Source organism: Apium graveolens, chromosome 2, assembly GCF_009905375.1.
Source record: "Apium graveolens cultivar Ventura chromosome 2, ASM990537v1, whole genome shotgun sequence".
Classification (NCBI taxonomy): Eukaryota; Viridiplantae; Streptophyta; class Magnoliopsida; order Apiales; family Apiaceae; genus Apium; species Apium graveolens.
The window spans coordinates 317721038-317793126 of record NC_133648.1 but is presented as its reverse complement, the minus strand read 5'-3'; the positions used below and the strand labels follow the sequence as shown (position 1 = coordinate 317793126).

Sequence of the window (72089 nt, the reverse complement as noted above, 5' to 3'; positions counted from 1 at the left end):
TCTATAACATTTCTTTTCTCGTTAAGTCAACTTATAATCTTGATGTTGTCCTAAATATCTTTAAGGGCTCAAGTGATGAGATAACTCAAGTGATTAAGGACTTATCGTTTGTCGTCACAGGTTCTGAGTTCGATTCTTACTTAACCCGAGATTTGTTAGAACGGATGAGATTTGTTAAAACGGATACTCAATTGTAAGACATATAAGTTAAATTAGTCAAAAAAAAATATTTCCTTAATACCATCTCTCATTTTTATCCTAAAAGCAACTTACTATATTATATCTTTAAAATTTAATATTATTAAATAGAAAAAAATATTAAATTAATTATTGACTAACAAATAAAATATAATTTTGTGAAATTAGATTTGTGAATAGCAATATAGTGGTTCGTTGGAAAACGAATTTTCAATTTTTTTAATTTATTATATTTATTTATTATTTATAATTTTATAATGATCAAGATCAGAAAAAAAATTATTTTAAAAAGATCACTGCAAAACACGGTTTAATAAATTAATTACTAAAAATATATGACGATGTATCATGTAAACTTGAGGGAAACAAAAATAAAAAAATCGAGTGACACAGGTGACAGGACCACCAGCACCCCAAATCTCATTGAGATGGCATTAATTAATCCGAAAAAAATGTATCCGGTCCAAAATTAAGAAAGTATACATTAAGTAATATGCCATTTGTGTTACATCGATATTTAATTGTGCTTCCCAGTAATATTGGAGGAAATTGGACAATTAAATAACATATCTCCACCTAATAAGTAGGGTATATGATCATTTTCTTATTTATATTTATATGAATCTCCTCCGCCCCGGAAGAGCCGAATATTATATACGACCCTAGCTTGTATTTGTGATCCCCATGCAGGGCCCTTAGCGGAAATCGAACGTAAAATCTAAAATAATAAGAGATAAATTATTATCACTTGAGTTATTACATCCGGTACAATAATTTAATATTTTAAATACAGCTAATTTTTTTTAAAATAATACCCGCAGAACTGGGAAAAAATATTACTTTATCGAATTTATTATTTTATCGATATAATAATATTTTATTACTTTATCGATAAAATAATATTTTATTACTTTATTGAAGATTGATGTGAAAACAACGAGAATTATAAATTATTTTCGGTATTTCAAGATTCGTTCAGAATGAAATGATAGATGAGAACTTGGTCAAATGAATAAATGATTCGAATAATTAAATGAAACTATCTCTAATTTATAATATGAAAATGTGATAGATGTTGAATTTTGCTTAAATTATCCAAGTGACAATGATGTGGTTATGAAATCACCTACGGATGAAGAAATCATTTTGTCGGTAATGAACAAAGATGAAGAAATCAAAAGAAATATTTCAAAAATCGACACTTTGAAAAATTACTTGTAAGAACACGAGCAAAATAAATCGGGAGTTATTTATGCTTTACATGAAGTCAAGAATAATATTAGTTTTTTTTATCGTAGCTAACCCGCAGCCGCTACCCACGTGATAGCCTGCAAAACACGTGAAGCAAGGTAAACCGTATTTAAGCGATGGACTCTCTGGCTCTGGAGGCATAATCATAAATTCTCCTATCGTGGCATTCGAACGTGTAACCAAGAGGTTAGTTTTTCCTGGAAACAGAAAACAAGCTACTATCGATTCATATTTTAAAGGAATTGAATTTTGTAACTCATTTATATTATATATGTATATATATAATTATAGAATTATAGAATTATTATTTTACATATTACTTGGGCCCTTATTAACTTCCTAATTTTGTATTATCTTATGCTTTTAACAAAAATATTACTTTACAACATTGGCCCAAGTTGGGATGACGAAATTTATTACTTAATCGAGGTTATTATTTTATCGGGTATTATTTAATCGAGGTTTAACTGTAAGCCGCTTATTCATTACGGTATCAATATAATAATTGATGAGATATTCCCGTAATTTATTGTAATCCCGAAAATAATTTATTACCTCGAACATGGACTCTCGTGTGGAATGGTTATTTAATATTACATTCATTACTTTAGGTTCTTTACGTTGAAAGAGGGGGCTCGACACGTATCTGAGAACTCTTATAAAATATATTTTATTATATAATTTTAATTTTTTTTCTTTTAAATATAAATATAATGTTTAACTTCTTATACAAAGAAAGAAAAATCTTCTTAAAAATTTATGGCAAAGAAAAAATATTTTTAAAAGAAAATTGAGACTATACTTTTTTAAAAAAAAAAAATAATTAAAAAATACAAAAATTGAGTGAGACCAGAACAATAAGAGTAATAATAACACAAACAATGAAAGCATAAGAAAAATAAGTAATCGAAATTCGAAAGAGACATATTGGAAAATAGCCACATCTGCTAAATAAGTAAGTATAGAGGTGGCACATGTTGCCAAATGTCAAGTAGTTATTTTTGGTAATAAAATACCATTTCATAGATTTATCTTAAACATAATATCTAAAGTCTTCTTCTAATATTTAATTGTAAAGAGAGGGGGATATTCTACAATGCCTTTGGATTATACCCGTCTGATAGTCATCGTCTCGTATCCGAATAAAGATCATCCACCATTGGCTTGGCGGCTTCATCCACCGTGGTACTATTTTAGGGGAAAAAATGTTAGAGACTCCAAATTTTTACACCACAAAATTTCTTAAATCTGATGTGTCATATGTATATTTAGCAACCTTTCTAATAATAATATGATATCACGCGTGCATTTATATGCGCCCATTAATCAAAATCAGTCATGTGTCAGTCACATTATTTGATAAATTTTTGGGGAAGATATTTGAGATATATAACACTACTCTATTAATTAGACCAGCAATGCGTGTAGTCATATATAATTATTCCGCGTATTTTTGTATTTTCTTGTTAAAAATCTTTGAATCAAATTTGACCCAAATTTGTATTCGTATATTATATACTGAGGTGACACTAAACCAAAATTAATATTTTAATACATAACCGTTTAATATATGAAAGTAAACAAATTATATAAAAACTCTTTTTATTCAAATGTTAGAAAAAGTATTGGCTCATTAATTCCTTACTCCCGAGTTTGAAAAATAAAAAGAAAAATAAGGGTAAATAAACTACTTTCACTTACACCCATACTTTTGTTCTCGAGTTTTTAAAATAAAGAAAGTGAGTAATAATAAATGCAAATTTGACGTATTTTTATTTCAAAAATTTCATTCAAAAATAGGATGTAAATATCTTCCTATTACTTACTTTTTTTCATTTTAAAAACTTAGGACCAAGTCCTGAAATAACGGGTGGTGGTCTTATATGTCACTGTGACATATAAAATCGCCCAAATTGTCATTTTCGAAAAAGATGGCCCTATCTGTCACCTCTTAACAGAACTTCGTGTTCCGTTTTATTTTTTATTTTTAAAAGTAAAACGGAACTTCGTCTGACGTTTTGGGTTTTTTAAAAAATTATTACTAAATACTATTTAAAATACTGAATATTTTTTCAAATGACTGTAAAACGGAACACGAAATGACGTTTGACATTATTTAATTTTTTAAAATTGTAAATAGAGGCAAAACGGCACACGAAGACCCGTTCTTTTTATGAACAAATAAAACGGGTTTTAAATAAACGTTTTATTTATTTGTTTTTGATAAAGGCAAAATGTTTTATAAAAAAACGTTTTACAGTTTTGGTTTTAAAAAGGATTAAAACGGAAGACGGAGAAACGTTTTGTTTATATAAACCAAAACGTTGTTTAGTCTTCCGTTTTTGCCTCTTGAACAACACAACTTCTGCTCTTTTCAGCAGCTACTGAAATTTTTTTAAAATTTTACTAAAATACATAAAAATATTATAAAAACTTGATATTTCATGGAATTAAAACATATAATTAAATTGATAATAAAAAAACACACGAGTACATTAAAATAAGTAATAAAAATCTTCAAATTTAATACAATTTTGTAGGAAATCACTAATACAACTCATTTTTTTCCCTTGGGTGCTTTAAAATCCATCGCATTTTGATACCTCGTCGACTTCCTTCTTCCTTTCTTTTTCTCAACATCTTTGTCATGTATCACGGTTGGGAAATTAATAACCGTCGGCCAACGAGAATCTCCTTTGCTCGGAATGGGTTCGAAAACACCATTGTAAACCATCGATGCATTGTCTAACATATAGATTTCGTCAACCAACGATTCATGACTCAATTTCAAATGCGTGCAACATGCTATAACATGAGAACATGGAATACGATACGTTTGCCATTTCCCACAAGAACACAAGTACTCGGGAATCCTAACGGTGTGCTTATTCCCCCCTTTTGGTCAACATTTCTAGTTACTACTTCAAACAACAATGAATTTCGATCATAAACTTTAACATTATGACCCCTAGCACGTACAATGGACCGACTCAACCTCTTGCTTGCATGATTAGTAAAAAATCGACCTTTAGATAATTCGGTTGCAATTTCCAAACGCCTTTCATCAAAATACTCAACCGTCTTCAAAAATAATGCTCTAACCAATGAACTAATCGGGAGTTTTCTAGCATCAAGGATCGCGTTGTTCCAACTTTCCGCATGTTTAGTGGTCATCATGTCATAACGTTTCTCTCCATCATATGCTAAAGACCATTTACTTAATGGTTTATCCTCAAACCATTCTTCCGTCCTAGGCTCCACAATCAACAATTGTTCCCATAAAAATTCAAACTTCTTCTCTTGCACTTGAGAAGCCAACTCAACTAACCTATTTTTCAAACCCTTTCTCCTATGTGTAGTACAAAAATTTGCAGCCAGGTGTATAATGCAAAACCTATGATGGTCAAGAGGCTCGCACCATCCTATATGTTGCATAACAACAATAATACCGGCATGTCTATCAGAAATGACACAAATCCCATGTCTCCTACCTGCCACAAACTTCCTCAATCTATCCATGAACCACCCCAACTGGAAACATTCTCGGATTCGACAATAGCAAATGCAAGTGGAAGAATATGACTAAACCCATCCACTGCAACAGCACTCAATAGTACACCTGAATATGGACCGTATAGGTGAGTCTCCTCTATATGTATGATAGACATACAATGCTCAAATCCATCAATGCATGGTTTAAAAGCCCAGAACGGTCTCTTGAATATCACTTCATGTTCCAAATAAGACATAATATACTCGTTAACTACAAAAGCATTACATAAATATGGAAATCATTTAAAAATCTATGGGATACTAGTATAAAGAGATAAAATACCTCTAAACTCCCACGATTTTCCGTCTCATCCTCCTTAAAAAACCAATCAACCTTGGTTCCCACATTAAAATATTGGAACGCTTCCATCAAAAAGGGGAGATCCTCATATGAACCTTCCCAAGAACCATGGTCTTCATCCATTGCTAGCTTTTTCGCATCTCTAATCTTCTCTCATCCCGGTTGGTAACCAAAAATGCTTTTCACCGTGGCCATCAAAACTTTTTCCTTAACCGTGGGATCGACAACGATTTGATCCTTAACTATTTCAAGAATATCATGAGATGTCAAATTAGGATGGTCTTGAGTAACGGTGGTGCGCAAACATGTGTGTGGTCCCGAAGTTTCCATAATTTGAAATTTTCCAAGTAATTTTTACAACCTAACTTTTAAACTCTATTCACAACCACTATCCCTATTCTTACAAACAACAATCCAATACACATCACTTGATATAACCACCTTAATCTCTTGATGATTCCGGATATGAAAATCTCTAACCGTATGCATCAACACTTTTTTGAGTCGAATATCATCCCCTCCCTCAACTCCATTGGCTCCAATGTCTCCTCCCGTGTAATCAAAGCCGAATCAACAACATCATAAGCATCCAAACTTCTACTACTAACCGTATCACCACCAACATACATACTACTAGTAGTTTGACAATCAAAACCCCTACTACCACTCCTCTAGGAAACTCTCGAACTAGTTTCCACAACTCTCGAACTTGTTTCAATTAATGGACAAATTGAATTTTTTTGTAAATAAATTTTAACAAAGAAAGGAGGTCCATTCGAAACAATAATTCCAAACATCATCTCAACATCATCATCATCATCAACCGGAATAATACCAAATTTCATATCATTGAAATTTTTCCATCGATAACACAACTTAAAATCATACAAACTCCTATCAATTTTCAATTTCAAAAATAGTACGTCGCACAAATTATTAAATTCATACTAGAATCAAGTCCTACTTGCTTTGAAACCGGTTTATCATATACGTAACCCTCTAATTGAGTTTGTCGTATATTACCATCGGTATAAATCCACGCAATCACCGTCACTGATTGTGCTCCAGATCCCGAACCCGAAGCCATTAATAAATATGTAAGAATTTTATTATATATATATATAATTTTATCTTGATATTCGAATTTTAGGTTTGCAAAGTAAGAAGCATAAGACACTTGTGTTTGCAAAGTGAGAGACACAGCAGACAGTTGTGCGTGTCTGTTACATTTGCAATAATACTACAAAACGGAACTTCTTCCCCCGTTAAGCTATATTTTTTTTTTGTTAAACAAGTAAAACGGAATACGAAGATCTGTTAAATGTCGTTTTTAAAATCAACAAAAACGGAACACGAACTTCCGTTAAACTATATATTTTTTTTAAACAATCAAAACGGAACACGAACATCCGTTTTATATGTAAATCATGTAAAATATATAAAACGAAACACGAACTTCCGTTTTCTTTTTAAAAAAGGTACCAAAACGTGGTTTTATCTGACGTTTTCTTTCTTTTGTTTTACACTCTTCTGTTTTAAAAAAATGTGAAAGCCCTGTTTTGTTAAAATGAAATTGCTTAATAAAATATCTTAACTTCTTAACCAAATACATTACAAAATAAACTACAACACAATAATATAACTACAATACAACTACATAATGAAATACAGTAATAGAACATAATCAACAAAATTTAATACAAACGAAATACAAAACAAACTATTTCTTCGCGCACTTCTGCCCATCTGTTCTACAGTTTGGAGAAGTAGCAGTTCTCTTTGAACGCCGTTTACCCTGAGAAGTGTAGAAATGACCATACTTCCCAGGACGGTCCTGGGAACTCTGGTCCTGGGTAATCTGTGAAGAAGTGAAATCCGTACTGGCATCAGGATCAGTAGGAGGTGTAGGTGTAACATGGAGACTGAATGATGGAATGGAGAATTCCATAGATACATGCTCAGTATGCCTGTGAGAACGATGCAAAGGAGGAGGCTGCTCAGTGGAAGGGTCATCGGTACGACGCTGATCTGTGAAAGGGTCCTCGGTACGAGGCTGCTCGGGAGTAGGAGTCAAGCCAAGATCAAAAGGAGGAACATATGCATACCTATCCGGAATCTGAGAATCATGCTGGACGCGAGTAGATGATCCCGGCACATGAACAGAAATAATATATGAAACAGAATCACGTACAGGAGGATCCCGATCATCGCCAAGATCCGTAGCCATAGGATTAGTACGATTATGAGTAGATGACTCGGGCACATCATGAGAATCAGAATGTAATGGAATACCATCAGCTCCAAGCTCTGTAGCAATAGGATCTTCGTCAACCAAAACCCTAGCTCGCCTACCACCAGCAGCTCGTCCACCGCCGCGTCTACCTCGACCAAGCCGGTTGCTGCCTCTCCTCCAACTGCCTAGCTCTACGAACCTCCACAGGCATCTCATCAAAACCATGTAATGTGTAGGCTCTGACAAAATCACAATACTGGTCAGCATAACGAGAAACATCAAGAAGAACATCTTGTGTCCGCTCAGATATCTGCCTGAATATAAGATCCTGAATAAACAAACAAAGAAAAGACACACATGTTACAAGATTCTTGTATAAAATAAATAAACTACTAAAGCATTTGTGATGAAACTACGAAAGCAAAACAACCTATTCAATAAATTAAATGAACAAGAAGAAAACTTACAATCCGATGATTAAATGCACCAACACGTGAAATGAATCTAATAGTCATTTCCAAATACCAAGGATGGTACTCAGGCACTGAACTCTCGGCAACAATCGCATCTCCAACAAACAAATGATCTAAACGATGCGCCCAGATAGATGTGCTAGCTGCATGTTTCTGAATCCATCTGATTTTGTCATTGCCCCTCAAGTTTGTACTATGCTCTGCCTCCGAGTAAACAACATCAACCGGGATAGTCTGCACGAGCCCAAACTGCCTAGCAACTCTATCAGGGCAGTGAAGCTCAACTATGAAAATACAAATCAAAGGCCCGCAGTAGCGCCGAATACGCTCACCAGTGAAACAATATGCAAGAAGCTCAGAAATGACATCAGCAGAGTATGGCTGCCATATAAACTGAGATGGTCCAAGCCCATCCAATAGCGTCCGAATAGCTGAAACAGTACGACCACCCGTGCTAGTGTAGGAATGTCCATGAAGCCACCTATAACGACATTACTATAAACAATCAGTTTCATATTTAAATTAAAAGTTCGTATCATATTAAGTTCATGTAAGTGCTTATAAAACCCATTTTGGGGATTAATGAACCCTAAAATATTAAAAAGTGTTAAATTCTAATCTAACATGAAAATAAATTCTGGTTCCTAGGGTTTAGGGCCTAACGACCCTAAACCCTAGCAACAATTAGGGTTTATGCTCTATGGTTTAGGGGAACCATAAACCCTAACCAGTTAAATATCATATCGATTACATTTACGCTAAATCGTTCCATATAATATTAAGTTCATTTAAGCGCTTCTAAAACCCAATTTGGGGATTAATGAACCCTAAAACATTAAAAAGTGTTAAATTCTAATCTAACATGAAAATAAATTCTGGTTCCTAGGATTTAGGGCCTAACGGCCCTAAACCTAACAATAATTAGGGTTTATGCTCCATGGTTTAGGGCCTTTAATAAACCCTAAGCTGTTAAATATCATATTAAGCGCACTTAAACGCTTTTGAATCCCATTTTGGGGATTTATGAACCCTAATATATTAAATTTTGATTAATTCTAATCTAACATGAAAATAAAGTATAACCCTAAACCTTAACCGTTCCATTAAATATTAATTTATTTTAAACGATTCTAAAACAGAAATAAATTAATGAATGATAAGTACCTCAGTCCACGTGGAGCTACAACCTGACTCTCCCAGAAATGAGCATCAAACAAGATATAAGAGGTGCGAATGGGAGCAAGAGTGGGCAATCTCTCCCACGCCCATAACTGCAACAATAGCAGACAACCAGCTACCTCATCAACGTCCTTCTTGCTTGTCTTGCATAACTCCCTATACAAATATGCAAGAACTACAGCACCCCATGTATAATCTCCGCATCTGTCTAGATTACGAATGAAATGTAGAAACATGGGATGGAAGAGACCTCCCGAATGATCAGTGAAGAGTACACCACCAAACAGATGAACAAGATAACACAAGACCTGAAAGCGAATATCATCTGCTGATGCATCCTGCGGTAAACATGCTGGAGCACATTAAGTAATAAAGGACAACCGAACTCTGGATCCATTCATGTCTCTCTTTGGATCGGGATCTCTACCAAAAAGCTCAGCAACATAAGAACGCCAACTCAAATCAGGGCCAGGGGTGACATCAGAAATAATAGCATCACCATCAACAGGAAGCCCTAAAAGAACACCTACATCCTGTAGAGTAATAGTAACCTCTCCCATAGGCAAGTGAAAGGTATGAGTCTATGGCCTCCATCTCTCAACAAGAGCTGATATAAGACTCCAATCCAGCTGTAAAGATGCCACTCGAGCAACGCCATAGAAACCAGTAGACTGAAGTAAAGGGACCATACAAAGATCTAGCGGTGGAAGATCATCTTCATTATTAGGGTTTTTTCGGCGACACTTCAACATATCACCACCACATAACCTCCAAATATCTAAAGATCTATGTGTATGCTGAAGATGAAGAAGGCTTGGGTTAACTAGACCCTGATGCACATCCTGCAAAGATTCACGATAATAGTAAATCTTGAAAAAATTCAAAAAACTTTGCACAATATAGATTAAAAACTAAATAAACCAACAACAATAAAAATAATAAAAGTTGGTCTTCATAAGTTTCTTTTCTTGATGGCTTATTCAATACATTTTAGTTCATAGTCTAAAGATACATCTTAGTTTATATAACAACCAGGGAATGTGAATCTATAGAACAATTTAGTGTTCTTTTAAGTTTTTTTACAGGTTTTTTTTAAGTTCTTTGCATTAACATGTGCATTCGTTCAAATACAAACTAATTTAGTGTATATTTGACAGATTGTTGATTTGTATTAGTGAAATGAGTGATTTGTTGTAGTTGCAGGAACACTTGTGGCCACTGCAGTTGCAAAACCCTTGTATAAACCGTTGAGCCTTCTCTACATTGTTCTCGTCTAAATGGTTCAAGTTAAACCTCATTATTTGTTTGTTCATCAATATCCCTTAAAGCAGTGAGTAAGACCTTGAACTCCATTTGAGTCTGTTAACTTGAATCCCTCTACTACAAGAGCTGTATACTATATAAATTTGCTGCAGGGACTGGAACACTTCCTCTATCAAAATTACAGTTCCTTATTTGGACATACATTATAATCCAAGAATCTCATTCTTAGGTTTTAACATCCAACTTATATGTCTATATTTTAAACCAAATCTGCCGGCATATGTTAAGTTGGACTCATTCCATGTACATTAAAATTATCTGCAGAACTCCGGTACTGGAAAAAACATGTTCATGTAAACATCAGTAAGTGCATGAGAATCCATTAAACAGGAAAGCAAAGCTTTGCAAAAGTTCCCTGTACCGAAAATACAGAAATTTCCAACATTCTTGGGTCTTGACATCCAACAAATTCGGATTGTAACATTTATGGTTAAATTTTTTGTTTTATCGGATTGTAACATTGAGCTATGAAGTTTATCGTACTACTAAATTACTTAATTACTTAGTATTTAAACAGATAACAACACATACACAAAAACATTGATAGTTACAAATTTTTTAACTAATAAAAAACACAAAACATCAATGAATAACTTAATCAAACACTTGGTATGCACTACCTCAAAAACTCAAAAACTATAAACGTACAGTTAATTACCTCAATATTCATGGACATGATTGTTGTAGGGAGTAATGCGGATTGTTCTAACTCCTCAACCTCGTCCTCTGTGAATTACCTCAAAAACTGTTAGGAATATATGTGCATTAGTTTGATGATATGTTTAACAAAACACTTAAGTAGAAATTTAGTGTCTGTAGCCTCAACGGATAAGACCACTTTGGCTATCCGTTGATGGTGTAGCTTTACTTAGAAATAAGTCTAGTATTGTAGCATATTTCAGTCTCTGTATTTAAAATTGTAATTCTTAGAAGTTGAGAGAAACTATGAGTCATGTTGACTACTAGATGATATGCAGATAGGAAGGCCAATTGTAAATATTTCATGCCTTGTAATTTTGTATAAATGAAGTGGTATCAACGGATGACTTAAAAGACCTTCAACGGATGAGAAGCTAAGCTTCAACGGATGTCTCTAAAGCTTCAACGGATAACATCCTTCAACGGATGAGAGCATCAACGGATGAAAGCTTCAACGGATAACATCCTTCAACGGATGAGAGCATCAACGGATGAAAGCTTCAACGGATAACATCCTTCAACGGATGAAGTCATCAACGGATGAAAGCTTCAACGGATGTTCTGCTAATCAGCCGTTGATAAGTGGTAGTTGTACCTACAAGCAGAGGCACGTGGGTTGACAGAGAAAACTGAGATGTGGTAGCCGAATTTCAGGATCAACAGAAAAAGCAGCCGTTCTTCTTTTGTACAAAGTTGCAATAGTCAACAAAGTACTTGAGTGAACAGGAAAAGAAGCAAGTGAAGAACTTATTTTACTATTGTAATTTTATATTGTTTTTCACTTGTACACTTGGTAATATATATGAACCAAGAAGAAGCTAGTAATTAGAGAGATTTTTCCAGAGCTGTTAAGAAATATCTTGAGAGAAAATTCATCTAGTTTGTACTAGGATGCAGCTGTGATCAACATTGTTGAACACAGATTTTCTAATATACCATCTCTGGTGGAACAACAAATCCACCAGAAAAGTTTTTAAGGTCTGTTGTGTTCTTTACATTTGTGCTTGAATATATATCTGTCTGTATTAGCTTAAAGCAATTCACACACTTGTTCTTCTTGAACACACAACTTTATAAACTGCTCAAAACTTGAAAAAGTTTTGAGATTTACATTCAACCCCCCTTCTGTAAATCTCATTGTTAGTCTTCTAGGAATAACAATTGGTATCAGAGCAGGCTCTTGACACACAAAGAGTTTAAAGATCTTGGAATCTAACAAAGATGAGTAAGAAGGATATTGGAGTAAAGATCCCAGTTCTTGACAAAGACAGTTATCACCACTGGAAGGTGAAAATGCACCTTCATCTACTCTCCCAAGATGAAGGTTATGTAAACTGCATTGAGAATGGTCCTCACATTCCCCACAAAGTAGCCACAGTTGCTACGGCCACAATTGCTGTTGGTCAATCCATTCCAAAACCCAGAGCAGAATGGACAATGGAAGACACAGAAGAAGTCCACAAGGATAAGAAGGCTATGAACATTTTGTTTAATGGTCTTGACAAGGATATGTTTGATAATGTGATAAATTGTTCAACTGCCAAAGAGGTTTGGGACACAGTTCAGCTGCTGTGTGAAGGTACAGAACAAGTAAGAGAGAACAAAATGCAGCTTCTCATTCAACAGTATGAGCACTTTCATTTTGAAGAAAATGAATCTTTAAATGACACATTCAATAGATTCCAAAAACTGTTGAATGGACTGAAGCTGTATGGTAGAGTGTACCAGGTGAAGGATTCAAATCTTAAATTTTTGAGATCCTTACCAAAGGAATGGAAACCCATGACTGTTTCCTTAAGAAACTCTCAAGATTATAAGGACTTTACTCTTGAAAGATTATATGGAATCTTGAAGACTTATGAACTAGAGTTGGAACAGGATGAGGTATTGGAGAGGGGGAGAAAGAAAGGAGGTTCAGTTGCATTGGTAGCTGAAAATGAGAAAGAATGCAGAAAAGAAACTGTGAGATCTACATCAAGCTCCAAAGATGGTGTAAGAAATCCAGAATCAGACAAGGGTAAAGGGCAAGTTGCTGAAAATGAAGACAACTCCAGTCAAGATGACTCTGATGGTATTGATGAGCATCTTGCATTTCTGTCCAGGAGATTTGCAAAGATGAAGTTCAGGAAAAACACTAGAGCCACTAAACCCCATAAGAACATGGTGGACAAATCCAAGTTCAAGTGTTTTAATTGTGGTATGAGTGGACACTTTGCAAGTGAGTGCAGAAAGCCAACCTCTGAAAAGAAGAAATTTGAACAAGTAGATTACAAAAAGAAATATTTTGATCTGCTCAAACAGAAGGAAAGGGCTTTCATTACTCAAGAAAGAGACTGGGCAGCTGATGGAGAAGAAGAGGATGAAGACATGGAATATGTTAACTTGGCTCTCATGGCTGATTCTGAGGAGAATGAAGTTAGTTCATCAAGCAACCAGGTAATTACTACTGATATAACACAGCTTACTAAAGAAGAGTGCAATGATGCTTTTAATGACATGTCTACTGAACTGTATCATTTGCGTGTATCTCTTAAATCTCTTGCTAAAGAAAATAGTAGGATTAAAGAGAACAATCTGTTTTTAAGTAATAGAAATGCTGTGTTAGAAGATAAGTTAATTGACCTAGAAAAGACTAAGCTGCATTGTGTATCTGTTGAAAATGAACTAGCTGAATCTATTAAGAAAGTAGAAATACTTTCCAATCAATTAGAGAAAGAGCAAGAGGTGATTAAAGCCTGGAAAACATCTAGGGATGTAAGTGCTCAAATTGCCAAAGTCCAAGGAATTGAATCATTCTGTGAAACTGCCTGGGATAAAAATAAAAAGAAACTGGAATTAATTGATGGACTGTCAACGGATGTGGAATCAACGGATGATGAAAGTTATCCGTTGAAGGAAGAAAAGGAACATCCGTTGAAGGTTCCTCAATTAAAACAGGCAGATGTTTCTAAAAGAGAAAATCTAAAGAAACTCAACAAAAAGTTTGGTTCAACTTCAAAGAACTTTGTCAAAGAAGGAGCAAGCACATCCAAAGATGTCAGAAAGGTGAATGTAGGGCACATGACCTTAGAACAGTTAAACAATAGGCTCAAGATGGTTGAGGATAAAAAGGAATCCAAAAGGAAATCCAACAGAAATGGGAAGGTAGGAGTTAACAAACATAACAATTACACACCTGACAAGTATGCTCCTAGAAAAAGCTGTGTGCATTGTAGTAGTGTTAATCATCTATCTGCTAACTGTAAATCTATTAAGAAATCTCCCATAACTGTACCCTCTTCCATGCCTAACATGTCTGTATCACCTCTACATGCTCTGCCTGTTATGTCTCAACAAAATCCTTATGCACATTTTGCAAACATGCCATATTTTAACAATTCTTATCTTGCTGCATTCAGTATGCCTCAATTTCCATACAATATGCCAATGTGGAATAACATGTATGCACAATCCATGCCTAATAATACTATAAATGTGCTGGATAATGTTGTGACTAACCCTACACCTCAACCAACCACATCTAAGACCAAGGTTGACTCAAACTCACCTAAGTCTAAAGATGCAGGAGGAATGAAGTCTAGGAGAAAGGCTAACAAGAATGGACCCAAGGAAACTTGGGTACCAAAATCAAATTGATTGATTTTGTGGTGTGCAGGAAAATAGAAGAAATCTATGGTACTTGGACAGTGGCTGTTCAAGACACATGACTGGAGATTTCTCCCTGCTCACAGAGTTTAAAGAGAGAGCTGGCCCCAGCATAACCTTTGGAGATGACAGCAAAGGGTTTACTATGGGATATGGCTTGATTTCAACAAGGAATGTCATCATTGAAGAAGTTGCATTAGTTGATGGTCTCAAGCACAACTTACTGAGTATCAGTCAACTATGTGATAGAGGGAATACAGTTTCCTTCAATTCTGAAGCCTGTGTTGTCACTAGTAAGAAAGACAACAAAGTGGTTCTAACTGGAGTTAGAAAAGGAAATGTGTACTTAGCTGACTTCAACTCTACAGATGCAGAATCTATTACTTGTCTTTTCAGCAAAGCAAGTTCAGTTGAGAGTTGGCTATGGCACAAGAAGCTATCCCATTTGAATTTCAAGACAATGAATGATCTAGTCAAAAAGGACTTAGTAAGAGGAATTCCTCTTGTTGAATTCTCAAGGGATGGTCTGTGTGATGCTTGTCAGAAAGGCAAACAAAGGAAAGCATCATTTCAGAAGAAGCTTGAAACAACAATTGATGAACCATTACAGCTGTTACATATGGATTTGTTTGGACCAGTCAATGTATTGTCAATAGCAAGAAAAAGATATTGTTTAGTGATTGTAGATGATTTCTCAAAGTTCATATGGGTCTATTTTCTTGGATCAAAGGATGAAGCAAGTGAAATCATTATCAATCACATCAGGCAAGTCAATAATCATCCTGACTTAAAAGTAAGAAACATCAGGAGTGACAATGGAACTGAATTCAAGAATTTGACATTAAGGCTGTTCTGTGAAGAAAATGGAATCATGCATGAGTTCTCAGCTCCAAGAACACCTCAGCAAAATGGGGTAGTTGAAAGAAAGAACAGATCTTTAATTGAGGCTGCCAGAACAATGCTTGAAGAATCAAAGTTACCAACATATTTTTGGGCTGAAGCTGTTAATTGTGCCTGTTTCACTCAAAATATTTCTCTGATCAATCAAGCTAAAGGCATGACTCCTTATCAGTTGTTCAAGAAAAGAAAACCAACTCTAAACTTTCTTCATGTCTTTGGATGTAAATGTTTTATACTAAGGAATCAATCTGACCATAAAGGGAAGTTTGATGCAAAGGCTGATGAAGGAATATTTGTTGGTTATTCAGCTGGAAAATCTTATAGGGTCTACAATCTAAGAACCAACATTGTTATGGAATCTGTGCATGTTGTGTTTGATGATAAAAAGATTGATGGACTAACAGATGAGGAACATTATGAGAGACTCAAATTTGACAATATTGAAATATATTGTGATGATAGTGAAGAAGAGATTGATGGAGACGACACTTCAAAAGGAATACAAAATTTGCTCCTGGATAATGCACAAAATTCAGCATCCGTTGAAAGACATTGTGCATCATCCGTTGAAGTACTTAATGAAACATCCGTTGATCATAGCTCATCAACTGATAATCAATTTACATCATTAATTGATGGAACTCCAAGTTCCCTGCAAAGGACCAACAACTCAGGGGGAGTTTCAACTAATCAAAACTCTATCTCACATCATGACAATACTGAGATCACCTCATCTAGAGCTCATCTTCCACCTCAAAGGAAATGGACCAAGAATCATCCCTTTGAACTGATCATTGGTGATGCATCATCTAAAGTGCAAACAAGAAGAGCTACTCAAGATGAATGTCTGTATAGTAGTTTTCTATCTCAGGAGGAACCTAAGAAAGTGGAAGAAGCCTTATTGGATCCAGATTGGATATTAGCTATGCAGGAAGAGCTAAACCAATTTGAGAGAAACCAAGTTTGGAAGCTGGTACCCAAACCAAAGAACAAGAGTCCTATTGATACAAAATGGGTATTCAGAAATAAGATGGATGAAAATGGCATTATCATAAGGAATAAAGCCAGATTGGTTGCTAAAGGCTATTCTCAGCAAGAGGGAATAGATTTTGATGAGACATATGCTCCTGTTGCAAGACTTGAAGCTATCAGAATCTTTCTAGCCTATGCAGCCCATGCCAATTTCAAAGTCTATCAAATGGATGTCAAGAGTGCATTTCTAAATGGGAAATTAGAGGAAGAAGTCTATGTAAGTCAACCTCCAGGATTTGAAGATCCAAATTTTCCAGACTATGTGTATTATCTGTTGAAAGCACTCTATGGACTGAAGCAAGCACCTAGAGCCTGGTATGAAACATTATCAAAATTTCTTTTGGAGAATCACTTCACTAGAGGTACTGTTGATAAAACTCTCTTCTTTAGAAATGTTAATGGCTCTAGTATACTTGTTCAAATTTATGTAGATGACATAATATTTGGTTCTAAAGATAATAATCTTTGTAAGAAGTTTGCTAAGCTAATGCAAAGTAATTATGAAATGAGCCTAATGGGAGAACTAACCTATTTTCTTGGTTTACAAATTAAACAAGTTAGTAATGGAATTTTCATTAGTCAAACTAAATATATTCATGATCTTTTAAAGAAGTTTGACTTAATGGAATGTTCATCTGCAAAAACTCCCATGGCCACTGCCACCAAACTTGAATTAAATAAGACTGAAAGGTCTGTGGACATTACAAGTTATAGAGGCATGGTTGGTTCACTTTTATATTTAACTGCTAGCAGACCAGATATAATGTTTGCTACATGTCTGTGTGCGAGATTTCAAGCTGATCCTAGGGAGTCTCACTTAATTGCTATCAAGAGAATTTTCAGATATCTCAAGGGTACACCAAATTTAGGAATTTGGTATCCTAGAGAATCTGGCTTTGATCTAATTGGTTATTCAGATGCAGACTATGCAGGTTGCAAAATAGACAGGAAAAGTACAACAGGCTCCTGTCAATTCCTGGGAAACAAGCTTGTATCATGGTTTAGCAAAAAGCAAAATTCAGTCTCTACTTCTACAGCTGAGGCTGAATACATTGCTGCTGGAAGTTGCTGTTCTCAAATGTTATGGATGAGGAATCAACTCCTTGATTATGGACTTCATGTTGATAGAATACCTATCTTTTGTGACAACACAAGTGCCATAGCCATAACAGAGAATCCTGTGCAGCACTCAAGGACCAAGCACATTGATATTAAGTACCACTTCATCAGGGAGCATGTCATGAATGGTACAGTAGAACTACATTTTGTTCCAAGTGAACAACAAATTGCTGACATATTTACCAAGCCACTTGATGAATCAACATTCACAAGATTGGTAAGTGAGCTAGGTATGCTTAATTACTCTTAAAATTCATGTCTTCTTTGCAATTTGATGTGGAGCCTGAAATATATTAGTTGCTAGAACAAATTTGACTTTTAACAAAGTTTATTCCATCAACGGATGTTCCCTATCCGTTGAAAGTCAAAATTGCTCTATCAACGGATATTCATTATCCGTTGAAAGACAAGTATATCTCTGGAACTTTTATCCGTCAACGGATAAAGCTGAAGTACCTTTCAACGGATGACAATTTACATTATCCGTTGAAATGTCACATCAGACGTTTGAGGTGTTTCACAGCCGTTGATTCTATTTTCTTAACCGTTGATACCATACATACATCTGTATGTATTGGTTTTAAAGGTAGTTATTAGAATACTTACAGTTTATTCTTAAACGGCTGAAATTCACTAACACCTATTTATTGATTAATCCTTTATTTATTTTTTTTTGAAAGCATATAAGCCCTTCTGATTGTTCATTATTACTTTACGCTTTCTTAGAATTTCAAGCATTTACCATTTTCTCTCTGCAAAACCCTCAAGTTATTCTCTGCAATTTCTACTCACAACAATGGCACCAGTCGTGAAGATTATGTCTCAATCTGGGTTCATCTACGAGAAGAATAATTTCATAGCTCTGGTAGAGAAGAATGAAGCCCACTCAGATTATCACAAAATGATGGACTTCATCAAAAACTGTAAACTTAGCTATGCAATGCTGGAAGCCCCAACGATTTTCTGTGAAGTAGTTGAGGAGATTTGGACAACTGCTGAGTTCAACTCCATGGATATGACTATCTCCTTCACTCTCAAAGGTAAAAATCACTGTATAAACTGTGATGACTTACAAGCATGTTTTAAATTACCTGAGAACAATGCCATGACACCACACACTGATAGTGATGTATCCAGCATGTTAGATTCCATAGGTTACTCTCTTAACTCTGCTAATTTAGGGGGTATTAGACGAAAAGGCCTTAGGAAAGAATGGAGTTTTCTTGGGGATGCCTTCATAAAGGTTTTCTCTGGGAAAATTAGTAATTTTGATGCCATAACTTCATCTCTTGTTAACATGTTCTATATGCTTGTTTCTGATAGGTACTTTAACTTTAGCAACTATGTGATGCTAGAATTAGGTACTAGATTAGGTAACAAAGCTAATAGACCTAATAACATCTATTATGCTAGATTCTTTATGTTATTGGCTAACCATGTTGCTGAAGGTTTAGTCATAATCAATGAGAATAATAAACTCAAGTGCTGGGCACAAGAGAAAAGAGTTCTTGCAGACTTGAAGAGAATGGATCTTAACAGCAGTGTGCAATTGGTATATTTACCAATCATGAATGCACCCCAGGTAGGTGAGGTAATTGCTTCTACAACTCCTACTTCTTCCAACCCCTCTATTTCTTTATCTTCTAGTGTGGCCATGAAATCTGTGTCAATGCCCCAACAGATTTCTACCAAAGTCACCAAATCCAAACTTTCAAAATCCAAGACAAAGAAAACCACCTCTGTTGTTTCTCAAAAGACAACAGTTGTAACAACAACCATTAACCCTGAGGGAAGTGATCAGGGTGTGAGTGGTGAGGGGAGGGGTGAACATCAAAGAAACCCCCAGGATAAGGAAGGAGAGTTGAGTGCTTCCCAAGCTAGCCAAGCCCCAGTTTCTCAAAAAGCTGTGGTGGTTGAAAAGGTCTCTAGCACATCCCTAGTAGCATCCTCCCAAAAGGATGTTACTATTGAAAAGAGTTCCCATCCAGGAACACAGAACAAAAGAGGGAGGGACACTAAAGCCAAACACTCACCTACAAAAGCCTTTATTAGAAGAAAGAAGGCTAGAACCCAATCTTCTACACAGGGTGCACACACTGCACAGAAACATCCATCTGTCTCTGTGCCTTCTCAAACTCAGTTTGATGTGACTCCAATAAATGTGGAGTCACAGCCCCATTCTCTCACAATAACTACACATCAATCACCAAATGCTTCTTCACCATCTCTGGATGTGGATATGCTATTCCCATCAATTCCTGATTCTCCCTCTTTACAACTCAGGGAGGAGCCCCACTCAAATACAGGTGATCATCATCTTTTAGATGATTTGTTGGATCACCCGCAAATTCTTTCAGATATAATTGAAGGATCTGTATCAACACATATCAAATCAATCTATACAGATTCAACAGTTATATCACTTTCAATTTCATCTTCTTTTCCTTCTTCAATGGATATCACTCATCCGTTGACAAGTGGTTGCTCTTCAACGGATAAGCTTAACAGCAGTTATCCGTTGATAACAACAGTTTCAACTTCAACGGATATTCCACATCCGTTGATAGTCTCTACACAAACAACTGAAATGATTCCAAGTGTAGAAGACATGAATACTGTGCAATCACTTTTAGGATTGAGGGCAGGGAGTGAAAATTTGAGTGAGAGGCTGGGTTGCTCCCAGGCAAAAGGAGAGATTGAGAGCACAAAAATGCATGCTATTTCTTCCAGCATGGCAAAAGTCAGTGAGTGGAGTACCACCTTAGAAGGTGAAGGTGAGGGAGTGAGATGTGTGAGCCAGGGGGAGCCCCTGATGCAAGAACATAGAGAAAAAGAGAGAAAAGCAGGTACAGTTGATACAAGGGTGGAACCAGCCATTGCTCATGAGTCAATGATTGTGGATGATGCTGAAAAGGAAAGACAATTTCAGCAACATTACAAAGCTGTAATTGATAACATTTCCTTGGATGCTGACACTTTTACTCATCCTGTGACAGCCTATCAACTGTTGGCTGCTCAGGGCAATGAGGAGGCAGAGAGGACACTACATCTAGTGCACTCAACAGAATCTCTTCAAAGGGATAAAGCTGCTATTAACAGGATGCCTTCTACAGCTGGTGAGCCATCTGAGGAATTTGGAGTAAATTCTGATGATGATGACTCTATTTCTTCTGATGGAAGCATGAACATAGGGGGAGATGAAGACCCTAGTTCCATTTCTAATCTACCTGAATGGGCCCTGACTAAGGAGCATAGAACAGGTGAATTCAATGTCCACCTGGTCAAACAAATCATCACTATTCAACAGGCCATTCAGAACACTTCAAATGCAAATATCAAGGCTATCCTCCAAGCTCACCTGGACTCACTGCATCTCATGAAGTTGCAGAAAGTAAAGCAAGATATGAGTCTAAATGATCTCAGGAAAGATATTGCTGACTTGAAATCCTTCACTTCAGAAAAATTGGATTCAGTCATGCCCTATGGTACTTTGCAGGACTTGGTTTCGAGATTGAAAAAGGAATCAGTTACTGAACAAAGGCTGGCCAAGTTGGAAGACAGAGTTCAAGGAATTGAAGATTCTGTGGCCACCCTTCTTCTCAACCAACAATCTCAAACCAATCTCCTAATGCAGCTGGCAAAAGCACAAGGCTTGACCCCTCTCCTTGATGATAACAAAAAGGGGGAGAATAACAGGGAAGGGGAAGGAGAGCCCTCTACAAAGATTCAGATATCTAAAGTGCTAGTTCCTGCCATCACTACCTCTCCAATCATTCAAATCAAGGGAAAATCTGATGGAATTGATTTGATTCAGCTAGCAGCAGCTGAAATACAAATGAAAGAACAATGGAGGAGAATTGATGAAAGGTTGCAATTGGTGTTTGGTTCTACACAAAACAAATCAACATCTGTGAAATTTAGCACAAAGATTGAACCAATCAACATGGAGCTCATGCCAGTAGGGAGTCTTAAGGATGGAGAAGCTTCTTCCAAAGAGCTACAAGCTATAATCCTCAAGCCCAATGAAAGATCCAATAAGGACTCAACAAAGAATCCTTTAAAAGAAGTGGACTTTCCTCCTTCAAAAGATGATGAGAACAAGATCTTAGGCAGGAGTATTGCCTATCTCAAAAAGTCCATGGATGAGGCTGTAAGGAGAAATAGAGCTATTATCATTAGAGAGGGAAAGAGCATATGTGTGATGCAAGGACATCCCAAATTCTCAATAGCTAAGAAAGAAGAAGCCAAGCAATTAAAGGCTGACAAAAGAGCACAAGCAAAGCTTGAAAAACAGCTAAAGTCAAGCCAAGTTGAAGAAATGAAAGGAATTGAAGTCAGGGGTGAAGAAAAGATTGCTAACTTAGATGAGGTTCTTGGGAGCATATTTGGTGAAAATATGGAGGAAAGAGAGGAATGGCAGAAGGGAAACAGAAGAAAGGCCAAGGCACACAGAAGGAGTGAAGATAACCCTGAAGATACCAAATCTACATCTAAACCACTACCTTCCATACCTGAACCTTTTGTTACTGATCCCTCTATAAATATCCATGGTGAACCAATCATTCCAAAAGAGGAACCTATTGATTGGGACAACATCACATTGCCTACCTTTCTAACCACTCTTCCACCACCAAAGAAACAGAAAAGAAAACCAAAATCTACACCTCCCACAACCTCTAAGAAATTCACTCAAAAACAAAAACCTAAACCTAAGTCACCCATTTCTAAAGATGATTATGTTCACATCTGTGACATAAAAGAAATTTCAGACATTGAACTCTATCTGGATGAGCTGGAGGATGTAAGGGGAATAGCTGCCTACAGACAGTTACCAGAAAGATTAGTGTTCAGATATAAAGGAGCTGGGGAAAGAACATGGCCTCTCCACAGGATTCTAAATGAAGGCTACTCTACCTTGATCAGAGTCTTTTCAGCCATCAAAAAGGATTCTGGCTTTACCAGAACAGCCAAGACTGAAATTCTCAACAAGATTGCCAACATAAGGAAGACTTGGAGGGAACCAAATGCTTTGCCCAGAACCTTACTCATACAAGAAAGGGGAACTAAAATTCACAAATCACCTCATTGGTTGATGGAATTTAGAGATGACAGAGGAGTCAGAAGATTTTTCAGACTTGAAGACCAACTCAAGATTGCCAGCAATGAAACTCTCAAGGAAATGCAATCTAAGTTGGATATCAGTGATGAAGATGAAGCTGAATTCTTCAGAAAACTCCAACTCCAAATTGAGGGAAATGACAAAGGGCTAGGAAAGAAAACCAGGGAACAAAGAAGAAAATGATGTTTTGCTCAGGCTAGAGGAGCACCCTTGGAAATACTGTAAATCTTCAATTACCTCCTAGTACATACACTTTTGCAGCACTTTTTATATTTCTACTTAGTTTCAATTCAAATATTTGTTAAGTGTTTTGTTATCATCAAGTTAACTCTGAATTTATGCCTACAGTTCTTATAGACATAAATAGGGGGAGATTGTTAGGAATATATGTGCATTAGTTTGATGATATGTTTAACAAAACACTTAAGTAGAAATTTAGTGTCTGTAGCCTCAACGGATAAGACCACTTTGGCTATCCGTTGATGGTGTAGCTTTACTTAGAAATAAGTCTAGTATTGTAGCATATTTCAGTCTCTGTATTTAAAATTGTAATTCTTAGAAGTTGAGAGAAACTATGAGTCATGTTGACTACTAGATGATATGCAGATAGGAAGGCCAATTGTAAATATTTCATGCCTTGTAATTTTGTATAAATGAAGTGGTATCAACGGATGACTTAAAAGACCTTCAACGGATGAGAAGCTAAGCTTCAACGGATGTCTCTAAAGCTTCAACGGATAACATCCTTCAACGGATGAGAGCATCAACGGATGAAAGCTTCAACGGATAACATCCTTCAACGGATGAGAGCATCAACGGATGAAAGCTTCAACGGATAACATCCTTCAACGGATGAAGTCATCAACGGATGAAAGCTTCAACGGATGTTCTGCTAATCAGCCGTTGATAAGTGGTAGTTGTACCTACAAGCAGAGGCACGTGGGTTGACAGAGAAAACTGAGATGTGGTAGCCGAATTTCAGGATCAACAGAAAAAGCAGCCGTTCTTCTTTTGTACAAAGTTGCAATAGTCAACAAAGTACTTGAGTGAACAGGAAAAGAAGCAAGTGAAGAACTTATTTTACTATTGTAATTTTATATTGTTTTTCACTTGTACACTTGGTAATATATATGAACCAAGAAGAAGCTAGTAATTAGAGAGATTTTTCCAGAGCTGTTAAGAAATATCTTGAGAGAAAATTCATCTAGTTTGTACTAGGATGCAGCTGTGATCAACATTGTTGAACACAGATTTTCTAATATACCATCTCTGGTGGAACAACAAATCCACCAGAAAAGTTTTTAAGGTCTGTTGTGTTCTTTACATTTGTGCTTGAATATATATCTGTCTGTATTAGCTTAAAGCAATTCACACACTTGTTCTTCTTGAACACACAACTTTATAAACTGCTCAAAACTTGAAAAAGTTTTGAGATTTACATTCAACCCCCCTTCTGTAAATCTCATTGTTAGTCTTCTAGGAATAACAAAAACTCAGAAAAATGTTTGCTCAACCTCGTCCTCTGTCTAACTCCTGTAAGTTCAACTGTGTTGCTTTTTGTATTTTTTTTTTAATTTAAAAACTAAAAACGGACGACGGTGTTACGTTTTGCTTATTACAAAAACGGTAATATATGTGTTGTGTCCTGTTTGTTTATTTTGTAAAATATAAAAAAATTAAATGGAAGACGATGTTCCGTTTTGCATGAATTAAGAAAACGGAACTTTACATGACGTTATGAGATGACATTTTGGGCATTTCTATCCAAAAGTGACAATTTGGGCATTATTAGGTAAAATAGTGACAATCTGGGCCTTTGTTATGATATAACCTTCAATCACTAATAAACGAGTTATGGATTTCATAATACATATTATAAAACGAGGGGAAATAATCACGATGACATCTTCAAGTATTATAAAATACAAAAATTCTTCAAGCATATTACAAATTAGATTACTTGTAATTAGTATAAAATGAAATATGTATTGATGATACTATAAATACTCTCTATATTTCTTTAAAAACTGTTCATTTAGTATTTTTGCGTGTACTTTAGTCCGGTATGTAATGAATTTATAATCACGAAATCGATTCCATCCCCGGGAGTTTAATTTCACTGTAAGGCGGGGACTGCAAATCCTTTTTCCTCGGTTTAAATGCGGGTGTCGCATGATCAATAAAAGGCTCGAATCTCTTATTCTGTTCAGTTGACGAGGTATACTCAGCTAGTGAGTATACATTTCTAGGTTACGCAATAATGAGTATAATCCATCGAATCACACGGAATATTAAAATAAAAGAATTTATGTGAATAACTATAAGTATACGAAAGAAAAAGAACCTTTTTTGTAATTTCTTATGATGCAATTGGAGCTTATCAACAAAGTTACTCCGAATTCTGCTCAGATATCAGTATATTTGATCTGGTGTAATTTACATACACTGAGCATGGTGTAATTGATCTGGTTTACATACGACTAATTCCGCTCTCAGAGTGTCGTATTAGAATCTTTACAACCTCTTTTGTTAAGTTTTCTGTCATATATAATCAGTTTCACTGAGAAAGTTTTAGATTTTCACATTAATCTCGAGAACTGTTTTGAATGTATTTAAACTTATAATTCCGTTATCTAGACATATTAATGAACTTTATACGATCTTCTGTTGATGAGCTAATCATTGCAGATACCACAACCATTGTATATATATAACTTCAATATGTATCGATTTCGGTGTACATATATTATTTGCAGGTCTGTTTTATGTTGAATTATCCAAGTTAACATTCACGATATAAAATATTCGGTTTCAATCTTGTTCTAACAACCATATGAAAAATTATATTTTAGAATATATATTTAGATTTTTAAAAAGTTATTTTATATTTTATTTATACATTTTTTTTAATGTAGAGAACCCACAGCCGCTACCCTTCGGGTGCGCACCGGGTAAAACTCACGGGCTCACGCAATAGCATGCAAAACACGTGAATTAGGATAAACCGCATTTAAGTGATATATTTTAATTATATTGTTATTTTATTTGATTTAGTTACATTAGCAACTAATTTTTAAAATCTTGATATATTATTTGTAATTATACAATTTTGCAACTTTTAGAAAAATGTGAAGAACTTAACAAATTATTTTTATTTAGAATCACATATTTAAATGTTTTTATTAAATATTTATTAAAATTTTAATAATTTAAATAATATCCCGTTAAGATCGGTAAATAAAATGATATTTGATTTTGTTTTGAGCGAAGGATTTGATATGATATGTACTCTTTGCCTGGCTGACCCGAACCCATTTCCCCATTATTTTGTTATTTAGGCAGTGTTTTAAAAATCCCTGATTTTTAAAAAAATTCTCAATTAATCTCCGATTAATCCCCTACAAAATATCCGACCGATTCGATCTTTGAAATCCGATTTATTTTTACGAATTTTTCTTTATTGCAGTATATATAATTATTTATTAAAATTAAAATACTATATTAATTTAAAAATGAATAATTATAAAATTATGATATAATAAATATATATTTTTTAATAAATAACTAATATAATCATAATAATATATTAAATATAATTTAATATTATAATATATCCGATTTTTACTCCGATTAATCCTTCTGATTAATCCCCGATTTTCAATTAATCCTAAATCGGTAGCTCGACCGATCTTCCCCGATTCCCGATTTTTACAACACTGTATTTAGGAAGTATAAATTATTTTAATTTTTTTATATATATAAATTTGATATTTGAAATTTAATACAGAAAAAAAATAATTTAAAAATAAATTATGGAAGTGTGTTTTTTATTTATCTTAAAATACGTGTCGAATATTGAAAACGAATTGTATACAATTGAATGAGACATATGGAGTATTTTCATTTAAAAATATTTATGATTATAACTTAAGTTGCATTTTAAAATGCAAATAATGTTGTGAATATGATCACAGATTGCAGAACATTTTTTCGTAAACATTTTCAAAAATTCGACTTACAAACATAATTTCAAAGTCATAAAACGTAAATTTACAAATAATAGATTTATAGTCTGTGTCATGCACGGGTTTTCATTAATATTTTTATATTATTTAAAATAATAATAATATTTTTTAATTAATATTAAATATTATATAATTGATGAGATTTGGACCATTAACCTTATTAGTATATTTATAAATAATAATATTAATATTTTCGAACCTGAAACTTGAATAATATATAAATAATAATATAAATATATTTTATTAGCGGGGTTCAAATTTACGAGATTGAGTAGCGTAAAATAATAATATGAATATTTGTTGTTGGAGAGATTATAAATAATAATAGAATATTTGTTGTCACTTGTCAGCCGGATTCGAACCTAGAAATTTGAGTAATTTATATTAATTTAATATTTGGATGTAACAGTACTTATCACTTTATTAAAAAAAAAAATCAACCATCATAAATGAGGATAATCAAAATCGACATACCAAAATATATCTCATTCCGATTATTATAATATAGTATAGATTTTAAAATAATAATAAAATTTTCGTAAAAATCTTTTAAATTTGGGTATTTATGAAAAACCGAAAATAGAATAGAATATACCTTCCTAATCTAGTAGATCCCACATGGCCTTGAAGGTCTTCCAATCTCAACTTATTAAACCCAGCCAAAAACAAGAATATACCTGATACAACCCTAAGCATATTCCCCATATTATAAATACCCACATTACATCTACTTAAATTTCTAACACAAACTCAACTCTTCACTTATTCTCTTGTTTTTTCTTACATTCTTGTAACCATGAAGTTTGGTAAGAGCTTGAGCAACCAGATAGACCAAACCCTGCCTGAATGGCGTGACAAGTTCTTGTCTTACAAGGAACTTAAAAAACGTCTCAAGCTTATCAACCCTGTTGATGATGATGATGATTCAACCAGGCCTGAGAAACGCAGGAGAATCTCAGCTGGTGATCAATGCATGTCTGTTGAGGAGATTGAGTTTCTTAACTTGTTGGAAGATGAGGTGGAGAAATTTAACTCTTTTTTCGTGGAAAAGGAAGAAGAATACATTATTAGACTTAAGGTAATGTGTGATTTTTTCATTTCATGTTTTGATGAGATTGGTTTTGATTAGTTATTGTGGTTTTATTATGTTTTTGGTAATTGTGTATGTTTCGAGTAATGTTAGAGGTACAAAATTTGGTTATGGTTATGTGACAGACACTCGTTAGTAGTCATTAGTGATACTGTTTCGGAAATCTAATAAACATATAAACTTAACCAATATTACATAAGAAAAGTACTGAATTAGTCATGCTTTAGAACCAAGAACTTGTGATGATTGAAGAACACATTTTATAACAAAAAAAATCTTTCTTTTCTGTAGAAGAATTATTTTATTTACTTTTTTAGTTTTTAATCAAAGGAAGCTCTGTAGACTAGGCTTGGCTTGTATTGTAAAGGTGTGTGCTGTCAATTATGATGGTCTTATCTTATTAAAAAGGAATAAACATACAGTGAAAGAATGTTACTTTATGCTATTCTAAAGAAATTGTATGAAAATAATTCGAGTGCTGCATATGCGTGTGTAATCGATTAGCAAAAAAAGAATACAGATGTAGTAGCTGTTTGCTAAATTAGTAAATTGACCTTAACAACAATTGAATAGGTGTTAATCGAATCAACTGTCTTTTGGAAGAATATATACATTTTTATCCACACATTTTTATATATCTCCACACAAGCCACTGATTTTGTCAAACTAGATTATATTCTATTTGTTCCTGTGGCTTTGCCAACTGGCATCAACTTGTTACTCTGTTCTTTGTTTTTGGTTTAGTGGACTTGTGGATTATTTAGTTTTTCAACTTGTATGGATGTGTGTAATCAAAGACAAAGTTAAATTAAAAGCTTAATTAAATCAGGGGCCGGTCTACGGCAAACGTAGCATACCATACCACGGTCTTTTTATGATGTACATCGCGGATATTTACCGCATGCTATGTTATAGAAATCGTTTGTCTTACACCATCTGTCGTTAATATGTGTTAAAAAAGATTAATGTTGTTCTGAAGTTCAGTTATAGAACTACTGATCTAAGATTATTTTCACGATTACTAATAATGCGAACGAGCATGCTTGTTCTTAACATGTCGAATGGTTGAATCATAGACGTGATCTAGATCTTTATATTTCTGCAAATGACCGAAATTTAGATAATTAATAGGTTGTGGTTTTGCATTACTATGTAGTACTGACTTTCTTCTTCTTCTTTTTTTTCTTGTGTCGCTTACAGGATTTGCGCGATAGAGTAGCAAGTGCTGAAGATTGGAGTGAGGAGATGACAGATATCCGAAAGGAGATAGTAGATTTCCATGGGGAGATGGTTCTGTTGGAGAATTATAGTGCTCTTAACTATACAGGTAATTTCTGTTTTCATTTCTGATTGTTGTTCACAAGTTGCGTAGTAATATGATGAAAATCACTCAATTTAAAATTCTTTTTGAGCATTTTTCATTGGCGTTACATTCTAGTCAATTTCAGAGATCACCTTGATTGTAGTTCAGAAATCAATTGCATATGATAATATCATAATAACGCTACTCAAAATTCCTTTAACCGTTATAATTTGTTGATGTTATATTGTAGTAGATTCAGAAGCTCACTTTAGCCAACTGATAAGTAATTAGTTGTAGCGCCTGGTGTTTTGTATTGATCACTTAACAGGGCAGTAGACTACCTTCAAATTGTTCGAGTGTAGTATAAATCATTGTTATGCTTCTAGTACTTGGTAATGGTAATGAACTTTAGGCTTCTGGAGACGATTTTAATCTTTCTTGTTTGCCTCTTCTCTAATCCAAATTTTGTTCTCACTCCCCTCTTTCTTTTTTCTAAATTCTATGCATCTATCAGGAAGTGTAGTTATAAAAATTGTTGCGTAATTTAAACTAGCTTGTTACAGGACTGAGGATTTTATTTTCTTATATTGTAATTTTTCTGGGTACAAATTGATTAACTCGCCCTATCAACACAGGATTGGTTAAGATACTGAAAAAATACGATAAAAGAACTGGTGCACTCCTTCGCTTGCCCTTTATCCAGAAGGTTCTACAGCAGCCCTTCTTCACCACTGACTTGCTTTACAAGCTTGTGAAAGAGTGTGAGGCAATGCTAGATCGCCTCTTCCCTATGGCTGAGCTACCACCTTCCTCCGAGGTACCTGACAAGGAGGAGCTATCAACCTCAAGCCCTGCCAAGAATGATGATTTGGTCAGAAGTGTCAAGGAAGTCGCTGATATCGAGTATGTGAAGAGTTTGTATATGAAAAGCACCATATCAGCATTACGAGCTTTAAAAGAAATTCGAAGTGGGAGCTCCACTGTTAGTGCTTTTTCTTTGCCACCCCTGCAAATTAGTGGAATGGAGGATGCATGGATTCAAACTCCAATTCTTCAACAAGAAGCCAAATAGTTTATTAAGGTTTTTGGTCTTTGAATACCCTGCCACATCATTTAGAGTTTGATTTTGTACCTCTCTTGTTGCTTTTTCTTTCCTTGCACATCCGCAATGTATGTAGTTAGATACTAACATATTAAAATTAGTAAAATTGTAATATCATAGAGTTTCCAGTACACGAAAATGTTGTCTGCATGATTCTCCGCAGCTATATTTTGTAGTTTTATGTTAATCTCTGGAGTATTTGTTTGGGGCTTAAGGGTGGTCTTAGCAGATGATTCCGGTATCCAGTTTGTGATGGTTCAAGTGAGGACACAAGCCAGTACACATTTTGTAATATAACTTGAAAGTTCAGTCTGAAAAATATATAGGACCTGCAATTTGAAGTTAGCACCCATATGAAATAAATTAGACTTGTTCAAAAAGGCTGTCTTCTTAGATATCTTAGTTTAGTATCTATTTACTCTGTGTTACTCTGCTTGCTAGGTTGAAGAGTTGTCATAGTTCAGGCGCAGTGCGCTAGTGCCTGCTGTTGCTTGGTAAGACGCGTCTACCTGGAGCATCCCCTGGTATATTTCTGCTTGGCTAATAAAAATTCTGTTAGCAACATAATATAACATGTGTTGTAAATCCAGGAGCCTGTCCGAATAAATTGTATCCCCATTTTGAGAAGCGGGAAGCGTTATTTTTTTAAGCACGAGAAATGCTAGAGATCCCAAAACTGTTCTCAGATTTGGGGTACTGGCGGAGAGACCCCCTTGTATCCATGGTTTTTCTGACATTAGTTTCACGTGCTCTTTGAAAATTTAAAATTGGTAGTGCAGAAACCATATCCTTCTACTTCCCCTAATTTTTTGTATTTAAAAACCTTCTTTTACATGCCTCCTTGCATGGCTTACACTATTGCATGGATTTAACATAACTAACCTGTATGCAAATCTACTTTCCCAGCTATGCATAGAATATCTTCATCGAAAGACTTGAACTTGGTCACTGAGATTGGTTTATCACTTTACTAGGCTACATTAGAATTCAAACCTGAATATCAGGATCATATATCATAATTTTGATTTGCCAGAACCTAATGAGCAATATGAATAAGGTGCAGAGTGTTGTTCTATTAAGTGTAAGGGACACTCGAAGCTAAGTTTTGCGATTAAGATAGATCAAATATTACCTAACAGTGGTATCGACATCCTTACATGGATAGTTGAACTCTGTCTGCGAGGTCCAAACAAAGCGTTCAATTTCACACTGCTTGCAGTGGGCAAGAGTGATAGTAATGAGCTGCAAGTCTCACAATACAAGCTACTTGACACTCAGCATTGTTTTCCAAACATATTAATACAATGCAAGTGATCAGATAAGATTTGAATGCTGGAAAAAAAGGATTTTGAAGAATCCACTATAGTACTAATTAATCACCAGCATTATGTTTACTAACAGTGCTTAAAACAGTAATAATACCTCCACTACACACTAATGGTTCTATGTGTATACCTCCACTATTAATTGAAAAAACACAAATGCGCATTTTAAATTAATCATGTGCTTGGTAATGTTTCATTGATCATATGAAAACCACAACTATCTAGGTAGTATATATATTGAAGGTGCATGGGCTTGAAGAAGCATCAATAAAATTTTCCTTTGTTATTAAAGCTTAATAAGTAGATTAGCAAGGGCAAATGGAAATTCATATTAGAGTTTGCTTTGGTTATTTATCAATGTTAATGGTGACAATCATGATGCCTTTGCAGATTGCAGAAAGTCAGGGAGGCCTGAAAACCGGGTTTTATTCTTCTTCATGTCCAGACGCAGAGGCCATAGTAAAGTCGTCTGTTAAGTATTATTATGACAACGATCCTACCATCGCTGCTGGACTGTTAAGACTGCATTTCCATGATTGTTTTGTCCAGGTAATACTATACACAGAATCTATATGGTTATAGGCTAAATGAGTACATGCATACTGCATACGATTGAACCTACTACTATACAGTATCTGGCTGTTGGCTGTTGCAAGTAATAGTTTGATTTCATTGTTCAGGGTTGCGATGGTTCTGTGTTGATCAAGGGAGCATCGGCTGAAAGAAGTGCAACAGCAAACCGTGGAGCAAGAGGATTTGAAGTAATTGATTATGCAAAATCACAAATTGAGGCATCTTGCCCCGGGGTGGTTTCATGTGCTGATATACTAGCCTTGGCTGCCCGCGACTCTGTTGATTTGGTTTGTCCACTGAACCATATTTTTGAAATTCACTAATTTGTGTAAAGGGTTAGATCAAAAAAGTAGTTTTTACTCGAGTTTTGTGTGCATGCATAGTATACGATTAGTTCACACTGTGTGATATTTATATACATTGAATTTTTTGATAATATTACAAGAGCGATGGGCCTAGTTGGAACGTTCCTTTGGGAAGAAGAGATGGTAGAATCTCTTTAGCTTCTCAAGTAAACCTGCCTTCTCCGTTCGAGTCTATAGCAGACCACAGACAGAAATTTGCAGACAAAGGCCTTGATGATCAAGACCTTGTCACATTAGTTGGTAAATAACTTCAACTCTGCAACCCTAATCTGTTCCTATTTACCAAGTTCTTTGATTTTTAATCTGCAAAATGGTGTGAAAATGCAGGTGCACATACCATAGGCCAAACACACTGTCAATTTTCAAGCTACAGACTCTACAATTTCACTAAAACTGGAAATGCAGATCCAACAATAAGCCCTTCTTTTTTACCGAGATTCCAAAATATTTGTCCCATCAATGGCGATGGATCAAAGGAAGTGGATTTAGACATAGACTCGCAGCAAAAATTCGATGTGAGCTTCTTCAAAAATGTGCGTGATGGAAATGCAGTGCTAGAGTCAGATCAAAGGCTCTGGGGTGATTCTGTAACACAGAAGATAGTAAAGAAATATGCAGGGAACTTCAAAGGATTACTAGGTGCCAAATTTGCTTATGAGTTCCGAAAGGCTATGATCAAAATGAGTAGCATTGAGGTTAAAACCGGAACTGAAGGAGAGATTAGACATATATGCTCAAGATTCAATTACTACTAGATAATTAGTAACCAAGAAGTACATGATTAGTACTGATAAATAATGATGCAGTAGCCAGTATGTATAATCAAAAGTGCTTGTGAAAATGTACTATGAGTAACTCATTGCATTTTTCGTGGCAAGGAAATACGAGATATTTGAACATGTTAAGTGACTCGCTCATCTACAAACAAGGTGTTCAAGTAAGACCCAAATGAATCTTTGTATAACAGATCCTCTTTTATTATCAAAATCATCGACCATGTCAGGTTTAAACGGGTATCGAATTTAATTAAATCGAAATAAAATTTTAATGATCCGAAAAATCGGATACTCAATCGAGACTCGACATTATAAAAATAAATGCACCCAATCTCAGCCATTAATTTTAAACACTGCAACATCAATCCCCACCCTTGGCCTCCTCTGTATAAAACATCAACAAGAGTTACAAGATCATTCACAAGTTGCAACTATTACACACACAGCCACAACACCCGTGTTACTGTCTGAAAAAACATCCTTACATTACTTCTCTTGAAACATAAAAAATCTCAACTTTTCAACTCAAATGGCTTCAACTGCTTCAACTTATCAATCCCACCTCATTTTCAACAAACCCCATGTTTTTTCACCCAAAAATATCAAATTATCTTTATCAATCAAGAACCCTGGTTACAATTCTTGGACTAGTTCATACAAAAAGTCTCTGAGTTTGAAGAAAATAAATGTAGTGTCAGCAACAGCTGCTGAACAGAAGCCTAAGAAAAGGTATCCTGGTGAGGCTAAAGGGTTTGTTGAGGAAATGAGATTTGTGGCCATGAAGTTGCATACTAAAGATCAGGCTAAAGAAGGTGAAAAAGAGCCTCAGGGTAAGCCTGTGGCTAAATGGGAACCTTGTGTTGAAGGGTACTTGAAATTCTTGGTTGATAGTAAGCTGGTTTATGATACTCTTGAGGGGATTATTGTCAAGGCTGAGTTTCCTGAATGTAAGTTTTGTAATTTGATTGTTTTATTTGGTTTGTCTGAGTGTTAGCCGCGGCGGAACCAGGATTTAAAATGACCCGGAACTGAACTGATTTTTAGGGATGAAATGAGACTTAGATAATAAAAAATTCACTATATTTTTCGGAGTTTCGAGCTAGGTTGGGAGCTTACTGGTTCAGTGACTGTGTGTGTTGTGTTTTAGGCTTCTGTGTTTTGTTACATATTTTAATGTCAATATGTTATGTCTTTGTATATTTGCCCTTTCAGTTTCATGAGAGAGCAAGGCAAGGTGCTTACTAATAAGCAAATTAGAGGGTAATTATTTTTACCTAAGAAATATGAGGAAAAGTTTTATGATTAGTTGATTACCTTTAATTTTCCAATTTGAGGTTAGTTTAAGTTCAAGAAAATCTCGAAAACCAGCTTCTGTAAGCAATAACAGAGGAGTTTTTCTAGAATCAGAGTCTATGCTGTCCATACTTTGTATACATTTATTTGTTCAAGTCCAAAGGGGATCTGGGAATAGGGAATGTGGAGGGGAACCCATAACTTTGTCATGGGGGTGGGGAGTGGGGACTATTCCTCGATGTTCTATCCTTATCCTTTTACCAAGAAACATTTAAAATGCAAACAGCCGTATAGATTCAAATAAAAAAAATCACAGTTGTGTATGAATGCAGGTAAGTTGCAGCATACTCTATATATTATATTGAATCCTGAAATGGATCAACCTGTCCACACAAAATTTGCAGAGAAGAATATGCCACTGAGAAGTGTTTTTTTTGTGCTAGAGTAGAAGTTACGCTCTAATGCTTGTCGCATTTTATAACCAAATAATTTCAAGTTTAACTAAGTTTTTGTCGGACTATTTCACTTTTACCTAAAGTGAACCAACTTGCACTCCGTTTCTAGTTAATTAATGATGTAGCAAGAATGGTTGTAAGTTGTAACTATCTTTGGTCCTACAAATACACCCAGTTATCCAATAATGAATTTTTATTATTTGACTATTGCTATGCATTGGAGTAGTGTTCTTGTAGTTTTAGTTCTATATTATAGCTATAGAACCAAATAGAGCTATGCAATACTTGCTTTTAGATATGAACTATAGTTAAGAGCAACATGTTCTGGATTAACACAATTATATCTGGTTGGGTTGCTGGAGGCTACTTTTGGCATCAGAAATTTAGCTTTGGTCAAACCGATTAAAACATGGCTGCTGCATATTTTATTCATACTTAACAAATAAACCACTTGAAGTAAAACTGTGAAGGCCATGGCTATCACCTTGGGAGATAAATTGTGTTGAATGCAATCGTTTCTTGAGCTTTAGTTGAGCATCTGGGTATTGTGTGTCTGTGTATAGCTTATTCAGTATGCTGTATTTATATGTTACACTACTTCATAAAGTATGTCTTTTGCTGATATCCTATAGCTTTTTGTTCAGGGAAGTAGGGTACTTACCTATAGCACGTTTCAGTTATTTTTCGATCATTGTTCATCAAGCAGTGAAATTTGGTTATTTTGTTAATTTTTTTAGGCCCCTCTAATATTTCTTCACTATGAGGGAATTTAGAACACATTCAGTATGAAAATACTTTAGTCTGCCACTGGTATAATAAATAAAGTTTTAACTTTTGAGACGATGGATTCTACTATTGGTAATCTGCTCAGTTAGTGGTTTACCTGATTTACTTTTGGTATTTGGCACAGATGCTGAATTTCAAAACACGGGACTGGAAAGATCAGAAGGCCTGGAAAAAGATTTGGAATGGTTCAAGATGCAAGGTCATGACATTCCTGAACCATCTCCACCAGGTCTCAATTATGCCCAAAAACTCGAAGAATTATCCAAGAATGACCCTCAAGCATTCATTTGTCACTTCTACAACACCTATTTTGCTCACTCAGCTGGTGGTCGAATGATAGGGAGAAAGGTAAGCTTACGTGCTACTGTCTGGTAACACGTATATGGGTGATTGATGCCTTAAGTAAGCTTCTTTTTAGCATACTAAACAGTCGTAGCATTTATGTATGGCAAAACATAACTATAAGCCGCAAATGTTTAAACAACTTTCTAAACGTATAATGCATTGTTATCTTCATCTATTCAGGTTGCTACGGATATACTCAATGGGAAAGAATTGAACTTCTATAAATGGGAGGGTGACTTGTCCCAGCTGTTGCAGAATGTTAGAGATAAGCTAAACAAAGTTGCTGAAGTAATGTTCTCAGACTTTTTATGATTTCCCAACATCCTTAATTTCCTTGTTAGTAGCTTCAGTAATTCTGTAATCTAACACAGTACTGTATTTTGTATGCATGTTGCTTTTGTTCAGAGCTGGACTAGGGAGGAGAAGAACCATTGTTTGGAAGAAACCGAAAAATCATTCAAATACTCCGGGGAGATTCTGAGCTTAATATTGTCTTGATAGCCAAAACTGCACAATAGTGCTTCAACTTGCTTCATCAAGATCTGAAACTGTTTCTTTCCAGTGTCTTACGAAATCAATGCCTTTTTTTCCGTTTACTGGAGAAAGATAATAGGATCGGACCACAATCATTTTTCAACCCTAAGATGCACCTTTGCTGCCAGAGATTGAGGTTGTACCATGGTCCTGAAATCAGTGGCATTGTGCATAAGTTGTACCATTTCCTAAATAAAATGTAAATGGTTATGAAGTGGCTTCTGTTGGTTTTTGCATCTATTTGGCTGTTGATCTATTTGTAGCATGGACGTGTATGATATGTCTATATCCATACTTCGTCAATCTAAAGATCAGCAAACTTTTTATTGTTACAAGAAATCAAATCACAAAAAAAAAATGAATCTTGTGTGGAGATATTTGAATAATTTTATAATTAAGAAGGTACTGCTTGGGCACCTGATAGTGCTCCGCCCCAAATGTACAAGAATAAATAGAGGGTGTTGGCCATAAAAGCCATCGAAAAAAGTGACGCGACAATCACTACTTTGACTCTTTTTATGCAAAATATATTAGAAACACCGTCGAAAAAGTGACTTATGGAGCGACAAACCCTACTTCTGACTCTTTTTACACAAATTAACTCCATGCAAAAGCAACTTGTCATTTTGGAGATGACACTTCAAGCTAGGGCAGGAGATTATGAACTCCATACAAGACATGGTTCTGGGATATCATACCAACGTACCACCTTACACAACACTGTATATATTTAACGAAAATTTTGTGTCAATTCCCTAATAAGAAAAAGCTGTTAGATACAAAAACATGAATCTATGGTCCTTCCTGGCAAATCACCACTATTAGAATAAGGCTATTTGATCAGGGAAGGCCTGTATCACTTGAATACACAGCAACTTTGCTAAAGCCTTGAATACTACTTGGTAAATAAGATCTTGACGATAATAATCTCAATGCACTCCGCATAACATAAAAATGGTATGCCGCTTCAGTTTATAAGGTACTATAAATCACTTGTAAGGTGTAACTAGAATAGTAAAGACATGTAAGCTGAAATAACATAAACACATAAAAAGAATTGCCTATTTCTTTCCGAGTACCAAAGCAATGTTCAATACAAAGTTACAAACACAACTTAAAAAAACTATTAGCTATTAAAAATACTTAAAAAGACTATTACAAATATTTTTAAAGTAGAGGGGGGGGGGGGATTTCTCCAACCTTAATGCATCGGTGCATCTCTATTCAGCTCTGAGTCAGATTTTACAGAGATTCAACCACTGGCTTGCTTTTGATGAAAATGCAGAAAAGATCAACCACAACTACATTTTTACTTTTCACTAAAGCTCGTTGCTGACGAAAAACGACATATATACTGTCAGGCTGCCAGTGAACCTGCAGAGCCTTTACAGCATACTATTAACAAGTATTAATTATCGCCATGATGGTTGAGGCTCTACAAGAATTCTGTTTGTGTGCAGTATCGGTGTAAGTATACACTATTCCTTTCTTTTGGTGCAGTGTGCATCAGTATCATGCCGTGTACAATGGTGGTAACCCACAGAATGGAGAAATTCTCTAATCTCTCTGGCGCTACTGTTACTCGCTTGCAGAAGCCGCTCATCTTCTTCATATATCAGGTACGGGGCTTCCGTTTCTTTCCTTGATAATAGCTTTGTGGCTCCCTTCAATACATGATACTCCCACCCCTGAACATCTATTTTAATCAGAAGAACAGGCTCGGACTCTGGAATCAGTTCATCAAGTGGAATTGTCCTTACTTGAAGAGCAACCTCTTCATTGGACTTGAATGCCAACTTTGCTCCACTAGCAGAAACTGCACTGTTGTCAAGTCGGCCAACCAACTAGAGTAACATGTTCAAGAAAATGAATATCAGACATGCAAGATAAAATTGGGTAAATAGCAGAAGAGAAAATGGTTAGAAAATTACAGTAAGACCAGAAAAAACTTTATGCACGCACTGTTGTAGAAGTGAAAGAATTGGATAGAGTATTAATATGATCCAATAATACATCATAAAGAGTCTTATAGTAGACTATAAAAAACATAAAGGATGTCAGAATCATTACCAATGGTCACAATACAAGAGGTCATACCTCAAGGACACCAACTCTCCAATGGGAGGTTAAGATACTTTACTACATCTACATACCGTAAACCTACTTCTGTCTCTATGCCATTTTTAGGGCACAATTAGGTATAGAATGAGTAAAACTCACTAAGCCAGACATCCTGGTAAACTGCAATACAATAGCAACAAGAATACAAGATTCTCATAGCTACTTTAAAGCAGTTGCTACCAGTAACCTAGTATTTGTAGACTTCACTTATGATTTGCAATGGCTGGTTCCGTGATGATTAAATTTCAGATCAAAACTGTTATTACACAACAAGAATATCTTACTCAGACATTTGTAATTAACTTTCATTTACTACTGCCTGTGAGTAACCTTCATCATAACTACAAAATATTTGTGTAATTATATCTTAAAAAAAGTAACATGAGTAGAGTAGTTGGAAATATCGCAAAAATTATCACTACAGATATTTAGTGTAAACTAAAAACAATACTTCATCTACGGCCTAAAGAAACAGAAACTCTCACTTGCAGCTAGTTTTAATTCCAAAGGGTCCACATTTTACACTGATAAACCTTTTCGAATTTCAAGATTAAAAAATGAGCTTTTGTTTGGAGTACGAAGAATGGAGTGATATTTTGATGTAAGCTTCTGAAACATGATCAAAATTGCATAGATAATTACTTCCAATAGCATAATATAGTTCTATAATGTGTTAGTCTTGCTCTATGACTTGGTATGCTAGGCATTGATTTCCTATGTAGTACCATTATATGCATACATAGTACTTACGATGATGGAATTCAATTTAACAATGACTGTCACGACAGTTTAACACTTATACTAATAAACATGCTCATTAATCTAATAACCTAGCGCAACTACAAAAAATCATCAAATGAACTATAAGAGCGTACATTATGCATAAATAGCCCCAAACAGAAATAAGCTAAAGCACAAACATTCCAAAAATCACAACTTGATCACATGAATACCTTATGAAACGTAATATTCCCAACGCGATCAGAAGCAGCAGCCTCAAAAACAGTAACCAACTCCCCCACTCTATTAAAATAAACCCCTTCACAAATTTTCTGCAAATTCTCAAACACAGGCTCAAATGCCAGAACTCGAAACCCCATAACCGCAGCCGCGAAAGAAGCCATACCCACATTAGCACCCACATCAACAAACAACCCCTTTTTCCCCTCACCCCTCATTCCCCCCAAAAAATCTTGAACCGTTCTCGAAATATCGGGTTTTTGAAAAGGCTTCCCCTTTAGTACTCTAACAATGTTCTTGTGAGGCTTTTCGGGCAATTTTCCAAAATCAGATAAAGAATAGAGAAATGGGTATTGTAGGCCTTCAACTAAAGAAGCAATAACTGGGTGTGATTGAGGTGAGTTGTAGCAATCAAAGGGGCTAATTGAAGAATGAAAAAAAGGGGTTTTGAGAGAGAGTGAATTGGAATTAGGGTTTGATGGGGATTGAAATGAGAGGTAAGTGAGGAAAAGAAGCAGAGTTGAGAGTAATAAAAAGAGGGTTTTGGGTGCTGATGTTAGGAGCTTTGTGGGTCTTTCTTTTCTCCAAGATGTGTTTGCCATTGATGGAGATGATTTGAAAGAAGAAAGATTGGATCTTGGTGTTGAGAACTTCTTTGGGTTAGAGTTCAGCTCAGTGTGTGTGCAGTTCACTTTCTTTTCTTAAATTTTTTACAAACACGGGGTGCAATCACAAAGAGTAATTAGATAGCTCAAGTTGATTCAATTAAGTTGATTCGATTCCCGCTCATCCCGATTTGTTAGAACATATACTCAATTGTAAGTATATAAGTCAAATTAGTCAAAAAGAAAGAGTATATGTTCTAATAAATTCTCGGAGTGAGTAAAGATATGGATAACAAACCATTTAAACTATTCAACCGTTCTCTTCTCAATCAATAATTTTATGGGTTAAATATCAAATAGGTCATATACTGCGTTCAAATGTATCAAGTGAGTCACTGATTATAAAACTGACTCAAATGAGTCACTCATTTAAAAATTTATATCAAAAATATCACTCTATCGTTAGTCGAAATTCTTAAAAGTATCATATATTGAGTTTCACACATTTTTTATGAATGATATTACATCCAAATAAAAGATTCTGAGTTCTACTATTTTAGATAATATTGTTAGATTTTTAAAATTTTATCAACTATTTATTTTTAATTTTTTAATTTTTTTATTTTATTTAAATAAAAATAAATAGTAGATAAATTATTAAAAATTTATAAATATTATCTAAAATACTAGTACTCAGAATCTTTCATTTTGATGTAATATCATTCATAAAAAATGTGCGAAACTCAATTTATAATATTTTTAAGAATTTCGACTAACGATAGAGTGATATTTTTGATATAAATTTTTAAATGAGTGACTCATTTGAGTCAGTTTTGTAATCAGTGACTCACTTGATACATCTGGACGCAGTAATGACCTATTTGATATTGAACCCATAATTTTATGAAATCATAATTGTACAAGTGTTTTTTTTTGAAATGGGAACGCTAGCAGAGTATGGGGTACTGACTAGCCATGGTAAAATAATTTGATCAGTTAAATATTTAAATTTTACTTTTTAAATTTAATAGTGTGAATTTAGGTTTAATATAATGTTTAAACTTTTAGAACAAAAAAGAAAAATTTAAAAATAAATTACGGAGATATACTTTATAATTGCCTTAAAATACGTGTTTCAAACATGTGAAAAAACCCGTAAAGAAATGAGAAAGATGAGGTAGTATAATATAACCATATTTTACATATTTATACCTAAATTGATGATTACGCTGGTCTCTGGAGTCGCACATCCTTATGATTCCAATTTCCAACAAGTAATTTAGATATGTAACCACACAACAATATCACCACCTTTACAAAGAGCAAAATACTTTTGAAATGTTCTTGGAAGGGAAATTAAAATCATGCATAAGAGTTGATGATAATGCCTTTAGTTGGATTACATTATCTATTACATATATTTAAATTTCACAAAAAAAGTATATTTGCTACTTATAGATATTGTAACTTAAAATTAAAATCAATGTTTCTCTCCTTTTTAGTGTTGAAAGTCCTCGACATTTGCCACAACCCTTGTAACACAAAAATAACCATATCAATTTCCCGCTTTCTTCATGAACTTCAGATTTCAATTCCCCCAATCTCAGTCATCTCAATTTGAATCAGTTTCAATGGTAAATCAGTTTTAAAACTGATACTTTCAAGTTTCAATGGTAAATCAGTGTAAACAAACTGTAGATTTTTAAATATAAACTACTGCAGATTAGAAGTACACAAAACTACATATCTATTTCACACACACAATCATACACAAACTAATACATCTTAAATAGTATTGGAAGTTATAACCACCACAATAACTACCAATTCAAAGCATACTAATTCTAATCCTAACTATCAGGTCTGCGGTTACAAGAATTGCAGTTACAAACATGAACAACTACCTCAAATTCTATCTTATTAAACTAACTATATATACTTTCGGTAACAAGCTATGTATCACTTGGACTTAATAAGCATAATTAAAATACAATCAGTTGCAGCAGCCAAGGCATATTCTAACACAAACTCTTAACTTATAGTTTTTTCATCTATACCAAATCAGTGTAAACAAACTTTCAGCTACAGCCTACAACTTCTTTCATCTATACATAGACCACAGAACCATGAATTACAACAAACACACAACAAAACTACAACTGCCTATCAAAAGATGTAATACATTACTACTGTGATGACAAAGGCGGACACTGGACATGTGGTTAGCATGCATATAAATCTGAATTTTTCCTTGAATAAATAATATTACTGAACATGATGCTGGATTTTCAGTAGCTCAAAATTGTGGCTTCTATCTCATAAAGCTAACTTCTGATATGCCGTTTCTTTCAAAGAATTCACCAGTCTGTGAAATACCTTGAGGCTATGACCCGTTTTACTCTGCAGAATTCCAAAAAATATAATAATTAAATATATTTATAGAGAAAAATAGAAAACGGTTTAAAATTTTGGCAAGGTGTTCATCAAGCCTTTTGGAAAGCAATTCATATTTAATTAAATTAACAAGCAAATAAACATAACCATGTGGAGACATGCACGTAAAGCAATTTATATTTAATTCAATTACTTGCACAGACCTAAAGTAGCTACAAAATCAAATAAATAGTTCAGAACATATTCGGATAATGAATTCACAAATTTGACAAATGCATAGTAGTAGCTGATTGTGCAAGATATTATATATGTAATGCAACATTCAGAATTGATGTGCAAGACCTTAATAGTACTTCAGTTAGGACATTGAAATCTAGATATATGTACTGCAATGTTCCATAACTAGTCTGCTTGCAGAACACACTGCAGAACATATATAAAACTCCAAGTCCTAACTTGAAGGTCTTACATGTAACAAAACCCAAGATATGCTTGTATGTTGTATTAGAAGGAACTTATAAACAGCGTACCTCGCTTAATAATTCAAGTCTTTCTAATGTCGGCATCAATTTTGTACATAAAGCACTTTGGTCCTCATAGGAGTCGGACTCTGTACCATATGTCAATACGTTTGTAGCTCGATTGGAATCATATGTTGAAGATCTGTAAGAAGATAGGTGAACAACAAATTAGAGACAATTGTCATCGTATGCATCGCAACTAACACAATTAAGAAGGGCATACCCGTCCTGAAAATGCACAAGGATGATATTGAGTACATTTTCAGCAAGAAGAAGTAAGAGTGTAACAAGCTGGTCTCTGTAACCAACAATCCGGCACATTTCCACCATAGCAGTATACCGCCTGACTCGAACGAAACAAAGTAAAAAAGAAAATATATTAAAAACTAGCAAAAAACAAGTAATGATTTGCAATTACATATTATTTTCTTAATCAAAATCTTCTTCCAATTCTAGGTTCGAATTTGGAAAATTCAAGATAGTAATTGATGATATAAATCAGCAGGAAATTGACAGGGAAGACCAGGACCACTTATTCAGGTTCGGTCTTAGGGTTAAACCGCAATTGTAAGCAGTAACACATTAAGTTCGGTTTAAAATCAAACGATTTGTTTACGGTGCTGAAAAATACACTTCGGTTACAACAAATTTGGTGTCAGTTTTAAAACCAATAAATATATAATTGCTTAATACATTATGCTTGAAGTTATAATACAATTTTGCAGTTAGTTTACTTCCTTACGTGTACAGATACTACCATTTTATTATCAATTTCTTTTCAACAAACAATCAAATGTGATACAAGTAAACAAACTAGTATAAGCTGTACTTCAGTAATATGCAATAAAATACTGCACAATCTGCACTCACCCACCTGTCTGGTACAGATACTAATTATCAATTATACCAGATTTCTTGTATTTGCAGGACATTTTTGGAGACTGCTGCAAACTTAATACATTCTGGCATTAAAGAGTCTCATTCATATAAATGTTGTACAATTAATATATATAATTAAAAAATATGTTTGGATCAATATTGGTATATTTTTCGGAAAGAAAAAAAAACGACCCAATGTTAGATTACATTTTTAGTATTCGGTTCAATTTCTTGTCCCGGTTTTCTTCAACTTTTTTCTGTTGGGGATTGATATGAATGAAAAGGAGCCTACCCATTCTATGAAGTTGTATTTTGATAACAAGTCTCTTACGTGATGTAACCGACATTACTCAAGCTCACAGACAAAACGAGTCTATACTTTATCGAGGTGAAGATCAACATTGATATCATTAGCATTTATTTTGTATGCTTAGAATATTAAGTAGCTTGTGTTTAGTAAGAACCTAGGACAAAAGAAAATACTGCATCCACTTGTCGGCAACTTAGCCATGAGTGAAATATTGCACCAAAGTTGGGGGAGTGTTAAGATAGATATGTAGGTGAGTCGTGAGTCTCATAATCACTTTACACCAACACATCAGATTTGATTTCTTTATAGGAAATAGGAAGCCTAATTTGCAACATAACACAATATACACAACATGTCATTATTCTCTCTATACTCTATACAATCTTAAACTAATAGGGTAGGTCTTCTTAACAAGGTGGATAAAAAAGACCAGTCACCAATTTTTGTGTACATATAACATAGTTGTCGAACCATGGATAGTAGTATCTTATGAATTTCAGCACAACAGTAAATAAAAGACATATAGTTGAACATAAATATTTACATAACAACGCAGTAAATTAAAAAAAAATGAATGTTGGTACCTTTTCTGAATGTTGTTAGATGAAAGAACAGAGTCTTTACGAGAATACATGTTAATGATTTCATCCACTTCTTGTCTTGATAGCTCATTTATGTCCCGAATCTAAAAAATCGTAAAGGCATATAGGTAGGTAATAAGTTAAAGATGCAGAAAAATGTACAACTAAAGACGTCTTTCACCTTGCTAAGCAAAAGATATTTTTCCTCAGCTGCTCTTTCAAGAGCACTTGTGACAAAGTTAAGAAATGAGCCGAGTAAGCTCAATGTTGGTTGTTGCTGTTCAGCATGAGTTGAATAATTGATCGAACCCTCCAAAACCTGGTTCAGATGCTGTTGTTAGTAGTTCCATGTGTTTAAAATCTGTATTCCTTCATCATCTTATGTCAAAAAATATTAAAACTATATATCCTTTAGTCATAATTAATTTGGACACTTGATATTGACTATCAAATTCAAAACAAAAAACCGTTCACATTTTTTTGGAAAAACAACTAGAATGAAATAAATCTAAAAAGTCAAGATAAAAGGTGTGCTTAGCAAGTCGAAGACCACTCCGAATTTCGAGTCATCACTTCTGGACAAAAATATTAACAACTGTTTATGGGTCTAATATATCATATTCAAATATTTCTTACGGGAAAAACCCTAAAATAAAATCTATACTAAACTATAATAAGCGAACAAGGGTATAATTTGTAATTCGGTTCACCCCCACTTTTGGTTATTCCTCTCAATCACAAATGTTAGATTTAAATTCATATAATCAGAACCATTAGATTTAAATATTAATAACATGCATAATCTAAGTTTCAAGGTTCGAATCCCACCAAAATAATCAATTAAACATTTGTATTATTATATTAAATAATATATAATCAAAATTTCCAGGTTCGAATCCCACCAACAACATATTAATAATATTATTTTTAAACAAACAAAGGTACATATTTCAAATCTTCTCAACAACTTATTATTTAATGCCAATTAATCTTATCAATTACTAAACATACTTAGAATAAGGCTATAAATTTATTTTTAATTAATTTTCAGTATTTTATTACTTATTTTAAAATTTTATTAATATTATAAAGAATACAAATAAAAATATAAAATATTAATGGAAACCCGTCCATCGCACGGGTTGTAAGCTAGTACATTTTAAAGTCAAAATAAGATTGTGTTTCGGAAGCACAAATCCTTCCCAAATTTTGGGTCCTTACTTTTGGACAATTATATACACACTTATTTATTATCATCGAGACAGAAGGGAAGAGGCCTATTTACTTTATTTAGCCACGCTGTACACTTATATTTTTATTGGAATTACCAATAAGTGCCTCGGAAATTATAAACCACCACTCAGGAAGAGCAAACAAAACTATATACCATGTTATAATTGATTAATACATATACATACCTGTAGTCTAATGGATTTCCTAGTGACCAGAAAGTAAAGGTAAGAGTTCAAGCTGAAGCAAAGGCGAAACGTGTTCAGTTCTGCTTTCCAACCATTCTACAAATACAAAACAAACAGCATTATTGAATAAAAAAAAAAAAAAAAATTATAATGTCCAACTCAATCAGCATGTGACAAATTCAAACAAGGACAGGAGTCTACCTCTGCAATGAGAGAAGATTTGCCTAATGTAAGAAACTCTGTATTGCGGTTGAAAAGAGATCGCATCATACCAAACAGACCTTGCACAACACCATATTCATCACTCTCTTCATATGGCCACACCTGACAGCCAACAGCATTACAAAACTTTGAAAAAAAAATAGTAGCATATGTAAGAGCGCCATATTGCACAACTATGTGTGCCTTGGAAAAAATGGGAGGGCATTAACAAAGTGGTAGAAAAGACCACTATTACCCAGATACCTTCATATACAACCATTATTCAGTAAATAATTCTATAATTTTGCAAGACACAGTGGCAGTTTATCATAGAATTCTTTTTCAGCAGGAAATTAACGTGAATCATTAAGGCCTAAGCCAGCTGCATATTTTAACAAAACGAGACTAAGCAAGGGCTCCTACCTTGCTCAGAATACCAACAACAAGATTCATATGCTCCATTGTAAGCTCATCAGCATTCGAAACATCATCACGAAGAACTTGATCAAAGAGCAATTGATGACTTTTTATGAAATCAATGACTTCGCGAACAACCTTATTCTTCACCTATTAAAACACTACAGTTATAAGAATGGAACTGGGATAAAGTATATAGAAAGATGCATAACCTCTCAGGTAACAAGGAAAAATAAAAATTACGAACATCGCCATGTTTAAGCTGTTGCCTTTACTGTGAAAATTCAAACATATTTGGTTCAAAATATATATATTCATTCAATTTAGTTCATAAATTAATGAACTTATAACTAATTCCAATTTTATTAATAGTACTACTAAAACTAAGATTAAATTTGTCAGGAAATATGCTTCTGACAAAGCTTTACGATTTTCAAGAAAGAAGTATATGACATATCAAATTGCCGAGACGAGGGTAGGAAACTTGATTCATTGAACCTTTTGGAGGAAGGCCTTAAGCAATGCATGTTTACCATAAGTTGAACACATTTAGTGGTAAAATGAGATCAACCTCGGGTACTTCATAGGCTAATAACAAACAATTTTTCTTTTTCTTTTTTCGTCATTTTCTAAAATGGATCGTCACCTATGACTGGCGTATACCACATGCTTGATATAAGCAACAAATCCAAGACGAGTAACCAACAACTAGCAGGGAGAAGCCAAAAGGCCCAAAACCGACATAATTTTATGTTAATTCTATATTGGTGATACATGAAAACTAAAGGGATTATTAAGGTGCATTTGGTTCATGGGATTTCAATCTAGGTGACAGGAAGTGGAATCTCATTCCCATTGGTGTTTGGCCGAGAGAACTAATGGCCCGGTATGATAACCTCATTCCAATTAGCCAGGTATAACTCATTCCAGACTCAATGAACATGCATCAGAAGTAGTAAAAAGATCCAAATTCCAAAACGCTGTTATGGAGGCTAACCTCAAAGAATTCAGATGTGTTCACCACTGAAGTCAGGCAGAACACTAGCCTCAGCAACGGAATGACGGCCATCCGCTTGTGAACAATGTTAGATTGGTCTCCACCAAACTTATTAACACGCTTCAGACCTCCCTGATAAAAAGCACAAATAAGGTTACGTAGCCTTAATTATGTCGCATGACTTCATAGGTACAACATACCTTTAACTGCAAGTTGATTGCCTTGCACGAAGATATATGTTCCATCGCTCCCATTGTAAATAGAACTTGCGTCCCTGATTTCCCATAATGGTGGCTAATTCTCAGCAACAAAGCAAGTTCGGCTTCAAGAGTATACAGTTTTTGCAATGGATCTACTGAATGTCCACCGTCCTGAAAAGAAACAACAAAATTCTTAGGGAAAACAAGGTAACAGGAATTACCACTGTGTAGTATAGTTATACTTTAAACGAATTTGATCGATAAAACTGATAACAACTCTAGTGACTAGCCACTAACTCCTTTCGTTAAAGTACATTTTTATCCCGAGAAATTGTTCAAGTACATTTATATCTCAGAAGTGACAATACTCTGAAATTCGTAACACGTGTGACCAATAAAATATCATACATGACGTGCTATGTTGACTTTTCTCACTAGATAAACTAACTTCGACTTGAGCTGTCAACAGAACCAAACCTGATAAGAACTATTGCTGATGCTCATGAGGCATGATCTTAAAAAACCTCTGCTTTGGAGTTGGCTCAAGAAAAATTTCTCATGATCAATACAAATCAATGCATCTAAAACGTAGAGTGCCATTGTCTTTCCTGATTGACTGGCTTGAGTAGCATCTTTCGTGACCTAAGTTATAGAGTGTGAATCAGAAAAACAGAGAAGAACAGCGAAAACAGAGGACACTGGTGGAAATGCGACTGTCTAAAAAATTAATTAGTGAAAGACCTCACAATATACACACCATATCTAAAATGCCTTTAGCTTCTTTTTTCAGGATAGAAAAGTTTGCACGAGCTAAATCAGCCTGATCTTTGTCAATCTGAAAAACAGGGACAGGGATCATATTGTAACATCCATCTAAACATGACCACTATCGTTCTGGAACTTGGACAAATAATATAGAAATAGAAACCTTCTGGAGATCAACATCTTCACTGTCCTCCTCGTTGACTAGTAATCCTTGCAACACAGTTGTCGGAACATCTGGATCTAGCATGTGCTGGCAATACTGGAAATAACTAAGTAGAAGTGCATACTGCCTGAATTCAGAATATCCAGCACGGTTAGAAATTGCATCAATTTTCACAATTATGTTAAGTGTTTAATGCATAAGAAATATCGTACCGTCTCCTTAATGCTTCTGATGATTCATTCCTCAGAATTGCGATAATAAGTTTGAACAGGATAGAGTGGCAAGCCCCATTCGATAACTGCTTCAGCGTAACAATATCAAGATATGTGACAGTTTCAGTGGATAAGCCCCCAGGGCATGCAAATCTTTCATCACGCAGTTTCGCCATGCAGGTCAGTGCAACCTTGATAAATTTTATGATAAGACCAAAAAACTAATCAACAAAGGAAAAGTTGTTCGAAAGCAATATAGTAACAGTATTTGCACATAGAGGTTCTTCACCTGGCTTAATATAAATGCCATTTTCAGTGAACAATCTCGAGAACCAGAAGCAGTCAATGAAGCATCAAGCAACCTAAATAATATGAGATACAATTACTTGATCATCATGTAAACGAGAAAATTAGTAGCGAATGTTCAGATGACATACTGAAACATTATTTCTGAGCGAGCTTCAAGGGATGATATCCTTCTTGAAGCAGAGACCTATTTGATTGAAATGAATATATCCAATTTCAAGTCAGAGTGTACAACACAAATCACATTAAACATTAACAGAGTCCAATATACAATTACAGAATTCATATAAACTGTGAACAATGAGAAAAAGTGGGACACTTTTTAAAAACAACCTCCACAATCTGAGACCATCCAGTTAACATATGTAGCTGTGCAGCTTGTTCTTCAAGGTTCTTATTGTACTTCCATGCCCATCGCAACAGCTGTTGAATAGTATCCCTGACTTCAATAATCTCAACTTCACTGCCATATGAGCTCATCTGGGGACTATCAAGTTTGCATTTCTGAAAACATTCACAGAAACCAAATCAACAAAGCAGTACATGCAGAGGAAGTTTGAAAAAGAATATCTACTACATTCAAAAGTTATAGTACTTATTTTTTGACTTGTTCCTGCTTTAGTTATACCGTCCTCATCCCCTTTAAGAGAAGTTAAGGGTTCAAGCCTTGTCAAAGGCATTATGGGGTTTTGGTGTTCAATTAATCAATTTATAAAGAAGCTCTCTTAAGAGATTGCTACTGATACATGTGTATATATACAAACAGCAAAAAAAATTACCTGCCATAGTTGGTCACGTAATGCAGCCAGATCGATCAAACGATCACCACGCTCTGAATAGTAATAGACACCGCCCTTTTCAGAAGCTGCGGGACTTCCAAGTACATCTTCAGCCTACAAAACAAATTATATCACATACAAAAGGTAATAATAGATTATGGAATCAGCCTCTTCAACAAGATTTAGGAAGCTTACAAGATAGCCATATTTCATATTGGAAAGTGCTTGTGAGTACTTCACAGAAGTATCAGGAGATCTAAACTGAACAATCTCAAGTAATTCCAACACCTACATACAAACAAACAAAAGGTAGAGGAAACAATAAGACCAATACTGATGAGAATTCCCATTCATACAAGTCGAGCACTTATTAGCATCATTGTTGTTGAGTCACTCGACTAGTCTTCGACTAGTCGAGCTTTCGTTTTTGGCAGGGGCGACTTGAACTGCCGACTTGTGTTTGTGTGTGTTTCGAGCGACTGGTCATCGACTTGTTGACTGGGTCGACTAGTCGAGTCGACTAGAAGACCCAGTCGACCGACTGGTTCAGAAATTGAGAAAAGGCCCATGCCCAGTTACAAAAGAAGGTTGTAAAATAACCTAAAAACAAAAGCTCAGTCCCGCTTTTCACCAAATCCAGCCTCTCTACAGTGCCCAGTAGCGGTTTCAAGTCTCCAAACTCCAGGTAATCTTCATTTCATCTTCTCCCTCTTTTAATTCTTCTTCTCCCACTTTTATATATACAGTTATAAACACACACTTACATATATATATACACATGTATATATACACTTAGACACACTCACAAATATGTAACACACACTCACAGTAGCTCAAAACATGTATATATAACTATATAAACACAGAGTACACACTTATTGTTCCAACTTATTTATACACTTGCACTTGATTTTTTACTTATTTATGTTCTAACGTGGCTATTCAATTTTTGTGGCAGATGGAGAATGAAAATCAAACTAACGAACCAGCCTATGAACCATTTAAAGACCCCAAACTTCCGAAGAAGTGTTTAAGATCCCGTATGTATATACGAGAAAAAGGAGAAAATGGTTTGTTAGAAGTTAGAACACATATATATAATATTTATATATATATATATAGTTTAATGCATTGTCGACTAGTGACGACTAGTCACGACTAGTCACGACTCGACTTGTCGGACACCCCGATCGACTCGACTCACCGACGTGACAACCATGATTAGCATTTATATCTTTTAATTAAGAAATAGTATTTGGTCAGATTGGGTTGTGAATTTAAAAGCAATCATGTGCACAAAGGTATAACTGCATAAGAAAGAAAGAATTAATAACAAGTATAATTACCTTACTCCTGGTGATTGGTCTATTAACAGCACCTTTAGAGTGATTACCAGAAACGGATGGAGACAAATTATGATCAAGACCATCAGTTAAGTGTTGCCCAAACATGTGCGCAAGAATACTTTGACATGTTTCGCGATAGTTGGTATTTGTTACATCCCCAGCATGTAGTCCAATAGCTAGCAGCTTCAACAACCACGCCCTCTAAGAACATGTAAAAAAGAGAAAGAGTAAAGTTACCAAAAACCATAAGCATCTAATGCTACAAAGACACGTAGGAATGCATGCTAGAAGGGAAAATAGGCTTGTTAATTTTCATAAATTAGAAAGCAAAACCAACCAAATGGAGGGAGCTAATGCGAAGAGCCTGGCTGTTATTCCTCTTCGGAAGTGGTTCAACGCCCACTGTATCTAGGTGCTGTGATGACAAGAAAACAATTTTTACAATAGAAAATATGAATATCAGCAAACTGATAGCAGCTTGTACAATTTAAGAGTTTATAATATCATAAGATGACTTACTCTTACGAAAAACTGATACTTCTTTTTACTTAGAAGATCCATAGTAGGGCCACATGTCAGTGTATCCGAGCATAATTCATATAGAAGCTGCACAAAAGAACCTGAAAATTACAAGTTGAAGAAATATGAGGTTTAACGTTTTTGATAGGTAGGATTCCATACCTGAAAACCAAATTCATGGAGCAAAGAATTGACATCAGGTTTTGAAAGCTTTTCCAAAATATCGAGAATAACCTTCAAGCAGCTGAGGATTACATGTCATGCATACATGTCAACATCTGGATATACACACAAGAAATATGATCGCAAAGATAATCTTTAGCATGCATTACCTATAATGGAACTTAGGTTGCAACACTGTTCTTTCAATTGAGGTATCAAGATCAAACTTGAGCAGCAAATGTGCAATATTTGGGGCAGGACGAGAAACGTTTTCAATAAGAAGCTGAAAAAATCATGTTAGAACCTAAAGTTTAATGTCCTTCAGAGACCAAAATAAAATTAACCAAGTAAAAAGCATTTTCAACAACCTGCATGATGAGAACGCCAGGGTCATCACTGCTATTTTCTACAACTTGGCATTCTTCTGATCTTAGCTCTAGACAGGCAGCATAATCTTCAACTAAAGAGTTTGCAGCATTATTTTTCAATAGCAATGGCACGAGCCCCACCATGCGATTACTGTCAAATGAACAATGACAGAATAGAAGACATTACATCATGTCATAATATACTTTTAAGTGCAAATGCAAGAACACATGCAAGATCGGCTAATCATAAAGCAAGAGGGAAAGTAAGTGTATGCCTTAAGATACTCATAATCTTGATAGAGCATTGCTGAATCTCTGGTCGAAAATCATATCTGACATATTCCAGTATAGCTAGAATCTGATTATGATCTTGAGCTAGGATGACATCCAAAGGCTGCATGATGAAGGAAGAATATGAATAAGTGCTATGTAATATTCACAAACTTGGGCATAAGAAGTTACAGATACGTGACTAGGGAAAAAAATGTATTAACAGGTCACCAACCAAGCATATGAAGATTGGTGTGATAATGTCAGCCTATGATAAAATTATACATTGATTTTTCTTGAAGAACTCTCGAATAATTTTTTCACACAACTGACGAGCTTTGCAAGTTGCAACATCTTCATAATTGTTTGTTTATCACACTTTGAAATTTACTAGTTCAAAAGTAAGCTTTTGACAGAACGTAGGACTGTAGGAGTAATCGAATGAACAAATAGAAGCAGAACAGTGCGTTCTCCGCCATAATAGTAAGAGAGAGGTCACATCATGATCATTTTTCCCTGCTCCACAAGAAGAAATAACACAAACATATTCTTAACTGATCCACGCCTAGGCTTTTGGGTGGGTACATGCACATGCAGGACCTATCAAGAGACAGACAAGATTCTAATATATACCTTAACCTTGTTTCGTAAATAACACTTCTAAATCAATATATTATTTATTGATATAATTTAGTCCAGGCATCACGTTGCTTTAGATTGACTAAATGTAAATTATGAAATCAATGGATGCAGAAATTTTCTTTACGAATATTCATGAGTTTGTCCTCTTACAGCCTGGGTTCACATAATGTTATACCGAAAATAACCTCTTCATCGCAAACATAAAAAAACTACAAGTGTTGGCAATTCATTAATGCAGTCAAACTTAATGAAACGGAAAGATAGATTAAAATCTGCTATGTCCGTGATCAAACAATTATGTAATCCAAATAGCCAAAAGCATGAAAAAATAACAAATTTACTTCACAAAGAGGTTTATTAAGTGTGCTGAAGAAGTCGCAGTGCCTAAACAAAAATAATTCACAACAAAAAGAGGTACGAAACAAGGTCTAGTTTTAGAAAGAGATACCTGGTATAGAGGGCGCCAATAGTCAGAAACGATTAAATCCTTCTCCAAAACAAGAATTAGGATTTCTAAAGACAACAGCACAGCCTTCTCTAAGAGTAGGCCATAAGTTTGAGTTGAACGCTGTGTAATGATGGAATTCACTCCTGGCAAAAGAATGCCCATGACATTCCTGAATAAGGTTTTTCCACTCATAAAATCCTGCAAAATTGTAGTTGATAACATCATTGAAGCCACACCAACCAAGCTTGGAAAAAAGCGACTAAAAAAAACCGTCTAACTGGAAATATGACCATTATCACTGTTTAGGCAGTAAAGACAGGAAAAACCTAAACTTCTAAACATAAAAAATAAAAAATGACTCAAGAGGATCCACTTCAGCAGATAATTTTAAAGGCATATTTAATACACGCCAAACATGCAGCATTTAATACAACACATTTAATGGAAAGATATGAGATTTGCAAAAAGCCCTACAAAGCTGGTGTCAAGTGCAAAAGCTTATGTAAACAATGATGCCAGGGAACAATATGGCTGTATGATTTAATATTTAATCATGCTTTATACACTTAGCCTAGGTTTTGTTCAAGGATACCTTAGTAAAAAAAAGTTTATTGAGTAATTTCTTTTAGCTGTCAGTAAGATGGCACAAAGTGACTATATTTTCTTGCATGTTTATGCTGAATATGTACATAGCAGAAGCAACATGATCGAAAAAAATAGTGACACTGACTAATGGTAAATTATGAGGAAAAACAAGATACTTTTAACAACTCTACAATAGGAATCTGCATCTGAAGCGGGGTTGATTGTGACCCTAATGATTGATCAGCACCACTTTCTATATCTTCTTCCGTTGTGTCGTACATTTTAAGTATCCTGTAAAAAAAACGGGAATTAACAATCAAGCATACATGTTTCCTTTTTACAACTCAATGTGAATTACAGGTATTAGTAGGAAAAATGAAAAGGACAACAAGAATGAAATGTTGAAACTCACATTTGGAAATGCTGAAGACAAGAAATAGCCAATTGCCATTTTTCAGAAGCATCCGCATAGGCTCTTTGAGGAAATGGGCCAAACACATGATCATATACAAATCTAAAGATACCAATGAATCTGCACGAAACAACAGCGAAGCATAGTGAGAAGTACAGAAATGCATGAGAAAAGAAAAAACTAGAACAAAAGAAATTACAAGAAAATAAAACATGAAACGGATACATGCCTCCGTCCTCTATCGCCTACATCCCTTTCTTCAGCAGTCAGTGCATTTAAGAGGTTCAGGAATGATATAGTCGAAGGGTACTGTTCTCTCCTGGCTTCTATTTCATTTAATTCAAATCTCATGTCATAAACCTGGCAAGGCATGATGTACAATTTTTAAAAATAAATCCAACAGAACTAGAAAGCATTGTCTAATCTACAGTGGAAAGCACACTATCTTTTGCATAAAAACCCGCTTTTGGTTATGACCCAACTTTCGCACAGAACCAACAAGAAAAAACGTTAATAAGTTGGTAGCTGACCCCCCCACCCCAATCATGGATAACAAAGGTTAAGATATACACAACACAACTTCGGACAACATGAGAAAAGAAGGCAAGAGATGCAAAATTTACCGGTGCAGTAAATGGCTGTAAATTATTCCCAACATTAGATCCCACAACAACTGGCAGATCATATTGCTCAAGAAAATTCCAAATGGTCTCTTTTATGTTTGGAGAAACTTGAATGAAAGTAGATATAGCATTACGTAAAGCACCCTGGAGTACAAGGGAAATACATTAATATTTAATACCAAGTGAACAGACTACGATGCTAAAACGCTGATATAGGTAAATAAACAATAAGGCGGTAGTAGTTTTCAGATCCACAAGCAGAAACAAGATCAACATACCTTCAGATAGGGAGGAACATTTTCATAACTAAGGAGTTTAAATAGTGGTTCGATGTCGGGAAACCAGTCCTTTCTTTCAATAGGATTACCATTCTCTATAACCTACAAAAAATAGAAACACTTGATTAATAAGATCATGTTACAAGGCCATGACCTAGATAACTGGAGAAATCATAAACCATTAATACATGAAAGTATTTATCACAAGGTAAATGTGTATCAGACAAACCACATTATCATCCTATGACCAGCATACATGATACATCCAATTTAGATAAATGCAAGAAGGGATTGGACTCCCTACTTGACATTGAGTCTTGTACATTGAATTTAAAACAAATGGAAGGTAATTGACAAGAAACAGATCCAACTAAGGCCTGAAGATCAAAAACAATCTACCAGAATGGACACAGAAAATAATTTAAGGAAAATTAACATGTTGACCGACATATTACAACAAAAAAGTTGCAAAGGGTAAAATCAGAAACCTTTATGCCAAGTTGCCAACTGTTGAATAACTTGTGTCAGGATCTTAATACATTTTTCAACAACTAAAAAGTATATTAAACTAACAAAACCTATAGAGTATCAAATAAAACAACTGTCTTCTTCTTCAGTTTGAACGAAGAGCAAGAAAGTGGCAGCAAGGTCGAAAATATAGAAGACCTCTTGAGCATACACATGGAACTTGTACAAAGCAAACACTGACATAAAGATAAAAAATTCTATACAACAATACCATCATATCCGTTACCGGGACTCTCCATTTTTGTTCTTATACCCGTGTCCACCAGATATGACGTGGGTGTGGGTGTGGGTATGGATCTGAGTCGGACCCTTCTTATTTAAACCGGACACTTCACCTTGTAGTCTTCTAGTTCAAAATGGAAATTTAAGGCCTCCTTACAACTTGTTTATAGAGAGCGAGGTCCATAAATGACTTGTTTCAATTTTATTCTTTTGATTTATGCTACAAAGTAACATCCATAATTAAGTGTACATGATCGCAGTAGAGACTCTTTATAAGAATGTACAATAAATTAGTTCATACAAAGTTTTACTCTCCGTTACCCGGACTCTTCGACCTCATACCCGTGTCAACAGCACATGACACGTGGGTACGGGATCCGAGTCGGATCCTTCATACGAAAACTGGACACTTCTACTTATCCATGCTATTCTTTGTTTCTAGAGAGAGATGTCTATAAATTACTATATCCATGTTATTCTTTGATTTATGCTATAAATTTGAAATAAACAATTACACGCTAGTTCTTACAAATTTAAAATATGTAAAAAAGGAAAAAAATAGGTACAATTTAACATATGTGGATCCATATCCACGAATCCTAATTTTATAGAAACTAATGGTCCGACATTTGGATCCACACCCAAGTCTGACACTCATACCCGAGACTGGGTAACATAGGTTTCATTTGTGTTAGCTTAACATCTCAACTCCCGCACCTGTGTCCAATTTTGGATCCATATCCAAGAATCCTAATTTTATATTAAAACTAAGAATCCGACTCTTGGATCCACACGTGTCCGACACCCATCCCTAAGTCCTGGTAATATAGGCCATCATGGTAAAATATTGTGATCGCGTGCCTTAAATACAGAAGAAGGGATAATAGTACCTTTTGAAGAACATTAAGATATGCAACAAGTGCTTTCGCATCCCCCTCCTGAAACTCTGGCAATATTGTTCCAGCAGTTTGAAGGGACTGTTTAAACTTATCCTCATAGATAGATATACAATCAAACAATGTGCTCCATCCAATTGAGCGAAAAGTTTTGCTATGAAGTAAATCAAACACCTTTGAAGCACCCTCCTCTGTTGACGCCTGTCAGAATGCAAAAATCGACATGATTGATATGATAACCTTTGGTGGGACTGTAACTGCTTTCAAGCTTCACTTACCAACGTACTCAGCAATTTCAAGAATGCCACAAGTGTTTGGAAGTTATTATGATCCTCTCCAGCAAAATTTACAAATGTCCATATAACGTCATTTCCAGACAACAGCTCCGGTTCCTTCTGTAGTATAAAGGAATAAAAGAATTGAATTAGAAAAAAAAATAAACCATACTATTGCAAAGCAGCTGGATATTCTATACAAAGTTTTTATTTGGCCATACTCACGTCTGCAAAAAGTGATAATATTCAGCTCAACTAACTTAAAGAGAGTAACTAGTACCGAATGACAATCAGTGATTAGTGATTAGCATAAAAGCGATATTTCTTCATCACTATACTTTTTTTAACCATATAAAAATGCAACTAACCTAATTCTCTTTAACAATTTAACAGTAACTATTCATCAACAAGAGACGATTCTCAAATCATTCATCATCGAATGATCATGGATTAGAAAATCTGACAGGCATTGACTAACCCAGTAACCCATACCGCAACAACCTCAGGCACCAAGACATTAAAATTTAATTCATACAAATACTGACCTGATAAATTTCACTCACAAACTCCAGGAGAGAGATAAATGGTTGAGGGGCTAATTCAGCAGCTTGTTGAGTTTGCATGCTAACATCTAGCACATAATCGGTTGATCCAGACACTCTGTAGGGACTCAATGCAGCCATAGCTTTATCCTTAATCTCTTTTACCTGTTCAGAAGAATAAAACAACCAATTTGACTAATGATATGTCAAGTTTCTGTGCCTGAAATTTGGGGGATCAAAGCTATAATGTGTGTCTAGGCAGAAAATATATATCTCGCTAGTCATTATACTATTTCACTGGATATAGCTACAATTCCATCTAAAGGCAAGGTTTTGATTATAAAAAAAATGATAGTCATATGCTATAGTTTACAGTCAAAACTACCATATAAGGCCATTCTCTAATGCACTGTGGTATAGCAGCTGCATCTACACTTTCCATTTATATGTACTCGTGTTAATTTTGGAAAATATTAGCTATTTGCTATAATTTACATTCATACCAACTATAAATTGCCATATAACATAATACTCTAATGCACTGTAATTGCCCCTCCATGCATACAGTACCCTATCCAGGCATCCATCATAACCTTTATAAGGCACTCTGAGAGTGTGTACATTGTAAGTGTTGTCTTTAAGATTTTTCATTAATAATTTGTTTATTTGTGAAACGCTAATGTTGTCTTTCAGATGAAGATCAAATATTTTCTAGATGCAGTAATGGTAATTTTAGCTTAGCTATGAGTGATCTTCTACATATACACATAAATATTTGTACATTCACTCCACATATAATTATATGCACAAATACAAAAGTAATAAAGAATAAGGTATAAAAATCATTACTAACTAACACATTCCTAATTTTCTTTTTAGACATATATCAAGAGCAACGAAGATTTTATAACAACATTTAATGGGATTATATCTCAAGGCAAATAACTAAAATTAATATAATTACAGTAACCTGCAGGACATTGCAAGATTAGTCGTGCAGAAAACAGTATCAACTTCAGCAGAAAAGCAGTATTCATGTGTAATAGTTTTTGCAAGCTAAGATACATTTGAAGCAAAATATCAAACACGAAATAATAGTCCAATACGAACAAAAAGAATTTACTAACCTTGTCCCTAGCAAGTGGATGTGAAAGGAAGCATGTTATCAACTTGTGTAAATATGCGTTGTACATGTAGACCATATCCTCATCATCATTCTGCATAATGAGCAAAAGATCTATTTTTATAGCATAGCAAGGCAATTAAACAATCTCAGAAACCATATTAATTCCAATTATATAATTAAGCGAGAGGTATGGAAACCTCTAAACTACTTGATCTTCCTCTTTAAAATAGCACATAGGCATAGACTAAGAGAAATTTTAAGTCAAAAATGAAGTTGCACAAGCAGACAATCTAGAAATATATGTTGTACATGTAGACCAAATTCTCATCGTCATTCTGCATAATGAGAAAAAGATCTATTTTTATATATAGAAAGACAATAAAACAATCTCAGAAACCAAATTAAATCTAATTACATATATATGCATGAGGTAGGAAACATATAAACTACTTGATCTTCCTAGTTAACAATAGCACAAAGCTTAAATTAAGAGAACTCGCAAGTCGAAAATGAAGCTGCAAAAGCAGACAGCCTAGAAAGAGGGAGCTGAAAAGTAATAGTATTCAGGAAAATAGCTAGTATGTCTAAAATATAGAATATATCAGCTAAAATGTTTATGGACTGCAGATTTATTCGAAAAAACAGCAAAATGTCTAATCCAATGAAGTGAGAAGCAATAAATAAATATCTTTCTGTGAATTAATTTCAAAATTCTCCTGCAATATTTCAGCCCAAGACTTTTACAGTAGTTGCCAAGAAACTTTAGAGCTCAATGTACTTCATTTCTATATAAAAAGGATATGTCATAGACAAACCTGATAAGCAGCGGTCTGAAGAACCTTATTTAAGAGAAATTGGAAAACATTATTTGTAAAGATGGTTTCCAAGGAGGAACATATCTCTTTCATATCACTAGAAGCACTTGATATTGTGTTCCTGGAATCATTTACATCTTGTGATGTCATTAAATGTACAGTCCATGCAAGTCTAACAGAACCAATGAAGCCCTCCACAATTGGATCATCTCCGGCGATGATTAACTAACAAAAAATAGTAGATCAAAAAGTTCTTCAGAGAAAGAGGAAAGTCCAATATACACAGAAAACATTTTGAAAATCGATGCCCGTATAAGCTTACATTTTCCTGACATTCACGCCTAAAAGAAGCATCACTGGACAGGAGAGACGCTTTATCAGGTCTCCCACTTAGAGCATCCGATATGAAAGCAATCACAAGAGAAAATAGAATGCTATAGGCAATCTACAAAGATATGTACGCATTAGCATTGATCAAAACTAACCTTATGAAAAAAGAAAGGCATTTACCAAATAGAACATATTCAGAATTATAAGAGGTTGAACTTTAGAGTGTTTGTGCTACCTACTTTGCATGAGTGATTATTGTTATCAACAGTAAACCCTAAGAATACGGGTGCGGGGATACATGGATTCAACAAAAATGAAAATATGGGGATTGAGGTGCGGAGGGAGACGGCATGCATAGATTATACATTATAATAATACTATAAATATATATAGGTGTGATGGATGACAGAATCTATTGATATAAGTAAGAAATTATTGCAAAGTGAATCAAATGCATAGCATAAGCATCTAATAATTAATAATTTAAATCAGATTTTTTATTTTTGTAGAAACGGAGATAAAGATTAGAGCCTTTCAATAGAGTAAAAATCATAAAAAAAAATTATAGACGGATTGTAAATATATGAGTATCCGATACGGGGGTGCATGGGGATACACATATATGTTGGGTTACCGAAGGATTCGGGGATTCAAGTGTTTACCCATCGTGAGTAAAAATATCGTATGCAATAAATACTTTGGCATCAAACACTTGTGAAGTCCATCCATCCAATTAGATCTTTATTCGGTGTCCAATAAAATTTATCAATTTAACAACAAAAGGAGAACGGAATATCATAAACAAATATAAAATTAGGACCTGATACTTCAATATATCATTGCTACTGTTGAGCTCCGCAGCCGTATCTTTCAAAACAGCAAATAACTCTTTTATATCTTTTGAACCTGACAGAAGTAGCCAACCAATCATTCAGATCATCAATTAAAAAATTCAAGTTACTTGTAAAATAAAATAGCACATAAGCATGAAGTTCTCTAGAAATAGTGGTTGGAAGAAGTAAAAAAGAAAATCTCGAATACAAATTCCTAACGTTGCTCTTAAAAAATTTGAGGGGTTGATGGTACAAGATGAGCAAAACATATTTCCGGACTAATGGCAACAAATATTCAAAAACTAGGGCACTATGGGGTACTAATGTGGTGCGGATTTTCACTTTTCTTAACATTTTCCTTATGAATTTTAAATGCCTTTACAAGAACTTTATGTCCCCTCATCTAAGTTTCCACAAAACATATTCCGGTAAATGAAAACATTCAAATAAATCTGGATCTTGATATACCGAAGTCATACTCGGACGATACAATCTGATTCCTAGTGAAGCACGTAATTATTTCTGATAGGAATCCTAATCGTATCATCAAGGTAGCAGTCAAATTACGGATTAAAATAGTGAAAATGAAGCAAGCTGAACATCAGGTAGTTCTCTTGCTCAAACGTATTTTCTAAACCACCTAGTATCAACTTAAAATTACCGGCAACATCATCCCTTCACAAGGAAACATCAAAGCGTGTAGCTTTCATGCACCTTCCGTGTATTTCTATAATCTCACATTCTGTTTATTTCTTCAATTCCACTATTTATTTGATTTTGTGAAAATGTTTTAGATTATAAGTGGCACTAGAGTCTTTACAAGTAGAAAATTTAAGACGGGGGACTTTGTTTATATTAAATCATATACAACGAAATGATAATCTGTACTTACTTGCCCGAACAACCAGAACAGATAATATAAGACAATGGCCAAGGAGGAGCCTTTCCCTACAAACAACAGCTCGCCTTTCCACAAGAGCACCTCTCGAATCAATAACATAGGGCTCAGAATTAGGGCCACCCAAACCAGCTGGTTCTTCTCGGTTGAGTTCCTAAAATTACGCATGAAGCAATGCTATTTATGGTGCAGGGTAACGCGTTTTTCTTAAACAGGTACACATGAAAAACAGTTTGAGCTAAGTTATTGAATGCTTGGTCAAAAGTCAGTGACCAATGGACAAATGAAAGAAAATATCATATACTCTATATGTTACATGGTACTACAGTACGTGTTGTATCTGATCACAGGCATTAAGATATGTGTTGAATGGAAGACCTAAAATACTCCGGTAAAAGATGGAAGTATAACAATTTGATCCACTAAACAAAAGATGCATCATTAAGAGGAAATCCACCACAAAACAGGTTTGGCTTTACTTCAGAATCTATTTTTTCTAAAAATGTGTTCCCTTAATCCCACCCATTTCTTATCACTTTCCTTTTCGGGATGTCCCGTCCATTTCTAAACATTTCCTAAAATAGCATATTTTAGCACTTTAGGGGATCCCACTAACACATATTTTCTTCACTTTTCCGTGCCCAGCCCAAATGTTAACAATTTCTTGGGTGTAGTAATAAGCATAACAAATTTCCTACATTTGGGAAGGCCCAAGTACTCAGGAAAATATCACTACAATATAATAAAGACTGCATGTAAAAGCATCCTCATTGAATAAGCAAACTGATAAAATGATAGCATGACCAGAATGAGTACTTTAATGAGTGATATTAAACGTTGTCGAAGGCCAGAATTTAAAAGATCTTCTAAATATTTCTGAACATCTGAGATAAGGTCATCGTCAAGTCCAGGATCAAGTACAACAGCCTGCAATTTCCCAAGATTTCAACAAGAAAATATAAGAAATTAATGACATAAATAACTACATGGATGCTAATATCTACACCAAAACATTTTCAGTTAATAATTTCAAAAGATGAAGGAGAAAATATATATCATTACCCTCAGAAGTGAGTACAATGCTGTTAGTAAATCTCGTCGCCCTGTGTACCATATTCCTGCTGTAAGGCGCAAAATATCTAAAGGCTCTCTCCCCAAGAATCCCCACTTAATGAAAATGAAACAGCAACAACGGTATTTAGCATTTAAATGATATATTAAGGTCAATGAATTACAAGTTAGAGAAGAATACTAACTTCTTGATTTGCAGAAACAAGAAGTTGGACACAGTCTATCTCGTTAAGGTGGAGATCATCACTTAATTTGAGAGCCTGCAGAGCCATTAAATGCAGTATTTATTTAAAAAATAAAATAAGATGACTGTTGCAACTTGAAAATATAAATATAATTCAACAGCAACACAGTCGAGTATCTTCGTAGATATAAGCTAGATACAAAGAACAGTGGAAAAACAACTAAAGTAGAGATATGAGCTAAATGCCTGAAGGCTAAATCTATAAAATCTAAACAATATATAAATCAGTATCTTGGTTCATCTTCAACAGAAAAGCTACAGAATGCCGACAGTACGAGTCATACATTAAAAATTTTACACTCATAAATACTAGAGTATAAAGCATTAGATTAAGGCATGCACTCCAGACGAGGGTTTAAAAAATTTAGATGAACTGACAGGTATAAAAAATAGCATCCCATGCCATGAATCAAAATAAGTAAGACATTTTTGCAAATCAAAAACCACACTGTAATCCACAACATAACCAATTTGACATAAAACTTACAATCTGAACATCCTGTTCATCTAGCGAAATTGGACCAGAATCTGGTAGCCTGACTTCTCGAGACTCTACTTGAGCTCGATCAGACGCCTTCGGAGCCTACATATCAATATAAAAAACAAAATTCACCAATTCAAGTCACCGTAGTTTATCGATCAGTACACTATGTGTTAGGTGTGTCAATGAAGAACACACACTTGAAGATTATTACATACCTTTTTCAAGCAATACACTTCAGATAAATAGTCCTCATAAAATTTGCAAGCAATACACTATACTATATATGTAACAGTAAAATTAAAAAATCTCTATGAATTCGTAGTGTTTGAGACTAGATAATTTAATTAATCGAGGTTAAAAACGCAATGCAGTGTATCCATTACAATACCTATTGGGAGAGAGAGAGAGAGAGAGTTAGTTTATCTAGGTTCTACTGTATCAATTACAATACCTATTGGAGGGGGAGAGAGAGAGAGAGAGAGAGAGAGAGAGTTTATCTAGGTTCTACTGTATCAATTACAACACCTATTGGGAGGGAGCAGGGAGGGAGGGAGAGAGAGAGAGAGAGAGAGAGAGAGAGAGAGAGAGAGTTTATCTAGGTTCCACTGTATCAATTACAATACCTATTGGGATCGGGAGAGAGAGAGAGGGAGAGTACCGGGAACTTAAGGAGAGATTGGAGAGAGGAGCGAGAGCGACGAAGGGCGTGAATGAGCTGTATCTTCTGAGTAGGAGAAGGTGGATTCGGACCTAACAGAGACGACTCAATTTCAGAGAGCAACTCCTTTGGGGACACCATTGAAGCCAAACAAACCCTAGAATTGGGGGGAGAGACAGAGAGAGATGAATGTGAATTGAAATCAAGGCGGGAAAGCAAAGCCCTAGGCAGTGTTTGCTTTCGATTTATTCAGTTGTTCTAAACCCCTGCCCCTTTTTAATATCTACCGCGTCTGTACTCTGTATGTGTGTTTTGCAACGGTAAAAAAAATGGAAATGGCTTTTGACGGTGAAAAACGTAGATTGAATACAACGCTACGTGTTTACTACTGGCCGCCTCCGGCCTCGGTTTTAAAATTAAAAATTTTTATCATAATTTAGTTTATATTTTGGGGAGCTTAGTTATACGAGGAGGATATGTTATAAATTCTTTTTTTTTATTTGAAACTCAGAAATCTTTATTAACAAATCAAAGCATCAGAAACAATAGACTCCAATATAGAACGTGGAGGAGATAAAAATATATTATGGCAATTTATAGAACAAGGTATACGCGCCATTAAATGGGCCACCTTATTTGCTTGCCTTCTAACAAATCGCACAGAGACATTATCTAGCTCGACTAGCAAAGACCGACACGCCTCAATGACATGACCTACTTCCACTTGATACTCCATGTCGGCGAGAATTGCATTCACTACAGTAAGGGAATCAGACTCAACCTGAACCTTCATATCTCGAAGAGTACGCAGTCAAGATAAAGTTTCAAGAACACCTAATGCCTCAGCCTCAAGAACTGAAACAGCACCTGCAATTTTTGCATTTCTCCCTTGCACAAACTGAACAGCATGATCCCTGATAACCATCCCCACCGTGAAGAACGATAGTCCCCCTGTAATAGAAGCGTCTACATTCAACTTAAACTCACCCTCCTGAGGAGCAATCCAGGTTCTTACTGCTGCTTGATTCACCGTTGAGACAATTCCCTATACCCCACGACTTCTTTTTCTCGCCTCACGCCACTCATTCACCTGCTTCTTACTCCACTCCATGGCTAAGGCAGGAGTTCAAACCTTATTATCCCACATTCTCATATTACGAGAATTCCATATGCCCCACAACCCTGTGGCTATAGTGATTATTTCCTCATTACCACCGAACTTAACTTCTGAAGCAACCAAGTCGGAGCGTGCTCAACAGCACTCATGTCCAATTGATACCCAAGGTACTGCCAGCAATGAGTAGCAAATTCACAGTCGAAAAAAATGTGGAGGAGGTGTTCAACATCTGAGACGCAAACCGGACATAAAATGGGGACATTTACTCCCTTAGATCGCAGGATATTTCTCACTGGGACGTAGTTACGACAGAACCTCCATAAGAAAACTCTGATTTTATGGGGAATCTCCACTCCCCAGATTTTACTCCACCCAACATATGCCACCATCCTGGTACACTGAGAATAATGTTCCTGCCAAAAAGCGTATCCCGATTTGACACTATACTTGCCATTACTTGATCCAGACCAAGCAATTCGGTCTTGGACTTGGTTTTGAGGAATAATAGTATCAAGAATTAATTGTGCATCACATTGTTGAAAAGAATTCATAACCATTTGTTCATTCCAACATTTCAAACCGGGCATAAAAAAGTCACTTACTGTCTCACTCCTATGATTATTTGATGATGCATTCTCAACACAAAACCCTTCCTTCGACCTTAACCAAGGATCCCTGAAAGCGCTGATCTGAGTTCCATCCCCTAAAACCCACCTAAACCCCTTTTTCAACATCTCTTTAGCTTGAAATATCCCCGACCAAATGAAACTGTCACCCCCCCTTCTAATGGCTTGGAAAACATTAGTCTCAGGAAAATATTTTGCTTTAAACACCCTTGCCACGAGTGATTGAGGATTATTCACAAAATTCCACACATGTTTCCCTAACAAGGCCAAATTGAAGTCATGGAGATCGCGAAAGCCCAATCCCCCCTTACATTTAGACATACTCATGTTGCTCCAAGATGCCCACTGAATACCCTTATTCGTACTAGAGCTTGACTACCACCAATAACCATTCATCAATGTCTCTATCTCTGTACATAACTTCCTGGGAATTAAGAAGCATGTCATGTAATAAGAAGGTATTGCTTGAGCGACATTACGGAGAAGAACAGCCTTACCCCCTTTTGACAGTAATTTAGCACTCCGCCCCTGAATCCTCTGCCAAACTCTTTCCTTCAAAAAATTAAAAACCGAATTTTTTGACCTACCAATAAGAGATGGCAGTCCCAAGTAATTGATCTGCCTTAAATCATTCGTGACCCCCCCCCAGTAACTCAGAGAGGTCATGTTGCTTATCAGTCCTAACGTTTGCACTAAACATAATTCCAGATTTTTGAAAGTTAATCGATTGACCAGAGAAGCGTTCATACAAATTCAGAATAGTCTTGACAGCCTCCACCTCACTCCTGTTTGCTTTAAAAAATAAAAAAATATCATCAGCAAATAATAGATGTGTCACAGCTGGGGCACTTTGACTAACTTTACACCCGTGAATATGACCTTCTACTGCAGCATTTGTGAGGGATTTTGATAAACCTTCAACACAAAAAAGAAACAAATACGGCGATAACAAATATTTTATAAATTCTTTATTAATTATATATCTATGACGTGTTTTCTCTGTCTCGTCTTCTGACGTAAGTCCTTATTTCTCTTTAGTCATTCTTTTAGTATGTCATTTGGTAGTTCTGTCATTTGGTAGTTTAGTTCAAAGCTTATCATGGCTAGTTCGTCGAAGGTAAAAAATATTATGGAGGAGCATTCGAATCTGTCGATGAATGATGAGGATATTGAGGGGCTGATCCTGGAGGATATCCCAGAAAATACTCTGAATGATGGTTATTCCATGTGTGTGGTTGGAAGTCTTTTAACAGATCGGAAGGTAAATTTTGCTGCAATGAGAGACACTTTCTCATCAATATGGAGGCCGATTAAAGGAGTGTTTGTGGAGGAAACAAGCGTTCCAAATCTGTTTCTTTTTAAGTTTTTTCATGAGTTAGGCTTGCAGAGAGTCTTGGACGATAGACCATGGACGTTCAATAATCAAGCATTGGTGGTGAAGAAGCTGGAAATTGGTGAACAATTAACAGAGATTAAACTCAATGGTCTCTACATTTGGGTGCAGGTATATGATCTCCCCATGGGGTTTAATTCTGAGTTCATTCTTCAGTCCGTAGGCAATTTTGTGGGTAAGTTTGTAGTATCAGATCCAAAGAACTTTCAAGGGGTATGGAGGAATTATGTAAGGATTAAGGTAGTTGTTAATGTGAATAAGCCTCTTAAAAGTCAGATGAGGATTAAGAAAGCAGGGGCGAATCGATGTGGATTAAATTCAAATATGAGCGGCTGCCATCATTTCATTTTTATTGTGGGCTCATCGGGCATTCTGAGAAGTTCTGCGAGAAAATGTTTGATAAGGAAGGACAGCATGGACCCAGAAAATATGATGGTTCCTTAAGAGCTCTAATGAAGAAGCAGCTGAGCTCGGGGTCAAATCAGTGGTTAAGAAACTCAGAAGGTGAGAAAATCGAATCAAGGATGATAGAGGTGGTCGACGAAGCTCTGAAAGAGATGTCGATACAAGGAAAGGGTGTAATTGACGCGAGAGAATCAGGGGAAAATCAGCGAGATTTGAGGAGTTATAACGGTTTACAGGTGGTAGAGTTTGTTGAGGGACAAGATAAGGAAGATTTAAATGAAGGCGTAATTTTTTCAAAACAGAAGAGGGCGCGCACAAAAGAGGGTGTGACTGATGGGGATACTGAAATGGGCCATGGGTTTGATTATAGTATTGGGCCTAACGAGGAAGTGTACGTTGGATCAGAACATAACCAAAAAAACTTGGCATTGGCGGGACCTGTTGTACAGGCCCGCCCGCCACAATGAGTACTATTGCCTGGAACTGTAGGGGTTTGGCCAACCCTTGTACAGTTCAAGTTTTGATGGACTTAGTCCAAATGAAGAGGAATGCATTGGTGTTTTTAATGGAGACAATGATCGATAAAAATAGGATAGAAGCTATTAGAGCAAAGATGAAATATGATGGTCTTTTTATGGTATATGGGCCAGGTCACGGAGGGGGCTTGAAGTTGTTTTGGAAACAGTCGAATATGGTAGAAGTTAAGAGCTACTCATAGAATCATATTGACACAGTGATAAACATGGAAAATACAACACAGTGGAGATTGACATGTTTTTACGGTTGCCCAGAAAGAACGAGATGTAGAGAGTGGTGGAATTTATTGAGAAGTTTGGCAAGACAGTCATCACTACCATGTGCGGTAGTGGGGGACTTTAATGATATGTTAAGAGTTCATGAGAAGAAAGGTAGACTGCCTCATCCGACATGGTGTTTAAATGGCTTCTGTGATGCACTATTTGATTGTGAGATTTCAATTTCAGACCTAGAGACGGAAGGGCACCAGTTCACTTGGGAAAAAGGTCAAGGGACAACAAATTGGGTTGAAGAACGGCTGGATAGAGTTTGTGTCAATGATGTTTGGAGGGGTTTGTTCCCATCTAATAAGGTGATAAATCTCATATCTCCGACTTCAAATCATTCAGCTCTATATTTGCAAATTTGTGTTTGGAGGCCTGTTCAGGGTGGTTTCTATTTTTGCTTTGAAAATGCGTGGTTAAGGGAGGAGGGATGTGGACAAATTGTTGAGGATTGTTGGAAGAATAATGAGGGGATGGATATTTTTCAAAAAACGCATAAATGTGTAGTGGAATTGAGTAGATGGGGAGGAAGAATAGCGAACCAGTTCAAAGAAAAGATACAACATTGTTGTCAAAGGATGGATAAATTTAAGGGATTTTCGGATGCTTTCTCCATGCAATGTTATGATGAAGCAATGTATGATTATTCGAGGATTCTAGCTCAACAGGAGGGTTTCGGGAGACAGAAGGCAAAACAACATTGGTTGCAAGCAGCAGACTGTAATTCAAAGTACTTTCACGCTTATGCATCAGCAAGAAAAAAGAAAAATTATATTCAACAGTTAAAAGATGATGAGGGGGTGTGGAGGAACTGGGCTAATGGTTTGAATATTTTGATCGAAGATTATTATAAAGATTTGTTCAAGTCAGGCGGTAGTGATGGCCAGGAGGTGTTAGAGTGTATCAGTCCTTGTATCAGTTCTCAGCAAAATGCCCAGTTAGTTCAAGATTTCACAGGAGAGGAGGTTAAAGAAGCTTTGTTTGCTATGCATCCGGACAAAAGCCCAGGTCCAGATGGGATGAATCCGGTTTTCTACCAACGATTTTGGAACATTGTTGGTAACGATGTTGTGGATATGTGTCTGAAGGTTTTGGCTACTGCATCAATGCCACATAATTTGAATGATACCCTGGTGGTGCTTATACCAAAGAAGAATCAACCTGAGCGAATAACTGATTTAAGGCCCATATCACTGTGTAATGTAGTGAGTAAGATTATATCGAAAATGCTTGCAAATCGGTTGAAGATATTGCTGCCAAGTATTATATCTGAGAGCCAAAGTGCATTCATTCCCGGAAGGTTAATAACAGATAATGTGATTGCAGCGTTTGAGGTGAATCACTGGATGAAACGGAAAAATATGGGAAAGTGGGGTTTTCAGCTCTAAAAATGGATATGAGTAAAGCCTATGATCGGGTGGAATGGAATTTCATACGATAAATAATGGAAAAAATGGGTTTCACAAATAAATGGGTTGAATGGGTTCTTTTATGCATGACTACTGTGAAATATAATTTTCTTGTTTCACGGAAAGAAATGGGACCTATAATTCCGGAAAGGGGATTGTGGGGATTGCGGCAAGGAGACCCTATATCTCCATACTTATTTCTTTTTTATGTTGAGGGTCTTTCAGCATTAATAAGGAAAAAAAGGCAGATGATTTACTCCATGGATGTAGAATTGCAATGAATGCTCCAACAATTTCTCATTTGTTTTTTTGCGGACGATGCTTATTTGTTTTTTCGAGCAACTGTAGAAGAAGCTCAGTGTATCAAGGGATGCTTAAAGCAATATGAGAAAGCAACGGGCCAACAGGTAAACTTCCAGAAATCAAGCATACACTTTAGTAACAACACAACAAGCTCGATGGTAGAGGTAGTTAGTCAGAATTTACAAGTTGCTTTCAACAGGGAGTCTTCGTTCTATTTAGGTCTTCCGAGCTATGTGGGTAGAAATAAAACGGAGGTGTTTAAATATGTTAAGGAAAAGGTGTGGAATCGTATGCAGGGGTGGAAATGGAAGATTTTGTCGAGAGGGGGAAAAGAGATTCTCACAAAGTCAGTCATTCAGGAAATTTCTTCGTATGTGATGAGTGTATTCTTGCTGCCTAAATCGTTGTGTGATGAGATAGAAATATTGATGAATAAATTATGTTGGGTGTCAAATATGGATAACAACAGAGGAATCAGATGGATGTGTTGGGATTAACTCTGTTGTCCGAAAAAATTCGGCGAAATAGGGTTCTGAAAGATTAGAGAATTCAACGCTGCTATGCTTGAAAAACAGGCTTGGCGTCTGCAAACGGAGCAGCATTCTTCTTGAATGGTTTTTAGCACATAAACGCAAC

The 72089-nt window shown here is 35.3% G+C and overlaps 6 protein-coding genes across 6 annotated transcripts; 4 read left to right on the top strand and 2 right to left on the bottom strand.

Annotated features, from left to right (window-relative positions):
* Positions 1-27781: 27781 nt before the first annotated feature.
* Positions 27782-30697, top strand: LOC141708905 (SPX domain-containing protein 1-like). The gene is made up of 3 exons (XM_074512737.1): positions 27782-28127; positions 29340-29466; positions 30078-30697. The coding sequence occupies exons 1-3, from the start codon at positions 27846-27848 to the stop codon at positions 30512-30514; spliced, it is 846 nt and encodes a 281-aa protein (XP_074368838.1). The 5' UTR covers positions 27782-27845; the 3' UTR covers positions 30515-30697.
* A 1447-nt stretch (positions 30698-32144) lies between these two features.
* Positions 32145-33706, top strand: LOC141708904 (peroxidase 25-like). The gene is made up of 4 exons (XM_074512736.1): positions 32145-32418; positions 32550-32729; positions 32888-33047; positions 33135-33706. Exons 1-4 carry the CDS (start codon positions 32188-32190, stop codon positions 33560-33562), a joined length of 999 nt encoding a protein of 332 aa, XP_074368837.1. The 5' UTR covers positions 32145-32187; the 3' UTR covers positions 33563-33706.
* Positions 33707-33978: 272 nt separating this feature from the next.
* LOC141708903 (heme oxygenase 1, chloroplastic-like) lies at positions 33979-37358 on the top strand. Its single transcript, XM_074512735.1, has 4 exons — positions 33979-34530; positions 36242-36465; positions 36643-36750; positions 36868-37358. Exons 1-4 carry the CDS (start codon positions 34113-34115, stop codon positions 36958-36960), a joined length of 843 nt encoding a protein of 280 aa, XP_074368836.1. The 5' UTR covers positions 33979-34112; the 3' UTR covers positions 36961-37358.
* Positions 37359-38042: 684 nt separating this feature from the next.
* Positions 38043-40792, bottom strand: LOC141708902 (uncharacterized). The gene is made up of 2 exons (XM_074512734.1): positions 40071-40792; positions 38043-38840 (listed from the first exon to the last, which is right to left on the bottom strand). Exons 1-2 carry the CDS (start codon positions 40677-40679, stop codon positions 38475-38477), a joined length of 975 nt encoding a protein of 324 aa, XP_074368835.1. The 5' UTR covers positions 40680-40792; the 3' UTR covers positions 38043-38474.
* Positions 40793-42627: 1835 nt separating this feature from the next.
* Positions 42628-65685, bottom strand: LOC141708901 (nuclear pore complex protein NUP205). Its single transcript, XM_074512733.1, has 45 exons — positions 65401-65685; positions 64746-64841; positions 64200-64274; positions 64006-64110; positions 63760-63870; positions 62938-63097; positions 62033-62118; positions 61205-61327; positions 60883-61107; positions 60069-60158; positions 58945-59106; positions 58403-58519; positions 58119-58325; positions 56479-56580; positions 56201-56344; positions 55807-55937; positions 55578-55697; positions 55342-55456; positions 54581-54778; positions 53496-53614; positions 53221-53371; positions 53023-53135; positions 52853-52934; positions 52691-52777; positions 52509-52586; positions 52172-52372; positions 51021-51113; positions 50826-50939; positions 50380-50550; positions 50178-50233; positions 50030-50102; positions 49741-49931; positions 49529-49655; positions 49358-49435; positions 49078-49242; positions 48601-48771; positions 48401-48532; positions 47410-47553; positions 46987-47109; positions 46786-46881; positions 45549-45686; positions 45371-45471; positions 43821-43940; positions 43607-43739; positions 42628-43082 (listed from the first exon to the last, which is right to left on the bottom strand). Exons 1-45 carry the CDS (start codon positions 65539-65541, stop codon positions 42999-43001), a joined length of 5649 nt encoding a protein of 1882 aa, XP_074368834.1. The 5' UTR covers positions 65542-65685; the 3' UTR covers positions 42628-42998.
* A 2557-nt stretch (positions 65686-68242) lies between these two features.
* On the top strand, positions 68243-68980 carry LOC141704580 (uncharacterized). Its single transcript, XM_074507805.1, has one exon. The coding sequence runs from the start codon at positions 68243-68245 to the stop codon at positions 68978-68980; it is 738 nt and encodes a 245-aa protein (XP_074363906.1).
* The last annotated feature ends 3109 nt before the right edge of the window (positions 68981-72089 follow it).

What these genes read in the sequence shown, in the direction of transcription:
- LOC141708905 (XM_074512737.1), top strand. Translation starts at nt 27,846, where the DNA reads ATGAAGTTTGGTAAGAGCTTGAGCAACCAGATAGACCAAACCCTGCCT. An exon ending in AATACATTATTAGACTTAAG is followed by an intron (nt 28,128 to 29,339) that starts GTAATGTGTGAT and finishes TGTCGCTTACAG; the next exon opens with GATTTGCGCGATAGAGTAGC. An exon ending in TAGTGCTCTTAACTATACAG is followed by an intron (nt 29,467 to 30,077) that starts GTAATTTCTGTT and finishes CTATCAACACAG; the next exon opens with GATTGGTTAAGATACTGAAA.
- LOC141708904 (XM_074512736.1), top strand. Translation starts at nt 32,188, where the DNA reads ATGGAAATTCATATTAGAGTTTGCTTTGGTTATTTATCAATGTTAATG. An exon ending in TCCATGATTGTTTTGTCCAG is followed by an intron (nt 32,419 to 32,549) that starts GTAATACTATAC and finishes TTCATTGTTCAG; the next exon opens with GGTTGCGATGGTTCTGTGTT. An exon ending in CCCGCGACTCTGTTGATTTG is followed by an intron (nt 32,730 to 32,887) that starts GTTTGTCCACTG and finishes TAATATTACAAG; the next exon opens with AGCGATGGGCCTAGTTGGAA.
- LOC141708903 (XM_074512735.1), top strand. Translation starts at nt 34,113, where the DNA reads ATGGCTTCAACTGCTTCAACTTATCAATCCCACCTCATTTTCAACAAA. An exon ending in GTCGAATGATAGGGAGAAAG is followed by an intron (nt 36,466 to 36,642) that starts GTAAGCTTACGT and finishes TCATCTATTCAG; the next exon opens with GTTGCTACGGATATACTCAA. An exon ending in AGCTAAACAAAGTTGCTGAA is followed by an intron (nt 36,751 to 36,867) that starts GTAATGTTCTCA and finishes GCTTTTGTTCAG; the next exon opens with AGCTGGACTAGGGAGGAGAA.
- LOC141708902 (XM_074512734.1), bottom strand. Translation starts at nt 40,679, where the DNA reads ATGGCAAACACATCTTGGAGAAAAGAAAGACCCACAAAGCTCCTAACA. An exon ending in GGAATATTACGTTTCATAAG is followed by an intron (nt 38,841 to 40,070) that starts GTATTCATGTGA and finishes ATGTTACTCTAG; the next exon opens with TTGGTTGGCCGACTTGACAA.
- LOC141708901 (XM_074512733.1), bottom strand. Translation starts at nt 65,541, where the DNA reads ATGGTGTCCCCAAAGGAGTTGCTCTCTGAAATTGAGTCGTCTCTGTTA. An exon ending in TCAGCAATAGTTCTTATCAG is followed by an intron (nt 48,772 to 49,077) that starts GTTTGGTTCTGT and finishes GTTTCTTTTCAG; the next exon opens with GACGGTGGACATTCAGTAGA. An exon ending in GACTTGAATTATTAAGCGAG is followed by an intron (nt 43,083 to 43,606) that starts GTACGCTGTTTA and finishes GGAATTCTGCAG; the next exon opens with AGTAAAACGGGTCATAGCCT.
- LOC141704580 (XM_074507805.1), top strand. Translation starts at nt 68,243, where the DNA reads ATGGCTAGTTCGTCGAAGGTAAAAAATATTATGGAGGAGCATTCGAAT.